Source organism: Notothenia rossii (assembly GCF_949606895.1).
Source record: "Notothenia rossii genome assembly, contig: scaffold_134, whole genome shotgun sequence".
Taxonomy (NCBI): Eukaryota; Metazoa; Chordata; class Actinopteri; order Perciformes; family Nototheniidae; genus Notothenia; species Notothenia rossii.
In genome coordinates this window covers 1-72,089 of record NW_027639621.1, presented here as the reverse complement: position 1 = coordinate 72,089, position 72,089 = coordinate 1, and the positions used below count along the sequence as shown (strand labels likewise).

The following is a 72,089-nucleotide window of genomic DNA, read 5'->3' as shown; positions in this document are numbered from 1 at the left end:
AATTTCAATATACACTTCACAAGATGGCTGACTCTAATCATCTTTACTAATTCTCTCTGGAAATGAGAACCATTCTATTTTCAATTAGATTTAAAGTTTAACACTATTGGGCTGTGAGTGTGTGGGTGTGTTTGTGTATATTTGAGCTTTTTCAATTAGATTTAAAGTTTAATTCAGGCCTCTCAGGTGGATATAAGGAGGGTGGATTTATCTTTGATTAGACAGCACCCCATGGCTGTTCATAATTGATTTAATCCGGTTTCCTCCATTTTTGACAGGTCCTGTTTTGGCTATTTGTGTCTGTGTGTCCCTCTGTGTTAGCTATTTCAATTAGATTCAAAGTTAAGTTCAGGCCTCTCAGGTGGATAAAGGGAGGTGGATTTGCCTTTGATTAGACAGCACCCCATGGCTGTTCATAATTGATTTAATCCGGTTTCCCCCATTGTTGACAGGTCCTGTTTTAACTATTGGTGTCTGTGTGTCTCTCTCTCTCTCTCTCTCTCCCTCTATGTGTACCCACCTCAAAGCTCACTGACCTGACCTACCTACCTGTCCTTTTCCCCAAGTTGGGACCGTTTAGAAAATAACACAACACCGGGGACTTGATCATCCCCGGCTGGGGCCACCCTGGTTTGAGAGTGTCTGGTGATAATGGCCGAAACACTCAATGATCTCTGGGTCCATCACTGAGGATGTGTTCAAAACAAGTATAGAGGACTAGTTTGTTCCCCAAAAAACCTCTTTTTTTGAGAACAAACAACTACTGACTATCTGTCACCATAACCTCTTTTCCCAAATGAAAAGGAGGTGCACTTGCACTACCAGCTGCCGCCACTAGATGGAGACAGGAGACCACAAATGGAGGACTGGCTGACAGGAGAGGTATATGCACCACTCTGGCCTTTTGCCTAATCCTAAATTACTTCTCCATAAAAGGTTATTTTACTCTCAACTCCAACAATTTAAATTAACTTAAGGTACACTCTTACCCTTAGTCCCAGCTCTAAACTTAACCAGTCGGGCCTATATGCCTAATCCTAAAATCAATATTATTCATAGACTATCTTCCCCTCAGTTTGACCACTAATCCCAACCACTTTGGCTCTTTGCCTAAACCTAAACCACATCCCCCCTCCCCACTTTTTCCTCCTGACCTATTGTTCGACCCTGCTCTGGGCGAGGTTCAACGTAAGGAAATGGGCCATAAGCAGACACCGCCAAAGCGGCAAGGGGAAGGCATTCGTTGGGTAACCACCCTCTACCCTTCCTTGTGTCTGTTCTTCAAGCTTAATCACTCTGTCTACTACACTTTACACACCTATGACCCAGTCATGATGCTAAGCTAGGGCATGAGCCGACACGTCCTCGTAGTGCGCGTGCCTTTCCTTGGATCTCTGTATAACCATGAAGTCGTCGGGCGACATGGGGAGATCCGGTGGCCCTTACAAAAACCTAACCCTAGCCGGAGCCTGGAGGAACGGGGGACTTGCTCCGAAACTAAGTATGATTGGCTGAGTCGCTCGTTTTCTTTCCCACCACATATCAATCAATTATTTAGTGATTAGTGGTCTACTGTCATGAAGCCCCCTCTTTTAAAATACTCCTGAACAACTGAGATTGTCATTCATAGCTAGTGTAGTAAGAACAATGGTAGAAAATCCACCTAGCTGACACATCTCAGATTGGGAAGGACTGCTGATAGGATAATAACAAAATAATCCAACATTTTTACTTTCAAAATCTAATTAATTAATGACTCCACTTATGAGTCTCAGGCCGGGGTCAGTTATGCTGCCGCGAAGAGTTCGTCTCTGTTGTCTGAGGGCATCTTTCAGAACATTCCCATACAATGAAATATATCATTGAAGAGCTAGGGTGAACCACCAGGGTAACCTAGCTCACTTACCGAAGGATGGGAATGATTTCTGACCAAATAGGACAAAATAATAAGGCACAGTATTATCTTTAGATTATACCTTAATTACTTATGAGTGTACCTTTTTAACTTTGCCCTTAGTCGGACCGCGAAACTTTGTGGTTAGACTGAGAGTAGAAGAGGTCAACTGACCAATTCTACTGAGTGAAGGCGTTTAAACATCCGCTTATATTCACTCTTAAAATAGGAAAGGGGTTGAGAACACAATAGAAATGATATCTGGATTTAATTTAATATATACCACTCTAACTTTACTCTTAAATAGATAAATACATTTTGGGTACAATGAGCTTAAAAATAAAATAATATAGATATATAAAAAATAATTTTAATATAAGTCTGAACGGATTTATAAGGATTTTTTTTATTATAATACACTGTATATTATAATTGACTTGCAGTTCATGGAGTAACCACTATGAGTGCTAAGGGTCATGTTACCTTCAATTCCGCCGGATCTAACGTCACTTCCGGTTGGCGGCAATATTATTATTGCCTTGCAGTTCATGGAGTAACCACTATGAGTGCTAAGGGTCATGTTACCTTTAATTCCGCCGGATCTAACGTCACTTCCGGTGGGCGGCAATACCACTTCCGGGCTAGTAATTACATGTGGCGGCGGCTGAGAGAGCATGTGTATTAAGATTCTACTAAAATCCTCTGACATCCACATGAAATACTGGTCTTTCAACATCGAGAGTGAGTACGTGTGATTATTAACATGTTAGAGACCAGATATCAGGGTCCATTTGTGTAAAAATAAATTTTAAATACTTACATAAATAAATAATTTCAATATACACTTCACAAGATGGCTGACTCTAATCATCTTTACTAATTCTCTCTGGAAATGAGAACCATTCTATTTTCAATTAGATTTAAAGTTTAACACTATTGGGCTGTGAGTGTGTGGGTGTGTTTGTGTATATTTGAGCTTTTTCAATTAGATTTAAAGTTTAATTCAGGCCTCTCAGGTGGATATAAGGAGGGTGGATTTATCTTTGATTAGACAGCACCCCATGGCTGTTCATAATTGATTTAATCCGGTTTCCTCCATTTTTGACAGGTCCTGTTTTGGCTATTTGTGTCTGTGTGTCCCTCTGTGTTAGCTATTTCAATTAGATTCAAAGTTAAGTTCAGGCCTCTCAGGTGGATAAAGGGAGGTGGATTTGCCTTTGATTAGACAGCACCCCATGGCTGTTCATAATTGATTTAATCCGGTTTCCCCCATTGTTGACAGGTCCTGTTTTAACTATTGGTGTCTGTGTGTCTCTCTCTCTCTCTCTCTCTCTCTCCCTCTATGTGTACCCACCTCAAAGCTCACTGACCTGACCTACCTACCTGTCCTTTTCCCCAAGTTGGGACCGTTTAGAAAATAACACAACACCGGGGACTTGATCATCCCCGGCTGGGGCCACCCTGGTTTGAGAGTGTCTGGTGATAATGGCCGAAACACTCAATGATCTCTGGGTCCATCACTGAGGATGTGTTCAAAACAAGTATAGAGGACTAGTTTGTTCCCCAAAAAACCTCTTTTTTTGAGAACAAACAACTACTGACTATCTGTCACCATAACCTCTTTTCCCAAATGAAAAGGAGGTGCACTTGCACTACCAGCTGCCGCCACTAGATGGAGACAGGAGACCACAAATGGAGGACTGGCTGACAGGAGAGGTATATGCACCACTCTGGCCTTTTGCCTAATCCTAAATTACTTCTCCATAAAAGGTTATTTTACTCTCAACTCCAACAATTTAAATTAACTTAAGGTACACTCTTACCCTTAGTCCCAGCTCTAAACTTAACCAGTCGGGCCTATATGCCTAATCCTAAAATCAATATTATTCATAGACTATCTTCCCCTCAGTTTGACCACTAATCCCAACCACTTTGGCTCTTTGCCTAAACCTAAACCACATCCCCCCTCCCCACTTTTTCCTCCTGACCTATTGTTCGACCCTGCTCTGGGCGAGGTTCAACGTAAGGAAATGGGCCATAAGCAGACACCGCCAAAGCGGCAAGGGGAAGGCATTCGTTGGGTAACCACCCTCTACCCTTCCTTGTGTCTGTTCTTCAAGCTTAATCACTCTGTCTACTACACTTTACACACCTATGACCCAGTCATGATGCTAAGCTAGGGCATGAGCCGACACGTCCTCGTAGTGCGCGTGCCTTTCCTTGGATCTCTGTATAACCATGAAGTCGTCGGGCGACATGGGGAGATCCGGTGGCCCTTACAAAAACCTAACCCTAGCCGGAGCCTGGAGGAACGGGGGACTTGCTCCGAAACTAAGTATGATTGGCTGAGTCGCTCGTTTTCTTTCCCACCACATATCAATCAATTATTTAGTGATTAGTGGTCTACTGTCATGAAGCCCCCTCTTTTAAAATACTCCTGAACAACTGAGATTGTCATTCATAGCTAGTGTAGTAAGAACAATGGTAGAAAATCCACCTAGCTGACACATCTCAGATTGGGAAGGACTGCTGATAGGATAATAACAAAATAATCCAACATTTTTACTTTCAAAATCTAATTAATTAATGACTCCACTTATGAGTCTCAGGCCGGGGTCAGTTATGCTGCCGCGAAGAGTTCGTCTCTGTTGTCTGAGGGCATCTTTCAGAACATTCCCATACAATGAAATATATCATTGAAGAGCTAGGGTGAACCACCAGGGTAACCTAGCTCACTTACCGAAGGATGGGAATGATTTCTGACCAAATAGGACAAAATAATAAGGCACAGTATTATCTTTAGATTATACCTTAATTACTTATGAGTGTACCTTTTTAACTTTGCCCTTAGTCGGACCGCGAAACTTTGTGGTTAGACTGAGAGTAGAAGAGGTCAACTGACCAATTCTACTGAGTGAAGGCGTTTAAACATCCGCTTATATTCACTCTTAAAATAGGAAAGGGGTTGAGAACACAATAGAAATGATATCTGGATTTAATTTAATATATACCACTCTAACTTTACTCTTAAATAGATAAATACATTTTGGGTACAATGAGCTTAAAAATAAAATAATATAGATATATAAAAAATAATTTTAATATAAGTCTGAACGGATTTATAAGGATTTTTTTTATTATAATACACTGTATATTATAATTGACTTGCAGTTCATGGAGTAACCACTATGAGTGCTAAGGGTCATGTTACCTTCAATTCCGCCGGATCTAACGTCACTTCCGGTTGGCGGCAATATTATTATTGCCTTGCAGTTCATGGAGTAACCACTATGAGTGCTAAGGGTCATGTTACCTTTAATTCCGCCGGATCTAACGTCACTTCCGGTGGGCGGCAATACCACTTCCGGGCTAGTAATTACATGTGGCGGCGGCTGAGAGAGCATGTGTATTAAGATTCTACTAAAATCCTCTGACATCCACATGAAATACTGGTCTTTCAACATCGAGAGTGAGTACGTGTGATTATTAACATGTTAGAGACCAGATATCAGGGTCCATTTGTGTAAAAATAAATTTTAAATACTTACATAAATAAATAATTTCAATATACACTTCACAAGATGGCTGACTCTAATCATCTTTACTAATTCTCTCTGGAAATGAGAACCATTCTATTTTCAATTAGATTTAAAGTTTAACACTATTGGGCTGTGAGTGTGTGGGTGTGTTTGTGTATATTTGAGCTTTTTCAATTAGATTTAAAGTTTAATTCAGGCCTCTCAGGTGGATATAAGGAGGGTGGATTTATCTTTGATTAGACAGCACCCCATGGCTGTTCATAATTGATTTAATCCGGTTTCCTCCATTTTTGACAGGTCCTGTTTTGGCTATTTGTGTCTGTGTGTCCCTCTGTGTTAGCTATTTCAATTAGATTCAAAGTTAAGTTCAGGCCTCTCAGGTGGATAAAGGGAGGTGGATTTGCCTTTGATTAGACAGCACCCCATGGCTGTTCATAATTGATTTAATCCGGTTTCCCCCATTGTTGACAGGTCCTGTTTTAACTATTGGTGTCTGTGTGTCTCTCTCTCTCTCTCTCTCTCTCTCCCTCTATGTGTACCCACCTCAAAGCTCACTGACCTGACCTACCTACCTGTCCTTTTCCCCAAGTTGGGACCGTTTAGAAAATAACACAACACCGGGGACTTGATCATCCCCGGCTGGGGCCACCCTGGTTTGAGAGTGTCTGGTGATAATGGCCGAAACACTCAATGATCTCTGGGTCCATCACTGAGGATGTGTTCAAAACAAGTATAGAGGACTAGTTTGTTCCCCAAAAAACCTCTTTTTTTGAGAACAAACAACTACTGACTATCTGTCACCATAACCTCTTTTCCCAAATGAAAAGGAGGTGCACTTGCACTACCAGCTGCCGCCACTAGATGGAGACAGGAGACCACAAATGGAGGACTGGCTGACAGGAGAGGTATATGCACCACTCTGGCCTTTTGCCTAATCCTAAATTACTTCTCCATAAAAGGTTATTTTACTCTCAACTCCAACAATTTAAATTAACTTAAGGTACACTCTTACCCTTAGTCCCAGCTCTAAACTTAACCAGTCGGGCCTATATGCCTAATCCTAAAATCAATATTATTCATAGACTATCTTCCCCTCAGTTTGACCACTAATCCCAACCACTTTGGCTCTTTGCCTAAACCTAAACCACATCCCCCCTCCCCACTTTTTCCTCCTGACCTATTGTTCGACCCTGCTCTGGGCGAGGTTCAACGTAAGGAAATGGGCCATAAGCAGACACCGCCAAAGCGGCAAGGGGAAGGCATTCGTTGGGTAACCACCCTCTACCCTTCCTTGTGTCTGTTCTTCAAGCTTAATCACTCTGTCTACTACACTTTACACACCTATGACCCAGTCATGATGCTAAGCTAGGGCATGAGCCGACACGTCCTCGTAGTGCGCGTGCCTTTCCTTGGATCTCTGTATAACCATGAAGTCGTCGGGCGACATGGGGAGATCCGGTGGCCCTTACAAAAACCTAACCCTAGCCGGAGCCTGGAGGAACGGGGGACTTGCTCCGAAACTAAGTATGATTGGCTGAGTCGCTCGTTTTCTTTCCCACCACATATCAATCAATTATTTAGTGATTAGTGGTCTACTGTCATGAAGCCCCCTCTTTTAAAATACTCCTGAACAACTGAGATTGTCATTCATAGCTAGTGTAGTAAGAACAATGGTAGAAAATCCACCTAGCTGACACATCTCAGATTGGGAAGGACTGCTGATAGGATAATAACAAAATAATCCAACATTTTTACTTTCAAAATCTAATTAATTAATGACTCCACTTATGAGTCTCAGGCCGGGGTCAGTTATGCTGCCGCGAAGAGTTCGTCTCTGTTGTCTGAGGGCATCTTTCAGAACATTCCCATACAATGAAATATATCATTGAAGAGCTAGGGTGAACCACCAGGGTAACCTAGCTCACTTACCGAAGGATGGGAATGATTTCTGACCAAATAGGACAAAATAATAAGGCACAGTATTATCTTTAGATTATACCTTAATTACTTATGAGTGTACCTTTTTAACTTTGCCCTTAGTCGGACCGCGAAACTTTGTGGTTAGACTGAGAGTAGAAGAGGTCAACTGACCAATTCTACTGAGTGAAGGCGTTTAAACATCCGCTTATATTCACTCTTAAAATAGGAAAGGGGTTGAGAACACAATAGAAATGATATCTGGATTTAATTTAATATATACCACTCTAACTTTACTCTTAAATAGATAAATACATTTTGGGTACAATGAGCTTAAAAATAAAATAATATAGATATATAAAAAATAATTTTAATATAAGTCTGAACGGATTTATAAGGATTTTTTTTATTATAATACACTGTATATTATAATTGACTTGCAGTTCATGGAGTAACCACTATGAGTGCTAAGGGTCATGTTACCTTCAATTCCGCCGGATCTAACGTCACTTCCGGTTGGCGGCAATATTATTATTGCCTTGCAGTTCATGGAGTAACCACTATGAGTGCTAAGGGTCATGTTACCTTTAATTCCGCCGGATCTAACGTCACTTCCGGTGGGCGGCAATACCACTTCCGGGCTAGTAATTACATGTGGCGGCGGCTGAGAGAGCATGTGTATTAAGATTCTACTAAAATCCTCTGACATCCACATGAAATACTGGTCTTTCAACATCGAGAGTGAGTACGTGTGATTATTAACATGTTAGAGACCAGATATCAGGGTCCATTTGTGTAAAAATAAATTTTAAATACTTACATAAATAAATAATTTCAATATACACTTCACAAGATGGCTGACTCTAATCATCTTTACTAATTCTCTCTGGAAATGAGAACCATTCTATTTTCAATTAGATTTAAAGTTTAACACTATTGGGCTGTGAGTGTGTGGGTGTGTTTGTGTATATTTGAGCTTTTTCAATTAGATTTAAAGTTTAATTCAGGCCTCTCAGGTGGATATAAGGAGGGTGGATTTATCTTTGATTAGACAGCACCCCATGGCTGTTCATAATTGATTTAATCCGGTTTCCTCCATTTTTGACAGGTCCTGTTTTGGCTATTTGTGTCTGTGTGTCCCTCTGTGTTAGCTATTTCAATTAGATTCAAAGTTAAGTTCAGGCCTCTCAGGTGGATAAAGGGAGGTGGATTTGCCTTTGATTAGACAGCACCCCATGGCTGTTCATAATTGATTTAATCCGGTTTCCCCCATTGTTGACAGGTCCTGTTTTAACTATTGGTGTCTGTGTGTCTCTCTCTCTCTCTCTCTCTCTCTCCCTCTATGTGTACCCACCTCAAAGCTCACTGACCTGACCTACCTACCTGTCCTTTTCCCCAAGTTGGGACCGTTTAGAAAATAACACAACACCGGGGACTTGATCATCCCCGGCTGGGGCCACCCTGGTTTGAGAGTGTCTGGTGATAATGGCCGAAACACTCAATGATCTCTGGGTCCATCACTGAGGATGTGTTCAAAACAAGTATAGAGGACTAGTTTGTTCCCCAAAAAACCTCTTTTTTTGAGAACAAACAACTACTGACTATCTGTCACCATAACCTCTTTTCCCAAATGAAAAGGAGGTGCACTTGCACTACCAGCTGCCGCCACTAGATGGAGACAGGAGACCACAAATGGAGGACTGGCTGACAGGAGAGGTATATGCACCACTCTGGCCTTTTGCCTAATCCTAAATTACTTCTCCATAAAAGGTTATTTTACTCTCAACTCCAACAATTTAAATTAACTTAAGGTACACTCTTACCCTTAGTCCCAGCTCTAAACTTAACCAGTCGGGCCTATATGCCTAATCCTAAAATCAATATTATTCATAGACTATCTTCCCCTCAGTTTGACCACTAATCCCAACCACTTTGGCTCTTTGCCTAAACCTAAACCACATCCCCCCTCCCCACTTTTTCCTCCTGACCTATTGTTCGACCCTGCTCTGGGCGAGGTTCAACGTAAGGAAATGGGCCATAAGCAGACACCGCCAAAGCGGCAAGGGGAAGGCATTCGTTGGGTAACCACCCTCTACCCTTCCTTGTGTCTGTTCTTCAAGCTTAATCACTCTGTCTACTACACTTTACACACCTATGACCCAGTCATGATGCTAAGCTAGGGCATGAGCCGACACGTCCTCGTAGTGCGCGTGCCTTTCCTTGGATCTCTGTATAACCATGAAGTCGTCGGGCGACATGGGGAGATCCGGTGGCCCTTACAAAAACCTAACCCTAGCCGGAGCCTGGAGGAACGGGGGACTTGCTCCGAAACTAAGTATGATTGGCTGAGTCGCTCGTTTTCTTTCCCACCACATATCAATCAATTATTTAGTGATTAGTGGTCTACTGTCATGAAGCCCCCTCTTTTAAAATACTCCTGAACAACTGAGATTGTCATTCATAGCTAGTGTAGTAAGAACAATGGTAGAAAATCCACCTAGCTGACACATCTCAGATTGGGAAGGACTGCTGATAGGATAATAACAAAATAATCCAACATTTTTACTTTCAAAATCTAATTAATTAATGACTCCACTTATGAGTCTCAGGCCGGGGTCAGTTATGCTGCCGCGAAGAGTTCGTCTCTGTTGTCTGAGGGCATCTTTCAGAACATTCCCATACAATGAAATATATCATTGAAGAGCTAGGGTGAACCACCAGGGTAACCTAGCTCACTTACCGAAGGATGGGAATGATTTCTGACCAAATAGGACAAAATAATAAGGCACAGTATTATCTTTAGATTATACCTTAATTACTTATGAGTGTACCTTTTTAACTTTGCCCTTAGTCGGACCGCGAAACTTTGTGGTTAGACTGAGAGTAGAAGAGGTCAACTGACCAATTCTACTGAGTGAAGGCGTTTAAACATCCGCTTATATTCACTCTTAAAATAGGAAAGGGGTTGAGAACACAATAGAAATGATATCTGGATTTAATTTAATATATACCACTCTAACTTTACTCTTAAATAGATAAATACATTTTGGGTACAATGAGCTTAAAAATAAAATAATATAGATATATAAAAAATAATTTTAATATAAGTCTGAACGGATTTATAAGGATTTTTTTTATTATAATACACTGTATATTATAATTGACTTGCAGTTCATGGAGTAACCACTATGAGTGCTAAGGGTCATGTTACCTTCAATTCCGCCGGATCTAACGTCACTTCCGGTTGGCGGCAATATTATTATTGCCTTGCAGTTCATGGAGTAACCACTATGAGTGCTAAGGGTCATGTTACCTTTAATTCCGCCGGATCTAACGTCACTTCCGGTGGGCGGCAATACCACTTCCGGGCTAGTAATTACATGTGGCGGCGGCTGAGAGAGCATGTGTATTAAGATTCTACTAAAATCCTCTGACATCCACATGAAATACTGGTCTTTCAACATCGAGAGTGAGTACGTGTGATTATTAACATGTTAGAGACCAGATATCAGGGTCCATTTGTGTAAAAATAAATTTTAAATACTTACATAAATAAATAATTTCAATATACACTTCACAAGATGGCTGACTCTAATCATCTTTACTAATTCTCTCTGGAAATGAGAACCATTCTATTTTCAATTAGATTTAAAGTTTAACACTATTGGGCTGTGAGTGTGTGGGTGTGTTTGTGTATATTTGAGCTTTTTCAATTAGATTTAAAGTTTAATTCAGGCCTCTCAGGTGGATATAAGGAGGGTGGATTTATCTTTGATTAGACAGCACCCCATGGCTGTTCATAATTGATTTAATCCGGTTTCCTCCATTTTTGACAGGTCCTGTTTTGGCTATTTGTGTCTGTGTGTCCCTCTGTGTTAGCTATTTCAATTAGATTCAAAGTTAAGTTCAGGCCTCTCAGGTGGATAAAGGGAGGTGGATTTGCCTTTGATTAGACAGCACCCCATGGCTGTTCATAATTGATTTAATCCGGTTTCCCCCATTGTTGACAGGTCCTGTTTTAACTATTGGTGTCTGTGTGTCTCTCTCTCTCTCTCTCTCTCTCTCCCTCTATGTGTACCCACCTCAAAGCTCACTGACCTGACCTACCTACCTGTCCTTTTCCCCAAGTTGGGACCGTTTAGAAAATAACACAACACCGGGGACTTGATCATCCCCGGCTGGGGCCACCCTGGTTTGAGAGTGTCTGGTGATAATGGCCGAAACACTCAATGATCTCTGGGTCCATCACTGAGGATGTGTTCAAAACAAGTATAGAGGACTAGTTTGTTCCCCAAAAAACCTCTTTTTTTGAGAACAAACAACTACTGACTATCTGTCACCATAACCTCTTTTCCCAAATGAAAAGGAGGTGCACTTGCACTACCAGCTGCCGCCACTAGATGGAGACAGGAGACCACAAATGGAGGACTGGCTGACAGGAGAGGTATATGCACCACTCTGGCCTTTTGCCTAATCCTAAATTACTTCTCCATAAAAGGTTATTTTACTCTCAACTCCAACAATTTAAATTAACTTAAGGTACACTCTTACCCTTAGTCCCAGCTCTAAACTTAACCAGTCGGGCCTATATGCCTAATCCTAAAATCAATATTATTCATAGACTATCTTCCCCTCAGTTTGACCACTAATCCCAACCACTTTGGCTCTTTGCCTAAACCTAAACCACATCCCCCCTCCCCACTTTTTCCTCCTGACCTATTGTTCGACCCTGCTCTGGGCGAGGTTCAACGTAAGGAAATGGGCCATAAACAGATACCGCCAAAGCGGCAAGGGGAGGGCATTCGTTGGTAACCACCCTCTACCCCTCCCTGTGTCTGTCCTTCAAGCTTAATTACTCTGTCTACTACACTTTACACACCTATGACCCAGTCATGATGCTAAGCTAGGGCATGAGCCGACACGTCTCTAGTGCGCGTGCCTCTCCTTGGATCCCTGTATAACCATGAAGTCGTCGGGCGACATGGGGGGATCCGGTGGTCCTTACAAAAACCTAACCCTAGCCAGAACCTGGAGATACGGGGGACGTGCTCCGAAACTAAGTATGATTGGCTGAGTCGCTCGTTTTCTTTCCCACCACATATCAATCAATTATTTAGTGATTAGTGGTCTACTGTCATGAAGCCCCCTCTTTTAAAATACTCCTGAACAACTGAGATTGTCATTCATAGCTAGTGTAGTAAGAACAATGGTAGAAAATCCACCTAGCTGACACATCTCAGATTGGGAAGGACTGCTAATAGGATAATAACAAAATAATCCAACATTTTTACTTTCAAAATCTAATTAATTAATGACTCCACTTATGAGTCTCAGGCCGGGGTCAGTTATGCTGCCGCGAAGAGTTCGTCTCTGTTGTCTGAGGGCATCTTTCAGAACATTCCCATACAATGAAATATATCATTGAAGAGCTAGGGTGAACCGCCAGGGTAACCTAGCTCACTTACCGAAGGATGGGAATGATTTCTGACCAAATAGGACAAAATAATAAGGCACAGTATTATCTTTAGATTATACCTTAATTACTTATGAGTGTACCTTTTTAACTTTACCCTTAGTCGGACCGCGAAACTTTGTGGTTAGACTGAGAGTAGAAGAGGTCAACTGACCAATTCTACTGAGTGAAGGCGTTTAAACATCCGCTTATATTCACTCTTAAAATAGGAAAGGGGTTGAGAACACAATAGAAATGATATCTGGATTTAATTTAATATATACCACTCTAACTTTACTCTTAAATAGATAAATACATTTTGGGTACAATGAGTTTAAAAATAAAATAATATAGATATATAAAAAATATTTTTAATATAAGTCTGAACGGATTTATAAGGATTTTTTATTATAATACACTGTATATTATAATTGACTTGCAGTTCATGGAGTAACCACTATGAGTGCTAAGGGTCATGTTACCTTCAATTCCGCCGGATCTAACGTCACTTCCGGTTGGCGGCAATATTATTATTGCCTTGCAGTTCATGGAGTAACCACTATGAGTGCTAAGGGTCATGTTACCTTTAATTCCGCCGGATCTAACGTCACTTCCGGTGGGCGGCAATACCACTTCCGGGCTAGTAATTACATGTGGCGGCGGCTGAGAGAGCATGTGTATTAAGATTCTACTAAAATCCTCTGACATCCACATGAAATACTGGTCTTTCAACATCGAGAGTGAGTACGTGTGATTATTAACATGTTAGAGACCAGATATCAGGGTCCATTTGTGTAAAAATAAATTTTAAATACTTACATAAATAAATAATTTCAATATACACTTCACAAGATGGCTGACTCTAATCATCTTTACTAATTCTCTCTGGAAATGAGAACCATTCTATTTTCAATTAGATTTAAAGTTTAACACTATTGGGCTGTGAGTGTGTGGGTGTGTTTGTGTATATTTGAGCTTTTTCAATTAGATTTAAAGTTTAATTCAGGCCTCTCAGGTGGATATAAGGAGGGTGGATTTATCTTTGATTAGACAGCACCCCATGGCTGTTCATAATTGATTTAATCCGGTTTCCTCCATTTTTGACAGGTCCTGTTTTGGCTATTTGTGTCTGTGTGTCCCTCTGTGTTAGCTATTTCAATTAGATTTAAAGTTAAGTTCAGGCCTCTCAGGTGGATAAAGGGAGGTGGATTTGCCTTTGATTAGACAGCACCCCATGGCTGTTCATAATTGATTTAATCCGGTTTCCCCCATTGTTGACAGGTCCTGTTTTAACTATTGGTGTCTGTGTGTCTCTCTCTCTCTCTCTCTCTCTCTCTCGCTCTATGTGTACCCACCTCAAAGCTCACTGACCTGACCTACCTACCTGTCCTTTTCCCCAAGTTGGGACCGTTTAGAAAATAACACAACACCGGGGACTTGATCATCCCCGGCTGGGGCCACCCTAGTTTGAGAGTGTCTGGTGATAATGGCCGAAACACTCGATGATCTCTGGGTCCATCACTGAGGATGTGTTCAAAACAAGTATAAAGGACTAGTTTGTTCCCCAAAAAACCTCTTTTTTTGAGAACAAACAACTACTGACTATCTGTCACCATAACCTCTTTTCCCAAGTGAAAAGGAGGTGCACTTGCACTACCAGCTGCCGCCACTAGATGGAGACAGGAGACCACAAATGGAGGACTGGCTGACAGGAGAGGTATATGCACCACTCTGGCCTTTTGCCTAATCCTAAATTACTTCTCCATAAAAGGTTATTTTACTCTCAACTCCAACAATTTAAATTAACTTAAGGTACACTCTTACCCTTAGTCCCAGCTCTAAACTTAACCAGTCGGGCCTATATGCCTAATCCTAAAATCAATATTATTCATAGACTATCTTCCCCTCAGTTTGACCACTAATCCCAACCACTTTGGCTCTTTGCCTAAACCTAAACCACATCCCCCCTCCCCACTTTTTCCTCCTGACCTATTGTTCGACCCTGCTCTGGGCGAGGTTCAACGTAAGGAAATGGGCCATAAACAGATACCGCCAAAGCGGCAAGGGGAGGGCATTCGTTGGTAACCACCCTCTACCCCTCCCTGTGTCTGTCCTTCAAGCTTAATTACTCTGTCTACTACACTTTACACACCTATGACCCAGTCATGATGCTAAGCTAGGGCATGAGCCGACACGTCTCTAGTGCGCGTGCCTCTCCTTGGATCCCTGTATAACCATGAAGTCGTCGGGCGACATGGGGGGATCCGGTGGTCCTTACAAAAACCTAACCCTAGCCAGAACCTGGAGATACGGGGGACGTGCTCCGAAACTAAGTATGATTGGCTGAGTCGCTCGTTTTCTTTCCCACCACATATCAATCAATTATTTAGTGATTAGTGGTCTACTGTCATGAAGCCCCCTCTTTTAAAATACTCCTGAACAACTGAGATTGTCATTCATAGCTAGTGTAGTAAGAACAATGGTAGAAAATCCACCTAGCTGACACATCTCAGATTGGGAAGGACTGCTAATAGGATAATAACAAAATAATCCAACATTTTTACTTTCAAAATCTAATTAATTAATGACTCCACTTATGAGTCTCAGGCCGGGGTCAGTTATGCTGCCGCGAAGAGTTCGTCTCTGTTGTCTGAGGGCATCTTTCAGAACATTCCCATACAATGAAATATATCATTGAAGAGCTAGGGTGAACCGCCAGGGTAACCTAGCTCACTTACCGAAGGATGGGAATGATTTCTGACCAAATAGGACAAAATAATAAGGCACAGTATTATCTTTAGATTATACCTTAATTACTTATGAGTGTACCTTTTTAACTTTACCCTTAGTCGGACCGCGAAACTTTGTGGTTAGACTGAGAGTAGAAGAGGTCAACTGACCAATTCTACTGAGTGAAGGCGTTTAAACATCCGCTTATATTCACTCTTAAAATAGGAAAGGGGTTGAGAACACAATAGAAATGATATCTGGATTTAATTTAATATATACCACTCTAACTTTACTCTTAAATAGATAAATACATTTTGGGTACAATGAGTTTAAAAATAAAATAATATAGATATATAAAAAATATTTTTAATATAAGTCTGAACGGATTTATAAGGATTTTTTATTATAATACACTGTATATTATAATTGACTTGCAGTTCATGGAGTAACCACTATGAGTGCTAAGGGTCATGTTACCTTCAATTCCGCCGGATCTAACGTCACTTCCGGTTGGCGGCAATATTATTATTGCCTTGCAGTTCATGGAGTAACCACTATGAGTGCTAAGGGTCATGTTACCTTTAATTCCGCCGGATCTAACGTCACTTCCGGTGGGCGGCAATACCACTTCCGGGCTAGTAATTACATGTGGCGGCGGCTGAGAGAGCATGTGTATTAAGATTCTACTAAAATCCTCTGACATCCACATGAAATACTGGTCTTTCAACATCGAGAGTGAGTACGTGTGATTATTAACATGTTAGAGACCAGATATCAGGGTCCATTTGTGTAAAAATAAATTTTAAATACTTACATAAATAAATAATTTCAATATACACTTCACAAGATGGCTGACTCTAATCATCTTTACTAATTCTCTCTGGAAATGAGAACCATTCTATTTTCAATTAGATTTAAAGTTTAACACTATTGGGCTGTGAGTGTGTGGGTGTGTTTGTGTATATTTGAGCTTTTTCAATTAGATTTAAAGTTTAATTCAGGCCTCTCAGGTGGATATAAGGAGGGTGGATTTATCTTTGATTAGACAGCACCCCATGGCTGTTCATAATTGATTTAATCCGGTTTCCTCCATTTTTGACAGGTCCTGTTTTGGCTATTTGTGTCTGTGTGTCCCTCTGTGTTAGCTATTTCAATTAGATTTAAAGTTAAGTTCAGGCCTCTCAGGTGGATAAAGGGAGGTGGATTTGCCTTTGATTAGACAGCACCCCATGGCTGTTCATAATTGATTTAATCCGGTTTCCCCCATTGTTGACAGGTCCTGTTTTAACTATTGGTGTCTGTGTGTCTCTCTCTCTCTCTCTCTCTCTCTCTCGCTCTATGTGTACCCACCTCAAAGCTCACTGACCTGACCTACCTACCTGTCCTTTTCCCCAAGTTGGGACCGTTTAGAAAATAACACAACACCGGGGACTTGATCATCCCCGGCTGGGGCCACCCTAGTTTGAGAGTGTCTGGTGATAATGGCCGAAACACTCGATGATCTCTGGGTCCATCACTGAGGATGTGTTCAAAACAAGTATAAAGGACTAGTTTGTTCCCCAAAAAACCTCTTTTTTTGAGAACAAACAACTACTGACTATCTGTCACCATAACCTCTTTTCCCAAGTGAAAAGGAGGTGCACTTGCACTACCAGCTGCCGCCACTAGATGGAGACAGGAGACCACAAATGGAGGACTGGCTGACAGGAGAGGTATATGCACCACTCTGGCCTTTTGCCTAATCCTAAATTACTTCTCCATAAAAGGTTATTTTACTCTCAACTCCAACAATTTAAATTAACTTAAGGTACACTCTTACCCTTAGTCCCAGCTCTAAACTTAACCAGTCGGGCCTATATGCCTAATCCTAAAATCAATATTATTCATAGACTATCTTCCCCTCAGTTTGACCACTAATCCCAACCACTTTGGCTCTTTGCCTAAACCTAAACCACATCCCCCCTCCCCACTTTTTCCTCCTGACCTATTGTTCGACCCTGCTCTGGGCGAGGTTCAACGTAAGGAAATGGGCCATAAACAGATACCGCCAAAGCGGCAAGGGGAGGGCATTCGTTGGTAACCACCCTCTACCCCTCCCTGTGTCTGTCCTTCAAGCTTAATTACTCTGTCTACTACACTTTACACACCTATGACCCAGTCATGATGCTAAGCTAGGGCATGAGCCGACACGTCTCTAGTGCGCGTGCCTCTCCTTGGATCCCTGTATAACCATGAAGTCGTCGGGCGACATGGGGGGATCCGGTGGTCCTTACAAAAACCTAACCCCAACCCTAACCCCAACCCCAACCCTAACCCTAACCCCAACCCCAACCCTAACCCTAACCCTAACCCGGACCCCAACTGTCAACTCATCCCATTTGTCTCCACCTTTTCCCACACCATCACAGGATTCCACCGGACAGTTAAACATAACTTCTCTCTCCTCCAGTCACAACCATTCTTCTCCAACCACAGGGTCATTTCAGCCTACCGGAAAAATCCAAGCCTACACGACATACTCATACATTCCAAATTTAGCAGCAACAGAGCCTTACCACCTTCACAACATAGTCACCATTACATCAACAGAAAATACATACATAACCAATACAGTGGAGCAGCCTTCCCTGCCCTTGGTTCATTTTCCCTTAATCACAGCAACATAGTCTACATTATCACATGCAACACCTGTAAAAAACACTACATAGGCGAAACAAAACACACCATACTCACCCGTCTCAAACAGCATCTGTACAACATTGGGGAAGGTCGACTCCCAACCCCCCTGGTCACCCATTTCCAACAACACCCGCCAGACCAACTCATCATCTCGGGCCTGGAAACCAACGACCGGTGGACCATCGGGCAGAGGAAGAGGGCGGAAATATCTTGGATCCAGAAACTCGGGACAACCATACCCAGGGGACTCAACGACAGCTAGCTCTATCTCCTCTGGATCCTCCCTCTCCTCTGCCCTACAGTCCCAGGGATGATCTGTACTGCTCCTCCTCCTCCTTGGTCCATACACTAACAGGATAACACACCCACAACACCCATCCACAGACCCCTAGGCCAGTGCTAACAATTCCCATACCGGAATCCATAACACTACCCCTAACCCAAACCTAACCCTGCCCGTGCCATTGGTCTGGACTGACTACACCACACTCCACCACCATTCCTATCCTGTATCCCCACCTTTCATTATAGACCGCCCACATATGTCTCCCCACACCATGGTAACTTCCTCACAAAACAACACCCAACACACATTTTTCTTACACTACACCCCATAGTTATGTTGCACCCTACACAGGTTTTGTTTCTTTATTGTTTTGTAAATTTTTCCGGCGGCCAGCTGTCGGCTGGTCTCGTACCCCGACCTCCCAGGTGAAGCAGCCGCACCCTACCCACTGAGCTACCCACTGTTCATGAAATACATACCAACACAACCAATACATCATTCATTTCCTCTCATATACACCCATTGCCTTACCCCCTTCACTAGCCTATCGGAGCATTTCTAAGCATCCACCTATTGGAACTTGGAGGCGGGACTCTCCGCCCTCCTCCAACATTTCAAATAGCCTCATTGTGTCTCACTCCTCTTGATCCTCTGAAGAAGCAGCAACTCCTGCGAAACGTCAGGAGGATTTTTCGCCCCGCTGCACAGTACCTACCACTTGATAATATTGTAACGTTTTTAAATTATTTATGCTTTTAAATTATTAAAGGACTATCTTACTCGCTTGTGGGGGTTCTGCCCTTTTGTGATTTTGACTGGCCTTTTTTGGCTAACTGAGCTGGCCCACCTGGCCTACAAACATTTTCACGCCTTTTCGAGTCTCTCCCTGGAAAAGGACAACTATCCTCCTGGGACCGGCCTTGAACCCGGACCTCCCAGGGCAGGGAGCCTCGGCGTGCCCGGTTGGCCACGGGATCTTCTATTCGAGGGAGCTGCTGGATAGCCAGCCTGCTACCTTTGGCTCCATCTCCGACGCCAGGAGGACCCAGAACATCGGGGCCAGACGGAGTCACACCATCCTGCGGACCAGGTAAGGGCCTTCATAGGCGACTGAGATGTCCTCTAATGGGAATCAGACTGTGCGGTGGAGCGCTAGAGGAGCGCAGACACACCTTCACTTTAATAATACTACCAACACCAGACAGACCCTACAACCACTTTTAGAAGTACATACACACCCCATCACCACACCACGAACAACACCCAACATCTCATTGACGGAGCCACAACGCATTCTGTTTCATCCACCAGACCCAGCAACCAGACATAGTAGTAAAGAATATTTTAAACTCATCCAAGCCACACACCACAAAAACATCATAGATAGGGCCATACTGACACGCATATATCCACCAGGCATGACCAGACAGGTCTCCAGACTCACAGATTTCATTAAGCCCTCCACTCCAACAGAACACACACACACACTAATACATAACAACACCATCAGCTGGATGCACACCAACATGACCATTCTCCAGCAACACTACAACACTACAATTACATCACTCCAGAACACTCCCTGGAATCACATTGCATTTGAAATAGCTACAGGTTGGGCACGGAAGCGATATGGCCCCAGGTTACACACAGATACATTACACACAGCCAAACAAACACTCCACAACACCACACCCGCTGACACCCCCACCTCCCCCCCACAACCGTGGAGGTCCCATCCCAGGCACCCTCATCCACTTCCCCTTCTAAGTGAGGAGGAGTTCCCTCACTTACCGAGAACCCAAACCCGCAACAGATCATCCCTCTCCCTCGGTTCCAGGCCCTCACTCTCAGAAGCTGTCTCCCAGTATCATCGCCGCCACCCACCCTCCCAGTCAACCAACCTTGTCCGCCCACCATCAACCGTCAACTCCAGTGACCATCCCGCATTCCATCCCAATTCATACAAGCCCCAGCTAGGTCCCTCTCTGAACCCCCTGAGAGGTCCTGGCCCTCCTCGGCCTCGGCCCCCTCCTCTACTACCCAACCCCCCTTTCCACCCCTCCCCCTCCATTCAGCAGTATCCGCTGCCTCAAAGAACTTCCCGTACCCGCTTTCCAACCCGGGACCCTACCCCATCCAAACCCACTTCCCCGACCACCAGTGAAACCACTACTCCAGCCGCCCCAGATCAGAACTCCAAACTTCCCAGTACCACCCTTCCTTCTACATCACCCCTACCCCAGCCCTCCCCACCGCCTCGGGTTGGCACCATCGACCTGAGTACCCCCTCACCTCCACCCTACTCCCACTCTTCCTCTCCCAACAACACTCTCAGCAACCGCCAAACCACCTTCAAGGTCCACCATTCCAACGTCTCAGTCAGCTTCCCAGATAACATTCTCTCCCTCTCCCCATCCCCTTCAGGTGTCGCCGGTTCCCAATTGGACCTCGCTGGCACCCGGGACCCAACAGACTCTCTATTCCATCCCACACAGGGGCCGATGATGAAAGGTCATCTTCTCAAGGTCATACAGACCGTACAAGTCCACTCTGAGCCCCCCTCTGGCCAGTCTGTTGGGTCACTACAGCCCAGCGGGTCTACTGCGGGGACTGGCACACCACCCGACCCAGATCCCAACCCCCTAGGAACCCCTCCATTCCTTAACCTCCAAGGACCTTCACCCCCTCCTCCAACTCCACCTCCTTCCCGTCCTACTCCTTCCTCTTCTCCCTCTCCTCCGCCATCTCTCCCCTCTCCAGTATTCCTCCCTACCCTATCCCTTACCCCTGTCTCCGCCCCCCTTTTCTTCAACCCAACCAGCTCCGCTTCCCCAACCCATTATGCACCCATCTCCCACATAGCCAGACCACAGAAGAAAGCACTGGACTGGTCCCTGGGAGGCACAAAAGCCATCCGGATACTGGGAGACTCAAACATTAACCGTATTCCACCCCATACCAACTCCACACTACAGCTGGACTCCTATCCTGGAGCCAAAGTTTATCACTTCTTGGAACTCTTCAAACGCACCCCTCCCATCCCAACAGCCAAGATCGTCATCATTTCCATAGGCATTAACAACAAGGACGATGACGCTAAACGCACCACTGTCAAACAACTCAGTAGTATGATCAAATTCGCTTCTCAGACCTTCCCCAGGGCTTCCATCTACATCCCCCTCATCAACCATTCACCCCACCTGACCCCAGCACAAACACGCAATATCACATTCACTAACAACTACCTTGCCATGCATCACAAGACCCTACAACCCATCCCTCAGGAAGCCTTCCGGACTGGCCAGGACCACATCCACTGGACCTCCCCCACAGCTCAACTCATCCTGGACTCCTGGTGCGGAGAACTAAATTTCTGATTACCTCTGAACCTAACCCGGCCCAACGCATCCTCCTACCTAACCCCCCAAATAACCTCACCAGCACTCCCCCTGTACCTGACCAGAACCCTGACCTGAGGTGGAATTCACCCTCCACCGTGCTTAATTTATCCACCCTCTTTGTCCCCTCTGTAGCCCAGCAACAACTCTTACAGAGGGGTCTCACCTTTGTTCCACGCCCCCCCCGTCATGACCGAGAGGAACTTCAAAGGGATTTACACCAATACCACAGACGTCTCAAAATAATTGACTATTTTCACACCAAACCCCGCACCCAACAGTCACTATTTACCTTCCCTTCCAACTGGGAACCATTACTCACCCAAGTTCACCCCCAAACCAAACAAACTATCACCGCCAACAAACGGGCCCTGCAATCCTTCCAACCACCGACAGACATTCCAGATAATCTGTCGGTGGATGAGCGCAGGGCCCTAACCCAACTCAATAAAAACCCACACATAGTAATCAAACCGGCCGACAAAGGATCAAAAATAGTTATCATGGACAGACACCACTATATCACAGAAGCTCACACACAACTTAGTAACCCACTCCATTACAAACCCATCCCGGACACCATTCAACCCCAGACACAACTGCAAGTTAGACCCATAATACAAACACTTTACCAACTGAAATTCATTTCCGCCAAGCAGAGGGATTTCCTCTTTGGTCCAGATACACCCCGCCTCCGTCAATTCTATCTACTTCCAAAAATCCATAAAGACCCCTCCACCTGGACCATTCCCTTTGAGGTTCCTCCCGGCAGACCCATTGTCTCTGACTGCAGCAGCACTACGTACAATATCTCCCATTATATAGAGCACCATTTAGGCCCCCTTTCCACCAAACACCCCAGCTACCTTAAAGACACCTACCACTTCCTCCGGATCACTAGACCCATGGTCGTTCCCACCCAATCCCATCTGTTCACCATTGACATCAACAGCCTGTATACCAACATCAACACAGATTTAGGCCTTCTTTCCGTTACCTCCATCTTCTCCAAACATCCAGACCATAAACGACCGGACAAATATCTACTTTCCCTACTCGCCCTCTGCCTCAATAACAACGACTTCATCTTCAACGACCAACACTACCTCCAAATCCATGGAACGGCCATGGGTCAGCGTTTCGCCCCCTCATACGCCAACATTTACATGAGCGAGTGGGAGCGAGAAGCACTGGCCAAGTGTACCCATCTACCATCCCTGTACCGTCGATTCCTGGACGACATTATTGGCATCTGGCCCCATGACATCTCCTTATTCCCACAGTTCATCAACACCCTCAACAGCCATCACCCCACCATCAAAGTAAAATACATCATACATGAACACACAGTCAACTTTTTAGATACCACAGTTTTTTTCCAACCTCTCAACAACACACACAAAAAAATACTCACTAAGGTTTACTTTAAGTCCACGGACACACATTCACTACTACATAAATCCAGTTATCACCCAAAACACACTTTCCCAGGAATCATCAAATCTCAAATTATCCGTTTTCACCGGATTTCCTCCAAACCATCTGACTTCCACCATTCCGTTAGGATTCTGTTCCATAGCCTGCAAGCAAGAGGCTATTCCAAACGCTTCCTCCGTCATATAAAGGACACCACCTTGGCCAGCCTCGCTCCCACTCGCTCTCCTCCTCCGCCTCCCCTTAGAGGAAATCCACCTCAGGTCATGGACTCGGACCAGTCTCCACTCCCAACACCCCTCTCCACTCCCGAATCTTCCTCCCCCCACCCTAACCAGGGTTTGCATCCCACCCCCCTCTTCCCTAACCCCAACCCCTTGGGACGTGGAGACTGCCCGGACCACTCCCCCACCGACAACCCTCCCCCACCCAGTCCTAACCCCAACCACCCTCCACCTGACCCTAACCCCAACCCTAACCCTAACCCTAACCCCAACCCTAACCCCAACCCCAACCCTAACCCTAACCCTAACCCCAACCCTAACCCTAACCCTAACCCCAACCCTAACCCCAACCCCAACCCTAACCCTAACCCCAACCCCAACCCTAACCCTAACCCTAACCCGGACCCCAACTGTCAACTCATCCCATTTGTCTCCACCTTTTCCCACACCATCACAGGATTCCACCGGACAGTTAAACATAACTTCTCTCTCCTCCAGTCACAACCATTCTTCTCCAACCACAGGGTCATTTCAGCCTACCGGAAAAATCCAAGCCTACACGACATACTCATACATTCCAAATTTAGCAGCAACAGAGCCTTACCACCTTCACAACATAGTCACCATTACATCAACAGAAAATACATACATAACCAATACAGTGGAGCAGCCTTCCCTGCCCTTGGTTCATTTTCCCTTAATCACAGCAACATAGTCTACATTATCACATGCAACACCTGTAAAAAACACTACATAGGCGAAACAAAACACACCATACTCACCCGTCTCAAACAGCATCTGTACAACATTGGGGAAGGTCGACTCCCAACCCCCCTGGTCACCCATTTCCAACAACACCCGCCAGACCAACTCATCATCTCGGGCCTGGAAACCAACGACCGGTGGACCATCGGGCAGAGGAAGAGGGCGGAAATATCTTGGATCCAGAAACTCGGGACAACCATACCCAGGGGACTCAACGACAGCTAGCTCTATCTCCTCTGGATCCTCCCTCTCCTCTGCCCTACAGTCCCAGGGATGATCTGTACTGCTCCTCCTCCTCCTTGGTCCATACACTAACAGGATAACACACCCACAACACCCATCCACAGACCCCTAGGCCAGTGCTAACAATTCCCATACCGGAATCCATAACACTACCCCTAACCCAAACCTAACCCTAACCCTAACCCTATATATCTAACCCTAACCCTAATTTATATTCTTACCCTATAATCTGAACCCTAATCTTAACCATTTGGGGTCATATGTCTAACCCTAACCCTAATTTATAATCTTACTTTCCCTTAAATAGATAAATACATTTAGGGTTAAATGAGTTAAAAATTAAATATTATAAATATAAAAAATATTTTTAATATAAGTCTATGTGGGAATTTATAATGATTTTTTACTATAATACACTGCCTTTACGGGCATTTAGTATATTATAATTGACTTGCAGTTCATGGAGTAACCACTATGAGTGCTAAGGGTCATGTTACCTTCAATTCCGCCGGATCTAACGTCACTTCCGGTTGGCGGCAATATTATAATTGACTTGCAGTTCATGGAGTAACCACTATGAGTGCTAAGGGTCATGTTACCTTCCATTCCGCCGGATCTAACGTCACTTCCGGTTGGCGGCAATATTATTATTGCCTTGCAGTTCATGGAGTAACCACTATGAGTGCTAAGGGTCATGTTACCTTTAATTCCGCCGGATCTAACGTCACTTCCGGTGGGCGGCAATACCACTTCCGGGCTAGTAATTACATGTGGCGGCGGCTGAGAGAGCATGTGTATTAAGATTCTACTAAAATCCTCTGACATCCACATGAAATACTGGTCTTTCAACATCGAGAGTGAGTACGTGTGATTATTAACATGTTAGAGACCAGATATCAGGGTCCATTTGTGTAAAAATAAATTTTAAATACTTACATAAATAAATAATTTCAATATACACTTCACAAGATGGCTGACTCTAATCATCTTTACTAATTCTCTCTGGAAATGAGAACCATTCTATTTTCAATTAGATTTAAAGTTTAACACTATTGGGCTGTGAGTGTGTGGGTGTGTTTGTGTATATTTGAGCTTTTTCAATTAGATTTAAAGTTTAATTCAGGCCTCTCAGGTGGATAAAAGGAGGGTGGATTTATCTTTGATTAGACAGCACCCCATGGCTGTTCATAATTGATTTAATCCGGTTTCCTCCATTTTTGACAGGTCCTGTTTTGGCTATTTGTGTCTGTGTGTCCCTCTGTGTTAGCTATTTCAATTAGATTTAAAGTTAAGTTCAGGCCTCTCAGGTGGATAAAGGGAGGTGGATTTGCCTTTGATTAGACAGCACCCCATGGCTGTTCATAATTGATTTAATCCGGTTTCCCCCATTGTTGACAGGTCCTGTTTTAACTATTGGTGTCTGTGTGTCTCTCTCTCTCTCTCTCTCTCTCTCTATGTGTACCCACCTCAAAGCTCACTGACCTGACCTACCTACCTGTCCTTTTCCCCAAGTTGGGACCGTTTAGAAAATAACACAACACCGGGGACTTGATCATCCCCGGCTGGGGCCACCCTGGTTTGAGAGTGTCTGGTGATAATGGCCGAAACACTCGATGATCTCTGGGTCCATCACTGAGGATGTGTTCAAAACAAGTATAAAGGACTAATTTGTTCCCCAAAAAACCTCTTTTTTTGAGAACAAACAACTACTGACTATCTGTCACCATAACCTCTTCTCCCAAGTGAAAAAGAGGTGCACTTGCACTACCAGCTGCCGCCACTAGATGGAGACAGGAGACCACAAATGGAGGACTGGCTGACAGGAGAGGTATATGCACCACTCTGGCCTTTTGCCTAATCCTAAATTACTTCTCCATAAAAGGTTATTTTACTCTCAACTCCAACAATTTAAATTAACTTAAGGTACACTCTTACCCTTAGTCCCAGCTCTAAACTTAACCACTCTGGCCTTTTGCCTAATCCTAAAATCAATATTATTCATAGACTATCTTCCCCTCAGTTTGACCACTAATCCCAACCACTTTGGCTCTTTGCCTAAACCTAAACCACATCCCCCCTCCCCACTTTTTCCTCCTGACCTATTGTTCGACCCTGCTCTGGGCGAGGTTCAACGTAAGGAAATGGGCCATAAACAGATACCGCCAAAGCGGCAAGGGGAGGGCATTCGTTGGTAACCACCCTCTACCCCTCCCTGTGTCTGTCCTTCAAGCTTAATTACTCTGTCTACTACACTTTACACACTTATGACCCAGTCATGATGCTAAGCTAGGGCATGAGCCGACACGTCCTCGTAGTGCGCGTGCCTTTCCTTGGATCTCTGTATAACCATGAAGTCGTCGGGCGACATGGGGAGATCCGGTGGCCCTTACAAAAACCTAACCCTAGCCGGAGCCTGGAGGAACGGGGGACTTGCTCCGAAACTAAGTATGATTGGCTGAGTCGCTCGTTTTCTTTCCCACCACATATCAATCAATTATTTAGTGATTAGTGGTCTACTGTCATGAAGCCCCCTCTTTTAAAATACTCCTGAACAACTGAGATTGTCATTCATAGCTAGTGTAGTAAGAACAATGGTAGAAAATCCACCTAGCTGACACATCTCAGATTGGGAAGGACTGCTAATAGGATAATAACAAAATAATCCAACATTTTTACTTTCAAAATCTAATTAATTAATGACTCCACTTATGAGTCTCAGGCCGGGGTCAGTTATGCTGCCGCGAAGAGTTCGTCTCTGTTGTCTGAGGGCATCTTTCAGAACATTCCCATACAATGAAATATATCATTGAAGAGCTAGGGTGAACCACCAGGGTAACCTAGCTCACTTACCGAAGGATGGGAATGATTTCTGACCAAATAGGACAAAATAATAAGGCACAGTATTATCTTTAGATTATACCTTAATTACTTATGAGTGTACCTTTTTAACTTTGCCCTTAGTCGGACCGCGAAACTTTGTGGTTAGACTGAGAGTAGAAGAGGTCAACTGACCAATTCTACTGAGTGAAGGCGTTTAAACATCCGCTTATATTCACTCTTAAAATAGGAAAGTGGTTGAGAACACAATAGAAATGATATCTGGATTTAATTTAATATATACCACTCTAACTTTACTCTTAAATAGATAAATACATTTTGGGTACAATGAGTTTAAAAATAAAATAATATAGATATATAAAAAATATTTTTAATATAAGTCTGAACGGATTTATAAGGATTTTTTATTATAATACACTGTATATTATAATTGACTTGCAGTTCATGGAGTAACCACTATGAGTGCTAAGGGTCATGTTACCTTCAATTCCGCCGGATCTAACGTCACTTCCGGTTGGCGGCAATATTATTATTGCCTTGCAGTTCATGGAGTAACCACTATGAGTGCTAAGGGTCATGTTACCTTCAATTCCGCCGGATCTAACGTCACTTCCGGTGGGCGGCAATACCACTTCCGGGCTAGTAATTACATGTGGCGGCGGCTGAGAGAGCATGTGTATTAAGATTCTACTAAAATCCTCTGACATCCACATGAAATACTGGTCTTTCAACATCGAGAGTGAGTACGTGTGATTATTAACATGTTAGAGACCAGATATCAGGGTCCATTTGTGTAAAAATAAATTTTAAATACTTACATAAATAAATAATTTCAATATACACTTCACAAGATGGCTGACTCTAATCATCTTTACTAATTCTCTCTGGAAATGAGAACCATTCTATTTTCAATTAGATTTAAAGTTTAACACTATTGGGCTGTGAGTGTGTGGGTGTGTTTGTGTATATTTGAGCTTTTTCAATTAGATTTAAAGTTTAATTCAGGCCTCTCAGGTGGATAAGAGGAGGGTGGATTTATCTTTGATTAGACAGCACCCCATGGCTGTTCATAATTGATTTAATCCGGTTTCCTCCATTTTTGACAGGTCCTGTTTTGGCTATTTGTGTCTGTGTGTCCCTCTGTGTTAGCTATTTCAATTAGATTTAAAGTTAAGTTCAGGCCTCTCAGGTGGATAAAGGGAGGTGGATTTGCCTTTGATTAGACAGCACCCCATGGCTGTTCATAATTGATTTAATCCGGTTTCCCCCATTGTTGACAGGTCCTGTTTTAACTATTGGTGTCTGTGTGTCTCTCTCTCTCTCTCTCTCTCTCTCTCTATGTGTACCCACCTCAAAGCTCACTGACCTGACCTACCTACCTGTCCTTTTCCCCAAGTTGGGACCGTTTAGAAAATAACACAACACCGGGGACTTGATCATCCCCGGCTGGGGCCACCCTGGTTTGAGAGTGTCTGGTGATAATGGCCGAAACACTCGATGATCTCTGGGTCCATCACTGAGGATGTGTTCAAAACAAGTATAAAGGACTAATTTGTTCCCCAAAAAACCTCTTTTTTTGAGAACAAACAACTACTGACTATCTGTCACCATAACCTCTTCTCCCAAGTGAAAAAGAGGTGCACTTGCACTACCAGCTGCCGCCACTAGATGGAGACAGGAGACCACAAATGGAGGACTGGCTGACAGGAGAGGTATATGCACCACTCTGGCCTTTTGCCTAATCCTAAATTACTTCTCCATAAAAGGTTATTTTACTCTCAACTCCAACAATTTAAATTAACTTAAGGTACACTCTTACCCTTAGTCCCAGCTCTAAACTTAACCACTCTGGCCTTTTGCCTAATCCTAAAATCAATATTATTCATAGACTATCTTCCCCTCAGTTTGACCACTAATCCCAACCACTTTGGCTCTTTGCCTAAACCTAAACCACATCCCCCCTCCCCACTTTTTCCTCCTGACCTATTGTTCGACCCTGCTCTGGGCGAGGTTCAACGTAAGGAAATGGGCCATAAACAGATACCGCCAAAGCGGCAAGGGGAGGGCATTCGTTGGTAACCACCCTCTACCCCTCCCTGTGTCTGTCCTTCAAGCTTAATTACTCTGTCTACTACACTTTACACACTTATGACCCAGTCATGATGCTAAGCTAGGGCATGAGCCGACACGTCCTCGTAGTGCGCGTGCCTTTCCTTGGATCTCTGTATAACCATGAAGTCGTCGGGCGACATGGGGAGATCCGGTGGCCCTTACAAAAACCTAACCCTAACCCCTAACCCTAACCCTAACCCCTAACCCTAACCCCTAACCCAAAAACCTAACCCAAAAACCTAACCCCTAACCCTAACTGACCGGAGTGATCCCATGTAAATTTTGTCCAAAAACCGGAGCATTCCCTAGCCCTAACCATACCAAGTTTGTTATCCCTGTGATGTTTGAAATATTTGACATTGTCCAATGTCTCAATCTTCACACCAACACATCATGGCGTATATAGCAACGTTTATCAGTCAATGTATTGTGAAGATATGCGCTTGTCCAGTTGTAATGGAGATGATCTCTCGGCTGTAGATCACGGTCTCCATTACGTATTATATAGCTTCACTATTAGTGAAGCATATTCATTTGTTCCACAATAAAACATTGCACAGGAAGCATTTCATTTACAAAAAATGACAAGAGCTTGTGTGGCGTTCAAACCCGTTTATTGAATGGTTGACATCAGTATGAGAAACATATATTAATCCTTAATGTCGGAGGGCTGGATTGGCACGCCAACCTAAGGGGGGTGAAAAAAACGTGATTAGCGATTCTAGTAATTTATAAGCTGTTTAGACTAAGCAATATACATTTGTTATATATTTGTCATATCATCCCTGCAGTAGTTATCATAACTCACTCAACTGTTCTCCTGTCATAGGTCCCAGGTTCCGTCACCGTAAAGACTCCCCAGGGAAACAGCGAGACCTGTTTTATCATTCCGGGTGGGGTTATTGAGCAGGATAGAGGAAGGGGTGGTTTTTTATTGTGTACATTGATGTTTGTTTGTAATATTTTTTCTTTCATAAATTAATTAGGTATTATTGAATTCTCAGCAGGAAACCGATGGACTGTCCACTAAAAGTAAGGAATGAGTCCTTACCCCAAGTGAAGGAGTTCAAGTATCTCTGGGTCTTGATGGGCTTCGAGCAGGACCACGGCAACAGGCCTAGTCACGGTTCATGATACAGAACAATCCTGTAATACTGCAAACCTGCAAGAGGAGGGACACAAAAACTCCGGGGAGCGATGCCCCGGGGGTTGAGTTAGTGATATGTATTAATGAATGTATAGAGGAAGTCTAAGTGTAGACCACCCTGGCTTATTTGGAGTGCCCTCAGGGGCAAAAGTAAAGGTAACTTTCTGTCTGTCCATTTGGTCACCCGTGTCTCCAATGTAAAGTCCTAAGATTGTACATTTGGACAATTAAAGTCCCTAACGGGGAGTAAGTGATATGCATTCATGAATGTATACATAGAGAGGAAGTCCAAGCCTATAAGAGCATAAACAAGGGACTGGTCCAAGGTCAGCCTGAGCTAAAGCTGCAAAGAGGACAGAGACCAGCGTTAATACAAGTTGAACACTGTGCACTAACAGAGGATTCCACATCAAACCAGCGCCAAAACTGCCTTCACCACCTCAGACCACCAAAATCACCACGTTGACCACCTCAGCGGTCGTTTGAGGTGGTGAACGCGGTGGTTTTGGCGGTCTGAGGTGTGGTGAACGTGGTTGTTTTGGCGGTCTGAGGTGGTGAAGGCAGTTTTGGCGCCGATTTGATGTAGAAACCTCTGTTAATACAAGTTGAACACCGTGCACCGTGCTGGTCCGTCCCCTTGCAGCTTTAGCTCTGGCTGACGTTGGACCAGCCTCTAGTTTATGCTCCTATAGGCTTAGGCTTCCTCTCTATGTATACATTCATTAATGTGTATCACTAACTCAGCATTAGGGACTTGAGTTTTCCAAATGTACAATCCTAGGACTTTACATCGGAGACGCGGGTTCCCAAATGGACAGACAGAAAAGTACCCTCACTTTTGCCCCTGAGTGCACTAAAAATAAGAAAGGATGCTACACCGCCAACACTACCGCGTTCACAAACAACCCCATAACAACCACGTTCAATGCTTCAAACAATGCGTTCAAATCAATCAAACATCAACTTTTTGCAGAGAAAAAACACACTGCAATTCCTGCAAAGACAATACAAATGACAAAGTTGACTTACATGAAAATGAAGGATCCATGATGATGTCAGACAGTTTCCCTGTCACTCCAAAGACGTTACGATGGGCTTCGAGATGGACCAGGGCAACAGGCTCTGTCACGGTTCATGATCCAAACCCATCCTGTAATACTGCAAACCTACAAGAGAAGGGACACAAAAACTCCGGGGAGCGATGCCCCGGGGGTTGAGTTAGTAATATGTATTAATGAATGTATAGAGGAAGTCTAAGTGTAGACCACCCTGGCTTATTTGGAGTGCCGTCAGGGGCAAAAGTAAAGGTAACTTTCTGTCTGTCCATTTGGTCACCCGTGTCTCCAATGTAAAGTCCTAAGATTATACATTTGGAAAATTAAAGTCCCTAACGGGGAGTAAGTGATATGCATTAATGAATGTATACATAGAGAGGAAGTCCAAGCCTATAAGAGCATAAACAAGAGACTGGTCCAAGGTCAGCCCGAGCTAATGCTGCAAAGAGGACAGAGACCAGCGTTAATACAAGTTGAACACTGTGCACTAACAGAGGATTCCACATCAAACCAGCTCCAAAACTGCCTTCACCACCTCAGACCGCCAAAACAACCACGTTCACCACCTCAGACCGCCAAAACCACCGCGTTCACCACCTCAAACGACCGCTGAGGTGGTCAACGTGGTGATTTTGGTGGTCTGAGGTGGTGAAGGCAGTTTTGGCGCCGATTGGATGTAGAAACCTCTGTTAATACAAGTTGAACACCGTGCACCGTGCTGGTCCGTCCCCTTGCAGCTTTAGCTCGGGCTGACGTTGGACCAGCCTCTAGTTTATGCTCCTATAGGCTTAGGCTTCCTCTCTATGTATACATTCATTAATGTGTATCACTAACTCAGCATTAGGGACTTGAATTTTCCAAATGTACAATCCTAGGACTTTACATCGGAGACGTGGGTTCCCAAATGGACAGACAGAAAAGTACCCTCACTTTTGCCCCTGACTGCACTAAAAATAAGCCAGGATGCTACACCGCCAACACTACCGCGTTCAGCACCTCAAACAACCGCCAAAGAAAACGCGTTCAGCACCTCAAACGACCGCCAACACCACCACGTTCACCACCTCAAACGACCGCCAAAGAAAACGCGTTCAGCACCTCAAACGACCGCCAACACCACCACGTTCACCACCTCAAACGACCGCCAAAGAAAACGCGTTCAGCACCTCAAACGACCGCCAACACCACCACGTTCAGCACCTCAAACAACCGCCAAAGAAAACGCGTTCAGCACCTCAAACGACCGCCAACACCACCACGTTCACCACCTCAAACGACCGCCAAAGAAAACGCGTTCAGCACCTCAAACGACCGCCAACACCACCACGTTCACCACCTCAAACGACCGCCAAAACAACGGTGTTCTCCACCTCAAACGACCGCCAAAACTACCACGTTCACAAACAACCCCATAACAACCACGTTCAATGCTTCAAACAATGCGTTCAAATCAATCAAACATCAAGTTTTTGCAGAGAAAAAACACACTGCAATTCCTGCAAAGACAATACAAATGACAAAGTTGACTTACATGAAAATGAAGGATCCATGATGATGTCAGACAGTTTCCCTGTCACTCCAAAGACGTTACGATGGGCTTCGAGATGGACCAGGGCAACAGGCTCTGTCACGGTTCATGATCCAAACCCATCCTGTAATACTGCAAACCTACAAGAGAAGGGACACAAAAACTCCGGGGAGCGATGCCCCGGGGGTTGAGTTAGTAATATGTATTAATGAATGTATAGAGGAAGTCTAAGTGTAGACCACCCTGGCTTATTTGGAGTGCCCTCAGGAGCAAAAGTAAAGGTAACTTTCTGTCTGTCCATTTGGTCACCCGTGTCTCCAATGTAAAGTCCTAAGATTGTACATTTGGAAAATTAAAGTCCCTAACGGGGAGTTAGTGATATGCATTCATGAATGTATACATAGAGAGGAAGTCCAAGCCTATAAGAGCATAAACAAGGGACTGGTCCAAGGTCAGCCCGAGCTAATGCTGCAAAGAGGACAGAGACCAGCGTTAATACAAGTTGAACACTGTGCACTAACAGAGGATTCCACATCAAACCAGCGCCAAAACTGCCTTCACCACCTCAGACCACCAAAATCACCACGTTGACAACCTCAGCGGTCGTTTGAGGTGGTGAACGCGGTGGTTTTGGCGGTCTGAGGTGGTGAACGTGGTTGTTTTGGCGGTCTGAGGTGGTGAAGGCAGTTTTGGCGCCGATTTGATGTAGAAACCTCTGTTAATACAAGTTGAACACCGTGCACCGTGCTGGTCCGTCCCCTTGCAGCTTTAGCTCGGGCTGACGTTGGACCAGCCTCTAGTTTATGCTCCTATAGGCTTAGGCTTCCTCTCTATGTATACATTCATTAATGTGTATCACTAACTCAGCATTAGGGACTTGAGTTTTCCAAATGTACAATCCTAGGACTTTACATCGGAGACGCGGGTTCCCAAATGGACAGACAGAAAAGTACCCTCACTTTTGCCCCTGAGTGCACTAAAAATAAGCCAGGATGCTACACCGCCAACACTACCGCGTTCACAAACAACCCCATAACAACCACGTTCAATGCTTCAAACAATGCGTTCAAATCAATCAAACATCAACTTTTTGCAGAGAAAAAACACACTGCAATTCCTGCAAAGACAATACAAATGACAAAGATGACTTACATGAAAATGAAGGATCCATGATGATGTCAGACAGTTTCCCTGTCACTCCAAATACGTTACGATGGGCTTCGAGATGGACCAGGGCAACAGGCTCTGTCACGGTTCATGATCCAAACCCATCCTGTAATACTGCAAACCTACAAGAGAAGGGACACAAAAACTCCGGGGAGCGATGCCCCGGGGGTTGAGTTAGTGATATGTATTAATGAATGTATAGAGGAAGTCTAAGTGTAGACCACCCTGGCTTATTTGGAGTGCCGTCAGGGGCAAAAGTAAAGGTAACTTTCTGTCTGTCCATTTGGTCACCCGTGTCTCCAATGTAAAGTCCTAAGATTATACATTTGGAAAATTAAAGTCCCTAACGGGGAGTTAGTGATATGCATTCATGAATGTATACATAGAGAGGAAGTCCAAGCCTATAAGAGCATAAACAAGAGACTGGTCCAAGGTCAGCCCGAGCTAATGCTGCAAAGAGGACAGAGACCAGCGTTAATACAAGTTGAACACTGTGCACTAACAGAGGATTCCACATCAAACCAGCTCCAAAACTGCCTTCACCACCTCAGACCGCCAAAACAACCACGTTCACCACCTCAGACCGCCAAAACCACCGCGTTCACCACCTCAAACGACCGCTGAGGTGGTCAACGTGGTGATTTTGGTGGTCTGAGGTGGTGAAGGCAGTTTTGGCGCCGATTGGATGTAGAAACCTCTGTTAATACAAGTTGAACACCGTGCACCGTGCTGGTCCGTCCCCTTGCAGCTTTAGCTCGGGCTGACGTTGGACCAGCCTCTAGTTTATGCTCCTATAGGCTTAGGCTTCCTCTCTATGTATACATTCATTAATGTGTATCACTAACTCAGCATTAGGGACTTGAATTTTCCAAATGTACAATCCTAGGACTTTACATCGGAGACGTGGGTTCCCAAATGGACAGACAGAAAAGTACCCTCACTTTTGCCCCTGACTGCACTAAAAATAAGCCAGGATGCTACACCGCCAACACTACCGCGTTCAGCACCTCAAACAACCGCCAAAGAAAACGCGTTCAGCACCTCAAACGACCGCCAACACCACCACGTTCACCACCTCAAACGACCGCCAAAGAAAACGCGTTCAGCACCTCAAACGACCGCCAACACCACCACGTTCACCACCTCAAACGACCGCCAAAGAAAACGCGTTCAGCACCTCAAACGACCGCCAACACCACCACGTTCAGCACCTCAAACAACCGCCAAAGAAAACGCGTTCAGCACCTCAAACGACCGCCAACACCACCACGTTCACCACCTCAAACGACCGCCAAAGAAAACGCGTTCAGCACCTCAAACGACCGCCAACACCACCACGTTCACCACCTCAAACGACCGCCAAAGAAAACGCGTTCGCCACCTCAAACGACCGCCAAAACAACGGTGTTCTCCACCTCAAACGACCGCCAAAACTACCACGTTCACAAACAACCCCATAACAACCACGTTCAATGCTTCAAACAATGCGTTCAAATCAATCAAACATCAAGTTTTTGCAGAGAAAAAACACACTGCAATTCCTGCAAAGACAATACAAATGACAAAGTTGACTTACATGAAAATGAAGGATCCATGATGATGTCAGACAGTTTCCCTGTCACTCCAAAGACGTTACGATGGGCTTCGAGATGGACCAGGGCAACAGGCTCTGTCACGGTTCATGATCCAAACCCATCCTGTAATACTGCAAACCTGCAAGAGAAGGGACACAAAAACTCCGGGGAGCGATGCCCCGGGGGTTGAGTTAGTGATATGTATTAATGAATCCATTTTAAGGTCGGTTTCGTACTGTCACGGGTAATGAAACAAGCAGGACCCAAATGCAGATATAAACTGAAAATGTCTTTATTTCAAGGTTATGAGATATACATATACATATATATACATATATACACATATATACATATATATACATATATACATATATATATACATACATATATACATACATATATACATATATACATATACATATATACATACATACATACATATATATATATATATATATATATATATACATACATACAATGACAAAACAGGACACTCACCGCAGAACTAGTCAGGGAACAAGACGAACCGACCAAGACAGACAGAAAACCCAGAACTTAAATACACACAAGACTAATCACACAACAAGACACAGGTGAGGAGGGAGGAGAAAACACAGGGGCCCAGGTGAACATAATCAGACAATTAGACACACCAGGGAAACTAATGACAAGAGGAACACACAGGGGAAAGGACCAGACAATAACCCAGAGGGAAACATGACATGGAAAACAGCAAAAACACCCAAACCTACAAAACTATAAACGTGACATAACATGAGAATCGTGACATGATATGCATTAATGAATGTATACATAGAGAGGAAGTCTAAGCCTAGAGGAGCATAAACTAGGAGCTGGTCCAAGGTCAGCCCGAGCTAAATCTGTAGAGACCAGCGTTAATACAAGTTGAACAATGGCACTGTTTTATGCTCACCTGCTCACCGGTTCACCTGCTCACTGCTCGGTCTAAAAGAAGTGGCACCTCAGTGTTCGCATTTAAATAGGGAGCATGTAATCAACGCTCACAAGTAACAGCTGACAAACAGATCACGTGACAAATGGGCAACAGCTGACAACATGCCTTTATTTATAATGTGATATCTAAAAATGAGTCAGCAGATTTAAAACATAGATATTTAAACTACATTTAGGCTGGACAGTGTTCCGGTTATACGGGGATAAAAATGAATGTTGTCCAAATTAAATTAAATGCATTGATTGATTGATTGATTGATTCACCAACAGACTGAAGGGCTGCAGTAAACCAGCAGTAAAACATGATCAAATACGAGTCATTAAAACATTTATATCAAAAGTGAGCCTATTAAGGTTTGAAGGAATTAAACCGCTTTAATTTTGTTTTTGTTTTTATTATTATCTTTATTAATATCGAGCATTAGGGACCATGATAAACTCAGAGTCTTATATCAGCTTTAATGGTTTAATTGAAAATATATTTTAATGTACATTTAAAAAAACAGCAAAGTGGTACACACACACACACACTCCAATATATATAGTATTTATACGTTTGTATAACTCCTCTGTCTCTTTCAGTGGTGATGAAACTGTTAGAGACCATCAGACTGTGTGTGTGTGTGTGTGTGTGTGTGTGTGTGTGTGTGTGTGTGTGTGTGTGTGTGTGTGTGTGTGTGTGTGTGTGTGTGTGTGTGTGTGTGTGTGTAGCAACAATACTCTGATACACATATAAGTCCTGCATTTAAAATGATGAAGTCTCTCATAAGCATTGCCCCTAACCCATCACCCAAACCACCAACCTTAACCCCGGGGATGTTCAGAATGTGCTATTTTACGCATCCATAGCGGAATCTGAACGACTTTGGCGCCCTCTTGTGGGAAACAGAGAGTATTTATTCCACTCGTGCAAACAATTACAGGTCCATTTAACTGAAAAGTGAAAAATGCACCAATTTGCCTCAAACTCGGTGGGCACCTGCAGGGGGGCGGGTGCAACGCACACACAAAGTGGGCTACGGATGCCCACCCGCTGGAACGACTTATGGCCGTTTGAAGTCTTAAAACTACAATTAGAGTAACGAGGAAGAACGCCGCCGGGCCCAAATGTCACACACATTATAGCCATGGGCCTAAGCTTTCACCCAGAGCAGGTCCTGTACGGATGCCCACCTCGTAGCCCCAGATATGCACATTGTAAACGACACAAGAGGTGGTAAATAGCCCCTTAACCTAACCCTAACCCCGGAGAAGCCGGCTGCGAGACCCCCCCCCCACAGAGCGCACCCAGAGGACAGGCTGCATCACCTCACTTTGTAACCCAGGAAAGGAGCAGGAATCCTGGGTACATGAGTGTTAAAAGTGCATTAAACTGTTTTAATCCGACAGCCGCTGATGTGCACGGAAGTCTGTCAGTTTCGTTAACATTTGACTCACGAAATGGACAAGCATGTAAAAACAGCAGAGACGCTGCTGTTAGGGTCTCAGACTCACAGGCACACACACATGCAGAGATCCAGGGCGATGCACATGGATTTTTTACCCAGCAATAAATCCCTCACCCCAAAACGTATTTCACAAAGTGGACCTTATGAACTTTTATTTATTGATCTTGACATAAATATTTACTGTATGTACATCACAAAATGGTAGACGTTTAAAAAGGAAGTGACATCATATTTGTTGATCTACAGAACCGTTGGAATATACCAACAACATAGATTGCATAATACATTTGTTAATAGATTCCCTGTGATCGTAGACCAATAAAAAGCTTCTGTTGGATTTCTTTCTTACTATTCTATAATTTGCAATATACATATGACTTATAGCTCTACATTTGGATTTACATGAACTCTTCGATTTTATGAACTCTTCGATTTTATGGTCTGTCTATTTTCTATAATATTTCTATCGTACAATACTAACTGTAAAATATTACATTTTAATGCTGGATTTGCACTGGTTGTTTGCCAATGCTCAGATAATAAATGTCACACTCTTTTGGACTAAACACAACACTCATCATCGCTAAACTCATCACAACATATGCCAAATGAAAGCTTGGCCATGTTTTACAGAAACACACACACAGTGATAACAGTGACGACGTGTTGAAGAGAAACAACACGCTAAAGACTTTCATGTTACAGAACAGTTAAATAGATCACACAGCAACAGAACCAGTACAACACACTCGTTGTCAAGAAGGGGCAGGTTTGTCTATTTAGTTCAAACTACTTTCCTTCTGTTGGCATGAACATTTACGAATTGCATCATTCCCAATAAATTAAAACACCTTATTTCATTCAAAATCAAAAAACATCTCAGTCTCAGAGAAAGGTTGATCATACTATGATATCATGCTTATTAATTTCACTTTGCTGGGAATAATGCTACTTTTAATAATAAGGATTTAAGTTTAAGTAGAGCTTCATGAACCAGAGAAAGCCTTGTGTGGTCCAGCAGACGTCTGCAGCAGGTTATCGGGGTTTCGGGGTTGGCTACATGCTGACTGGACGGCTTGGCCACCGGTGTTTCAAACCTCGTATTTTACCCAGCTGAAATACTTTACTCCAAGCGCTGAATAAAGTTTTCTGGGAAAAGTCCTTTGTGAGCACTGGCACCAAGTGTTAACCAGTCACTTTCTCTGATCCCAGTGAGCCAGCCAGCATCCTGTAACAACAACAAAAGGACAGTCAGTACCGGATCACTACCAAATCAGTACCGCTCTGAATAACTGTTGGGATGCTCCCTGTCCGGATGCTGGTGACCACTTATTCACAGAGTTTCTCACCTGATCCTCTACTGAAGCGGTGGGAACCACCAGCACCACATCACCTCTCTTCAGCTCCAGCTCGTCTGAATTTGCAGCTTCAAAGTCGTGCATGGTCTCCACCTGCAGGCAGAAAACACCGTCACCACCTCTGCGGACTACAGACTGAGTTTGTAGACCTCTTATGCTAAATAATCACACAGTATATCAGGTGTGGATTTTTGAATGAGCGTCTGTTGTCAGCTGATAATATCTGGAGGAAGACCCACCTTATAGAGGAAGTCGTCCGGGAGCCCCGACACGCCGCCGGACGGACTCATGTGTTTAATGGTCTGGGTCTCTGCCGTCATGTCGCTGTCCCCGATGGCGGTGGGAGAAATTATGTCTGCATCACGGTCATCATCCCCTTCGTTACTCGAGGCGGGCTCAATGACCACAGAGGGGATCGGCATTTTTTCCTGAAGAACACAAACATCATGACTTTAATTCAGTTATAATAATAAAATGATAAGATAAGATAAGATGGTACTTTATTGATCCCAATTTGGGAAATGTTTGTTTTAAAAAGACAAGGCACTGTACAATACAATAAAGATGCAAAGACTAGAAATAAACAAGAAAGTACAAAATATACATGTTGAATTTAACAAGGTATTATATATACAAATATATATACATACATAAATATATGACAGAAGGAATATTCATATTAAATATTGAACAGATTATATAAATGTAAAATGTACAATGTGGTTTTATTCCAAGATAAACCACTGAGCAGTAGGACTACTATAACCTCTAGTTTACATTTATTGTGAAAAGAAAATGTGTGTTTTGTGTTTTGGGTTAAAGGCTGGACCACCAAAGGCCCTTTGACAGAAAGAGAAGATTGAATGATGAATCCAGAGGAGGATTCTTTCAAAATGAGCAGCATTTGATTGCGGTCTTACTGTAGACTGAGACATTGATCATACCGTAAACACTTCTTCAAAGGAAGTAAAGTGTGAGTTACCGAGGTGGGGGTTTTGACTTCCTCAGCAGGAGCGATCTGTGTGGAGACAAATCATCTGATCACACACCGAGTGTAACGAGCCTGGTACACATGTTTAAAGCACATGACATTCATACATCTTACATTTGAAACATCAGTGTGCCTGTATTTAAGGAACATTTTGTGAATATCGTTCAGGAATAAACACAAGACATGAATCTAAAAAACAAATATTGATGTAGAACAAATTCTGATTTCATTGGAATCACAAAGTTTGAAGGTTAACAACCGTCATAGTTTTTTTTTAAATGCGTCCCTACTGACCACCAGAGGCGGTGCTTTAACACTGGATATGTCCATCGCACGCATGCGCAGTTCGAGTACCTAATAACAACAAAGTCACCTGTGACCCACGTGACGAAGGCGGTTGTTGGTGATGGTTGTGTCCCCGCACCCTCTCCCAGCTAAGTTGTCCTGATTGCTGTCTTGTTTATTGTTTGGCTTAGACTTTCTGGTGACGACAGTGTTCCCGCTTCCTCTCCCATAAATGTGCCCTTATTATGCTCTTTTGAAAGTTATGCTTGTGGCGTTGTGCCCGAGCTATCATTAGCATTTGGCTGCGTCTCTCGTTCAATTTAGTATGGAAAGCCCATGGTGCCGTATTTTGCCCGTTATTTGTTTAGGTGCAGAGAGTAAGGTAAGGTAAGGTACTGGCCATGGTTACTACTGTAACCATCGCCAGTACCTTGCCAGTGGTTCTATGCAGGCTGTTCTATTCCTTAGAAACTAATGATCTGGTCTTAACATTTTTGTTTTGACTTGGTCTCGCTTGATTGTTAGCAGCAGCCGCTTGGCTAACACCGTGCATGTACTGTTAAGCTTCATTATTTAACTCAGCCGGTGAGGGCAGTGCTCTCGCTCCCGCTCCCGCTGTAACTACGGTTCTATGCCGTGTGAGCACTGGCCATGGTTACTACTGTAACCACGGCTCTGTGCTGTTCTCTTCTTTAGAAGCTAGTTATCTGGTCTTAAACATTTGTGTTATTTGACTTGATCTCGCTTGATTGTTAGCAGCAGCCGCTTGGCTAACATCTTGCTTGTTTTGTTAAAGCTTCTTTATTTAAACTCAGCTGGTGAAGGCAGTGTTCTCGCCCCCGCTCCTGGTAGACGTGTGCTTGATTCTAGCAGCAGCCACCCGGCTAAGCTGTCCTGTTAAACTTCTTTATTTAACCCAGCTAGGTGAAGGCAGTGCTCTCGCTCCCTCTGCCGGTAACGTGGGTGTAGTTACATCCCTCTTTGTGTTCGGCGAGTAGGAGCGTTGCTCTACTCGTTCCGTTCAGCAGGTAGCTGGGGAAGGCTGTGTTCCCGCTCCCGGCTACGCTGCATCTGGCTACCTACATAATGGCTGATTCATGTAGCGCCTGTATGGCTTCTCTTGAGCCCGAGGACGGCCATGGCCGCTGCCCCCCTCTGCTTTGGCCTAGAGCATTTGAGGGAGGGTCTCACGCAGATGAATACTTCATAAAATACTGCAGATCCTTTATCTTACATCTTTCTAATCTACACACATACAAGTATTTAACTGAAGTTACACAACAGTGTTGTTGATACAGAGTTAGAGTTTATTCACACATCACATACTACAGTGGGTAATGTTTTCAAGAAACATTGAACAGTGCTGCCACACATGACACAGGGAAAAAAGAAAATACTCTGAACCCTTTCTTTGCCATTATATAAAAATAGTGTTGCTACAAAAGTATAAATTAGGCTAACTAATAAGACAACTCAGATCTGAAGCTACACAGGAATCTGCTGCAAAGTGCAATAAAAAAGACAACATTAATAAAATCAAATCCTTTTTTTGTTGCATTTTATTAGAGTATAAAAATAAATGCCTTTAAAATAGGATGCAAGCAACTCTAGTTTCTTAACCTGAATTGATAATAGACTATAATCAATTTAAACAGAACAGATCTTAATGTTTACATTCTTATACCATTTTCTACAATAATTATAATGAATAAGTTCAAACTAAAACTTAGAGCTGATTAATAACGGTATCTAACTTGAGTTTTTATCATATCAAAAACCTGTTGAAATGCTTCTGTTATTTTGACTGTCCCCCAAAAGCGCGCCTGCAGCCTCCAGGAATGCTTCTTTCACAACTTCACCGTCTTTGAAAGACTTCATGTGTTTCTCAAGAACGTGACTGACACGATGAGATGCTATGGTAGCAGCCTTGCTCTTGCTGTTGGGCCTGTTGAAAATGGACTGCTGTGCATTTAGCAGTCCTCTCAGGCCCCTCCCCTTTTGGGAGCGTAGGGCAGAATCAGGAGTTCCGTCTCGTAGCGTTTGTGTACTGTTTTGAAATGCCGCTCCTAAATTACCCTTCTTCGATAAAGCCACACTCGCATTGCAGATGAGACAGATGGACTTTGAATTGGAATAGATACAAAAATAATCATCCTCCCACTCGGTGTGAAAATGATATATTTTGGGCTTTTTTGCTTCTGCCATAATTGCGGTCTTGTGTGTGTGCAGACTGTCACTCTTGTTGACACGGACAACGTCAGCCAACTAGAGCACTGCCCACCAGCCATGCCCCGACACATGGGGTGACGCCGGCCAATCACAAAGCTCTGATGCGTTCAAGTGCATTATTCTGGCACAGGAAGATTATGTTATAGGACATTAACGATAAAACAGAATATTGTTGTTCTATTTTAAGACACATCTCGCGATCGACCGGTCAATCGCGATCGACTGGTTGGGCACCCCTGAGGTACTTGAACTGCGCATGCATGCGATGGATATATCCAGTGCTAAAGCACCGCCTCTGGTGGTCATCTGGGAATCATAGAACCCTAGTTACAGCCGTAACTATCGATTCATGTTCAGTTACACATCTTTAATATTGAAAAAGAAACTAACTCTGAGTTGATGAAAACAAAGTAATATCTACACTTCAAATCTCTATGACTTTTCCTCGTGATAAATCCCAATTGATCTACTACCTAATTCTGATATTTTTCCGAACATGTTCCTGCTGTTGTTGGTGTAGCATGCATTACTTTAGCATGCTTTATAAAGAGTTTAGCCCTAACTTTATGTTAAAAAATAACTCCATTCCATCCAATAATAATTGATACCCTTTTAATAACCAGATGTATATAGTGTGAAGTTGTTGTGGCTGAAAAAAAGTTGAAGCTCTTATCCTAACAGAATACATCACAAAGGTTAAATATCAGCAGAATTTACATTTTTCAATTTTTTAAATCAACCACCAGAAATATTATTTAAACATGTCAAGTGTTGATAAGTTACAAATAATAAAAAACATGAACAAATAAAGAGCTGTACCTACCTCTTCAAGGGCTGTCTTCTCAGAGCTTGGAGATCCGGCAGTGGACTTTAAAAGATCAATTAAATTAATTAATATTACATTTAAAAAAAAACAACTATAGAGATATTTAGCTAAATATGCATTTCAATGGGACCCAGATAACCCTTGACCTTTGTCATCTAAGGTTGCACTAGAAACCTGGCTGATACAGGAAGAATATGTCAGCTTACATGAAGCCAGTCATGTCCACCCACTGGAACCTTAATACCGGCTGTTACACCAGACATATACCTAGACTGCTTCTCTCCAATAGACCTTAACCAACTACCTTCAATTATGTATTCTTCCAAACTGTCAACCTGGATCTTAGAACCTATTGCATATAAGCTGTTTGAAGAACTGTTACCCCTAATTAACACATTCGTAATAAATATGTCATTATTGTCAGGCTATGTAACACAGTCATGTAAGGAAGATGTCATTAAACCTCTCCTTAAGAAATCAAACCTGGATCCTAAGGTAATGGGCCACTATAGACCAATATCTAACCTTGCCTTCCTCACCAATATTTTTGAGAAAACAGTCGCTCAGCAGCTGTGTGAATACTTAAATAACAATCCATTACTTGAGAAATGTCATCAGGATTTAGAGTTCATCACATTTCAGAAACAGCACTAGTGAAAGTCACAAACGACCTTCTCATGGCTTCTGAAAATTGACTTCTTTCTATCTTGGTACAGTTATACCTGAGTGCTGCTTTCGATACGTCGAAACTACAGAGATTAGAATGATCACTTCAGTTTTGTCAGTATTTAATAAAAAGTAGTTGCAGGTCATCCATGCTTTTATATCTGACAGGCATTCTTGTAATTTTGTTAATTGATATTGTTCATCGATCTTGAAAGACAGGTACAACTGTGTATCGTAAGCACTCCATGACTGAGTGTGGTTTTCATTGAGGATCAATCATGTGCAGATACAAACTGAAGCCGTTCTGACAGATATGACCTAAACCAGTTTAGTGCAGTTCCCTTTATGCCAATTGATCGTTCTAATCTCTGCAGTAAGATGTTGTGGTCCAACGTAATGAAAGCAGTGCTCAGGTCTATCGGTACAAAGAAAGCATAAAGTCCATTTTCAGGTGATGATGATGATGATGATGATGATGATGATGATGATGATGATGATGATGATGATGATGATGATGATGATGATGATGATGATGATGATGATATGGCAACAGTGTTATGAATTAGTACTGGTGGTCCACACATCCACTCACATCAGGTTTCTCCTCCTTTGGGCTGCCAAAACGATCAGCTTTATCATCCCCATCAGCAGGGGGAGCTGCAGGCTCTTCTACCTCTTCTCCGGCAGGGGGAGCTGCAGGTTCCTCCACTTTCTCTCCAGCTCGGGGAGCTGCAGGTTCCTCCACCTCTTCTCCAGCTGAAGGTTCCTCCACCTTCTCTCCAGCAGGGGGAGCTGCAGGTTCCTCCACCTTCTCTCCAGCAGGGGGAGCTGCAGGTTCCTCCACCTTTTCTCCAGCAGGGGGAGCTGCAGGTTCCGCCACCCTCTCTCCAGCAGGGGGAGCTGCAGGTTCCTCCACCTTCTCTCCAGCAGGGGGAGCTGCAGGTTCCGCCACCCTCTCTCCAGCAGGGGGAGCTGCAGGTTCCTCCACCTTCTCTCCAGCAGGGGGAACTGCAGGTTCCACCACCCTCTCTCCAGCAGGGGGAGATCCATGTTCCTCCACCTTCTCTCCAGCAGGGGGAGCTGCAGGTTCCTCCACCCTCTCTCCAGCAGGGAGAGCTGCAGGTTCCGCCACCCTCTCTCCAGCAGGGGGAGCTGCATGTTCCTCCACCCTCTCTCCAGCATGGGGAGCTGCAGGTTCCTCCACCTTCTCTCCAGCAGGGGGAGCTGCAGTTGCAGGGGGAGCTGCAGTTGCAGGGGGAGCTGCAGTTGCAGGGGGAGCTGCAGTTGCAGGGGGAGCTGCAGTTGCAGGGGGAGCTGCAGTTGCAGGGGGAGCTGCAGTTGCAGGGGGAGCTGCAGTTGCAGGTGGAGCTGGATACTTTTCTTGTTGCTGAGCAGGTTCTTTCCCTGTTGCTTCCGGACCCTCAGCTGATTCTGCTTTAATTTCATTCTTTTGCAAGGAAAGATGGTAATTCACTCCAAAACGGTTCAAATGTGGCTGCTAATATTTTGCATGCAACTCAATCAGATGTTTAGAATAACATGTGTCTTAATGATCAGTGGCGAACCATCAGGGCCTGGAACACTCAGATAAAACAAACAAAAAATCGATTTAATTATATAAATAAAATGTAATAAAATGTATATAAAATGAATAACTGAGAATGGTATCTGTGTTGTTGATCTGTAATATTACAGTGTTACGTTGATTTGTTTGTCCTTCTCGGACCATGCACTACGCATTTCAGTAGTTTTCTGTTAGAAAAGAAAGCAACCAATCAGATCTGTTTCTGGGTCTCTGGGTAGAATATCCTTCAACAAGGTATTCTACATCCTTGATAGAATGCCCTGGCCGTTGCACTGAATGAGAGCGTACGTTTGGACTGACAGTTTGATCAACCAATCAGATATTGATTTGTAGCCAATGGGCGTGTTCTTTCAGAGTTCTCCTCGGTTCCAGGTGCTCTAGAAGGCCCGCTAGTTAACTGGAGAGAGACAGAGGATCTAGATAAATGCGACGAAGCAATTCATGGCGTTTTATTGTTTTTAACGTTGAAATGACAAGTGCAACAGGTGAAGATGAAGTTGTTGCGGAATTGTGGTGAGTACCCTTTTCAAGACGACAATTCAGTGAAAAGACGGACATTATAATGTTGGGGGGGCGGGGGGTGTGTGTGTCTACAGAAGGTCCAGGTGTGATAGACACGGTTCGCCACTGATCTTAATGGACCAATCATTCAAACAGCTCCAACCCAGTTGTGGACGTCAGAAAAACAGTAGAAGAAATGAGTTTGGTTGATACGAATGTATAAATAAATGCAAATATTAATCTAATGTAAACTCCTAATATAGTTGTTTCTGTTTGATATCATTAGAGATGCTTTTTAGTGGTGTGTCCTTTGAGAGGAAACTGCTCAACAGAACATTAAATAAAATAAATGAATACACCAATAATAGTCATGAACATATCGGAAGCTGCCTTCAAAATCATTTTCAACACAATGTACTTGTGTTTGAACTCACCATCTTATCAAATTCAGCGAAGAATGACGGGGCGGTGGCATTCTTCAGAGTGCACACATTGAAAACAGAGAAGAGTCAACAATCAGGACTTGTCAATATATGATTATATAACATTCACACAAGAGAGGGAATCCTCAAAGAACATGCAGACAGGGAATAAGAGTTGGGACTTTGAGTGTCAGTTACAGCAAGGACGTTCAGGAACAGGAAGTAGAGACGTGTCAACATTAAGGACATTAAGAAGTGGGACATTAAGAATAGAAAGTAGAGAGTCAGGATGCAGAGTCAGGAAGTAGAGAGTCAGAGACTCAGGATGCAGAGAGTCAGAGAGTCAGGATGCAGAGAGTCAGGATGCAGAGAGTCAGGAAGTAGAGAGTCAGAGAGTCAGGATGCAGAGAGTCAGAGAGTCAGGATGCAGAGAGTCAGAGAGTAAGGATGTAGATAGTCAGAGAGTCAGGATGCAGAGAGTCAGGATGTAGAGAGTCAGGAAGTAGAGAGTCAGGATGCAGAGAGTCAGAGAGTCAGGATGTAGAGAGTCGGGATGCAGAGTCAGGAAGTAGAGAGTCAGGAAGTAGAGAGTCAGAGAGTCAGAGAGTCAGGAGTCAGAGAGTCAGGATGCAGAGAGTCACAGAGTCAGGATGTAGAGAGTCAGGAAGTAGAGAGTCAGGATGCAGAGAGTCAGGATGCAGAGAGTCAGAGAGTCAGGATGTAGAGAGTCAGAGAGTGAAGATGCAGAGAGTCAGAGAGTCAGAGTCAGGATGCAGAGAGTCAGGATGCAGAGAGTCAGGATGCAGAGAGTCAGAGAGTCAGGATGCAGAGAGTCAGAGAGTCAGGATGTAGAAAGTCAGGATGCAGAGAGTCAGCATGCAGAGAGTCAGAGAGTCATGATGCAGAGAGTCAGAGAGTCAGGATGTAGAGAGTCAGGATGCAGGAAGTCAGGATGCAGAGAGTCGGGATGCAGAGAGTCAGAGAGTCAGGATGTAGAGTGTCAGAGAGTCAGGATGCAGACAGTCAGAGAGTCAGAGAGTCAGGACGCAGAGAGTCAGGATGCAGAGAGTCAGATAGTCAGGATGCAGAGAGTCAGAGAGTCAGGATGCAGAGAGTCAGGACACAGAGAGTCAGAGAGTCAGGATGCAGAGAGTCAGAGAGTTAGGATGCAGAGAGTCAGGACACAGAGAGTCAGGATGCAGAGGGTCAGGATGCAGAGAGTCAGAGAGTCAGGATGTAGAGAGTCAGGATGCAGAGAGTCAGGATGCAGAGAGTCAGAGAGTCAGGATGTAGAGAGACAGGATGCAGAGAGTCAGGATTCAGGATGCAGGAAGTCAGGATATAGAGAGTCAGAAAGTCAGGATGCAGAGAGTCAGAGAGTTAGGATGCAGAGAGTCAGAGAGTCAGGATGCAGAGTGTCAGAGAGTCAGGATGCAGAGAGTCAGAGAGTCAGGATGCAGAGATTCAGAGAGTCAGGATGCAGAGAGTCAGGATGCAGAGAGTCAGGATGTAGAGATTCAGGATGCAGAGTGTCAGAGAGTCAGGATGCAGAGTGTCAGAGAGTCAGGATGCAGAGAGTCAGGATGCAGAGAGTCAGAGAGTCAGGATGCAGAGTGTCAGAGCGTCAGAGAGTCAGGAGACGAAGAGTCGGGACACCGAGAGTCGAGACTTTGAGGGAGAACATTAATATGAACAAGCAGAAAAAGCAGGCAGCGGGAGAGGCAGGAGGAGATAGGGATCCGGGTTCAGGTTTACTTGTTCTCAATCTGTGGGAGGGTAGGAGGCAGAACGGGTTCTCATCTATTCTGTTCTACGCTAATCTACCACACTGAGGTCAGGAGGAAGTTAAATACCTCTTCCTTTTCTGTATCTAGCGCTTGGTATAACTTTCCAATTCTCCGGTTCGCAGCCTCGTCTTCGGACATGTCTGAATGTTCTGGTTGTTTGTCAATTCTGGTGACGTGTAAGTCTTGTGTCCCTCCTGCTGTTCCAGAAACAGCCGCAGAGGAATGTGGATTGATGGCGGCCGGACCCTCAGTCCCTGCAGAGTCTGCTGGGAAACTCTGGGCAAAAGGGTCTGCATCCCAACCGCCTCCTCCATCCCCAGAGGACACAAGTCCACCTGAGGTCTCAGCAGCAAACGGATCAAATTCAAAACCACCCCCCTTGTCTCCAAACTGTGTTTCAGCAAAGGGTTCTGAATCAAACGCGCCCCCTCCCTGTGCTTCAGCAAAGGGATCTGAATAAAACGCACCCCCTCCCTGTGCTTCAGCAAAGGGTTCTGAATCAAACGCACCCGCTCCCTGTGCTTCAGCAAAGGGTTCTGAATCAAACGCACCCCATCCCTGTGCTTCAGCTGAGGTAACCGAATCAAACGCACCCCCTCCCTGTACTTCAGCAAAGGGATCTGAATAAAACGCACCCCCTCCCTGTGTTTCAGCAAAGGGATCCGAATCAAACGCACCCCCTCCCTGTGCTTCAGTTGAGCTAACAGAATCAAACGCACCCCCTCCCTGTGATTCAGCAAAGGGATCTGAATCAAACACACCCCCTCCCTGTGCTTCAGCAAAGGGATCCAAATCAAACGCACCCCCTCCCTGTGTTTCACTAAAAGCATCCGAATCAAATGCACCCCCTCCCTGTGTTTCACTAAAAGGATCCGAATCAAACGTACCTCCTCCCTGTGCTTCAGCTGAGGTAACCGAATAAAACGCACCCCCTCCCTGTGCTTCAGCTGAGGTAACTGAATCAAACGCACCCCCTCCCTGTGCTTCAACTGAGGTAACCGAATCGAACGCACCCCCTCCCTGTGCTTCAGCAAAGGGATCCGAATCAAACGCACCCCCTCGCTGTGTTTCAGCTGAGGTATCCGAATCAAACGCACCCCCTCCCTGTGTTTCACTAAAAGGATCTGAATCAAACGCACCCCCTCCCTGTGCTTCAGCTGAGGTAACCGAATCAAACGCACCCCCTCCCCGTGTTTCACTAAAAGGATCCGAATCAAACGCACCCCCTCCCTGTGATTCAGCAAAGGGATCTGAATCAAACGCACCCCCTCCCTGTGCTTCAGCTGAGGTAATAGAATCAAACGCACCCCCTCCCTGTGATTCAGCAAAGGGATCTGAATCAAACGCACACCCTCCCTGTGTTTCAGTAAAGGGATCTGAATCAAACGCACCCTGTGCTTCAGCTGAGGTAACTGAATCAAACGCACCCTGTGCTTCAGCTGAGGTAACCGAATCAAACGCACCCCCTCCCTGTGCTTCAGCTGAGGTAACTGAATCAAACGCACCCTGTGCTTCAGAGTGGTGTAAGTAGATCGATGTGAGGTCTGTTGGTTTTCCTGGCCGCTCTTCTCCTGCTGAAACTTGTTCTACTGTTTGAGACCGATCCTCACACCCCTCTGGGAAACGGTCTTCAGAGGACAGATCATCGTCTGCACCTCCATCCCCCCACTCCTCAGCTGTCTCATATTCAGACCCAGACCCATCTGGCGACCTTGACCACCTGTCTCCTCCATCCTCTGTGCTGTCCTCAATCTGCTCTCCAAACTCATTGGTGAATATCAGTCCTGGGGTGGACTTCCTGCGGTTTTCCTGCCCTGCTGTATTTACTTCTGAAACTGCCTGTCTCGTCTCCTCTTCATCAGTTCTGACTGCAGAGGAAGGAAGATCTGGGATAGTTTGAAAGCTCCAGCTGCTAACCTCATCTCCAGCTGTGGCTGCCCCCCCGTCCTGAGGAGGTGTAGCTGTGTCTGCCCCCCCCTCCGGACCTACATCAGGCGCCTTGGGCCCTTTAGCAGCATCTCCATTTGCCGAACCAAAGTCAGCGGACCAGTCGGCGACGAAGCCAGTGTCTGCCCCCTGATGGAGAAAGCAGGGATTTCAGGGTTGTAGAGACCCCCCCCCCCGATCTTACCCTTTATTTATCAAGCTTTATTGTTAAGAAAGATATTTTGTAGTTGTGTGTGTCATTGTGTGTAATGATGTGGAATTGTTTGTACTTACAGGCTCAGCTTTTTGGGTTTCTCCCTATAAAAATTAAGAGGGAATAGAAGATGGTTCATATCTGCAGAAACACTGATCTGTGTACCACAATTGTACATTTATATGTTTTTATTTAAAGGTCTCCTATTACACTTTTTGTAGGCATATTATAGGTCTCAGATATAAAGACATGTCTCTGAAGTGTCCTGCTCCAAACCCCAAACAGATCCTTGTAGCCCCCCCCCCCCTCTCTTCCAGCTGTTACTAAGGACATGTCTCTGAAGTGTCCTGCTCCTAACCCCAAACAGATCCTTGTAGCCCCCCCCCCCCTCTCTTCCAGCTGTTACTAAGGACATGTCTCTGAAGTGTCCTGCTCCAAACCCCAAACAGATCCTTGTAGCCCCCCCCCCCCCCCCCCCCTCTCTTCCATCTGTGACTAAAGAGCTGACTCTGGGTCAGTAGCTTTAGAGAGAGAGTAGATCTCATCAGGAGAACTCTCCCAGCAGAAACTCAGCTAAATGCTGCCGTGATGAAACTCCACATCATGTTCCAAACCACATCAAGGATTCTCTCTAAAACAGGATGGAGCTCAAACTCTTTCTCTCTCAGGTTTACCACAAGGTGACTTCCTTTTGATTTCCTGCTTCTTCACACACACCTTCTCCAGTACAGGTTAGCTCTGAGTGTTAGCATGCTAATGTAAACACAGACCATATTACTTCCAGAACACGTCTCGTTGTTTCTGACAGCAATGTTTCTGATTGGCCCGTGGGTGCAAAGCCCTCCCACATTTTAGAAATGTGGTCATGACGCAGCAAATCTGGATCAGCTCCGTTGTTCCCCCGTTTTGAGAGACTTGGGTACGGAGGAAAACAGAGAGGGGTTTATTTCCTGACACTTTGAGAGTCTCCTGACACACCGGGGACACACCGGGGACACATGGTGATGTAGAGAAGACATCACTTTCAGAGTCTCCTGACACACCGGGTACACATGGTGATGTAGAAAAGACATCACTTTGTGAGTCTCCTGATACACCGGGGCCACACGGGGACACACCGGGGACACATGGTGATGTAGAGAAGACATCACTTTGTGAGTCTCCTGACACACCGGGGACACACCGTGATTGGCATAATAGGTGACCTTTAAATAGCAAAACAATTACACATTTGTTTTATTAACCCTCTTAACAACAATCATACATTCAAACCATGGAACAAACAAATACAATTGAAATGACTTTTACTCCCCAGGACAGCTTTAACTGAGACAGGAAACAGAACTCACCGACCACATGTCCCAGGGCACTGCGGTCTGAAAGGGCAGAAAACACGTCATTACCTTGTCATGAAAATATATTCATACACAATACATACCCAGAGTGTGAAGTGCAAATATGATTCCGTACTACACCATTTGTAGCAGGCAGTATACAGTAGGAAGTACATACTGAAGTAGTACGCAGTAGATTTAGTATGCAGTTTGGATCTCTGCCTCCTGCAGTTAATGAGTGATGCTAAGGAGGTGAATCAGCTCTTTAGTGAAGTACTTCAGACTCTGGGTCACCAGTCAGTAGATGTTGTTTCTGGTCATTATGTGTAGTTTCAGGTCATTAGTTTCAGGTCATTATGCGTAGTTTTAGGTCATTAGTTTCAGGTCATTATGTGTAGTTTCAGGTCATTAGTTTCAGGTGATTAGTTTCAGGTCATTATGTGTAGTTTCAGGTCATTAGTTTCAGGTCATTAGTTTCAGGTCATTAGTTTCAAGTCATTAGTTGTAGGTCATTATGTGTAGTTTCAGGTCTTTAGTTTCAGATCATTATGTGTAGTTTCAGTTCGTTAGTTTCAGGTCATTATGTGTAGTTTCAGGTCTTTAGTTTCAGGACGTTATGTGTAGTTTCAGGTCTTTAGTTTCAGGTCATTAGTTTCAAGTCATTAGTTGTAGGTCATTATGTGTAGTTTCAGGTCATTAGTTTCAGGTCATTATGTGTAGTTTCAGGTCTTTAGTTTCAGGTCATTATGTGTAGTTTCAGGTCTTTAGTTTCAGGACGTTATGTGTAGTTTCAGGTCTTTAGTTTCAGGTCATTATGTGTAGTTTCAGGTCTTTAGTTTCTGGTCATTATGTGTAGTTTCAGGTCTTTAGTTTCAGGTCATTATGTGTAGTTTCAGGTCATTAGTTTCAGGTCATTATGTGTAGTTTCAGGTCATTAGTTTCAGGTCTTTAGTTTCAGGTCATTATGTGTAGTTTCAGGTCTTTAGTTTCAGGTCATTATGTGTAGTTTCAGGTCTTTAGTTTCAGGTCATTATGTGTAGTTTCAGGTCATTATGTGTAGTTTCAGGTCATTAGTTTCAGGTCTTTAGTTTCAGGTCATTATGTGTAGTTTCAGTTCATTAGTTTCAGGTCATTATGTGTAGTTTCAGGTCATTATGTGTAGTTTCAGGTCTTTAGTTTCAGGTCATTATGTGTAGTTTCAGGTCATTATGTGTAGTTTCAGGTCATTAGTTTCAGGTCATTAGTTTCAGGTCATTATGTGTAGTTTCAGGTCTTTAGTTTCAGGTCATTATGTGTAGTTTCAGGTCATTATGTGTAGTTTCAGGTCATTAGTTTCAGGTCTTTAGATTCAGGTCATTATGTGTAGTTTCAGGTCATTAGTTTCAGGTCATTATGTGTAGTTTCAGGTCTTTAGTTTCAGGTCATTATGTGTAGTTTCAGGTCATTAGTTTCAGGTCATTATTTGTAGTTTCAGGTCATTATTTTCAGGTCATTATGTGTAGTTTCAGGTCATTAGTTTCAGGTCATTATGTGTAGTTTCAGGGCATTATGTGTAGTTTCAGGGCATTATGTGTAGTTTCAGGTCATTAGTTTCAGGTCTTTAGTTTCAGGTCATTAGTTTCAGGTCATTAGTTTCAGGTCATTATGTGTAGTTTCAGGTCTTTAGTTTCAGATCATTAGTTTCAGGTCATTATGTGTAGTTTCAGGTCATTATGTGTAGTTTCAGGTCATTAGTTTCAGGTCTTTAGTTTCAGGTCATTATGTGTAGTTTCAGGTCATTAGTTTCAGGTCTTTAGTTTCAGGTCATTATGTGTAGTTTCAGGTCATTAGTTTCAGGTCTTTAGTTTCAGGTCTTTAGTTTCAGGTCATTATGTGTAGTTTCAGGTCTTTAGTTTCAGGTCTTTAGTTTCAGGTCATTATGTGTAGTTTCAGGTCATTAGTTTCAGGTCATTAGTTTCAGGTCATTATGTGTAGTTTCAGGTCATTAGTTTCAGGTCATTATGTGTAGTTTCAGGTCTTTAGTTTCAGGTCATTATGTGTAGTTTCAGGTCATTAGTTGTAGGTCATTATGTGTAGTTTCAGGTCATTAGTTTCAGGTCATTATGTATAGTTTCAGGTCATTAGTTTCAGGTCATTATGTGTAGTTTCAGGTCTTTAGTTTCAGGTCATTATGTGTAGTTTCAGGTCTTTAGTTTCAGGTCATTATGTGTAGTTTCAGGTCTTTAGATTCAGGTCATTATGTGTAGTTTCAGGTCATTAGTTTCAGGTCATTATGTGTAGTTTCAGGTCTTTAGTTTCAGGTCATTATGTGTAGTTTCAGGTCATTAGTTTCAGGTCATTATTTGTAGTTTCAGGTCATTATTTTCAGGTCATTATGTGTAGTTTCAGGTCATTAGTTTCAGGTCATTATGTGTAGTTTCAGGGCATTATGTGTAGTTTCAGGGCATTATGTGTAGTTTCAGGTCATTAGTTTCAGGTCTTTAGTTTCAGGTCATTAGTTTCAGGTCATTAGTTTCAGGTCATTATGTGTAGTTTCAGGTCTTTAGTTTCAGATCATTAGTTTCAGGTCATTATGTGTAGTTTCAGGTCATTATGTGTAGTTTCAGGTCATTAGTTTCAGGTCTTTAGTTTCAGGTCATTATGTGTAGTTTCAGTTCATTAGTTTCAGGTCTTTAGTTTCAGGTCATTATGTGTAGTTTCAGGTCATTAGTTTCAGGTCTTTAGTTTCAGGTCTTTAGTTTCAGGTCATTATGTGTAGTTTCAGGTCTTTAGTTTCAGGTCTTTAGTTTCAGGTCATTATGTGTAGTTTCAGGTCATTAGTTTCAGGTCATTAGTTTCAGGTCATTATGTGTAGTTTCAGGTCATTAGTTTCAGGTCATTATGTGTAGTTTCAGGTCTTTAGTTTCAGGTCATTATGTGTAGTTTCAGGTCATTAGTTGTAGGTCATTATGTGTAGTTTCAGGTCATTAGTTTCAGGTCATTATGTATAGTTTCAGGTCATTAGTTTCAGGTCATTATGTGTAGTTTCAGGTCTTTAGTTTCAGGTCATTATGTGTAGTTTCAGGTCTTTAGTTTCAGGTCATTATGTGTAGTTTCAGGTCATTAGTTTCAGGTCATTATGTGTAGTTTCAGGTCATTAGTTTCAGGTCATTATGTGTAGTTTCAGGTCATTAGTTTCAGGTCATTAGTTTCAGGTCATTATGCATAGTTTTAGGTCATTATGTGTAGTTTCAGGTCATTATGTGTAGTTTCAGGTCATTAGTTTCAGGTCATTAGTTTCAGGTCATTATGTGTAGTTTCAGGTCATTAGTTTCAGGTCATTAGTTTCAGGTCATTATGCGTAGTTTTAGGTCATTATGTGTAGTTTTAGGTCATTATGTGTAGTTTCAGGTCATTAGTTTCAGGTCATTAGTTTCAGGTCATTATTCGTAGTTTTAGGTCATTATATGTAGTTTCAGGTCATTAGTTTCAGGTCATTAGTTTCAGGTCATTATGTGTAGTTTCAGGTCATTAGTTTCAGGTCATTATGTGTAGTTTCAGGTCATTAGTTTCAGGTCATTAGTTTCAGGTCATTATGCGTACTTTTAGGTCATTATATGTAGTTTCAGGTCTTTAGTTTCAGGTCATTAGTTTCAGGTCTTTAGTTTCAGATCATTATGTGTAGTTTCAGGTCATTAGTTTCAGGTCATTATGTGTAGTTTCAGGTCATTAGTTTCAGGTCATTATGTGTAGTTTCAGGTCTTTAGTTTCAGATCATTATGTGTAGTTTCAGGTCTTTAGTTTCAGATCATTATGTGTAGTTTCAGGTCATTAGTTTCAGGTCATTATGTGTAGTTTCAGGTCATTAGTTTCAGGTCATTATGTGTAGTTTCAGGTCATTAGTTTCAGGTCATTATGTGTAGTTTCAGGTCATTAGTTTCAGATCATTATGTGTAGTTTCAGGTCATTAGTTTCAGGTCATTATGTGTAGTTTCAGGTCATTAGTTTCAGGTCTTTAGTTTCAGGTCATTATGTGTAGTTTCAGGTCATTAGTTTCAGGTCATTATGTGTAGTTTCAGGTCATTAGTTTCAGATCATTATGTGTAGTTTCAGGTCATTAGTTTCAGGTCATTATGTGTAGTTTCAGGTCATTAGTTTCAGGTCATTATGTGTAGTTTCAGGTCATTAGTTTCAGGTCATTATGTGTAGTTTCAGATCATTAGTTTCAGGTCATTATGTGTAGTTTCAGGTCATTAGTTTCAGGTCTTTAGTTTCAGGTCATTATGTGTAGTTTCAGGTCATTAGTTTCAGGTCATTATGTGTAGTTTCAGGTCATTATGTGTAGTTTCAGGTCATTATGTGTAGTTTCAGGTCATTAGTTTCAGGTCATTATGTGTAGTTTCAGATCATTAGTTTCAGGTCATTATGTGTAGTTTCATGTCATTAGTTTCAGGTCTTTAGTTTCAGGTCATTATGTGTAGTTTCAGGTCATTAGTTTCAGGTCATTATGTGTAGTTTCAGGTCATTAGTTTCAGATCATTAGTTTCAGGTCATTAGTTTCAGGTCATTATGTGTAGTTTCAGGTCATTAGTTTCAGGTCATTATGTGTAGTTTCAGGTCATTAGTTTCAGGTCATTATGTGTAGTTTCAGGTCTTTAGTTTCAGGTCATTATGTGTAGTTTCAGGTCATTAGTTTCAGGTCATTATGTGTAGTTTCAGGTCATTAGTTTCAGGTCATTAGTTTCAGGTCATTAGTTTCAGATCATTATGTGTAGTTTCAGGTCATTAGTTTCAGATCATTATGTGTAGTTTCAGGTCATTAGTTTCAGGTCATTATGTGTAGTTTCAGGTCTTTAGTTTCAGGTCATTAGTTTCAGGTCTTTAGTTTCAGGTCATTAGTTTCAGATCATTATGTGTAGTTTCAGGTCATTAGTTTCAGGTCATTATGTGTAGTTTCAGGTCTTTAGTTTCAGGTCATTAGTTTCAGGTCATTAGTTTCAGGTCATTAGTTTCAGATCATTATGTGTAGTTTCAGGTCATTAGTTTCAGGTCTTTATGTGTAGTTTCAGGTCATTAGTTTCAGGTCTTTAGTTTCAGGTCATTATGTGTAGTTTCAGGTCATTAGTTTCAGATCATTATGTGTAGTTTCAGGTCATTAGTTTCAGGTCATTAGTTTCAGGTCATTAGTTTCAGATCATTATGTGTAGTTTCAGGTCTTTAGTTTCAGGTCATTAGTTTCAGGTCATTAGTTTCAGATCATTATGTGTTGTTTCAGGTCATTAGTTTCAGGTCATTATGTGTAGTTTCAGGTCTTTAGTTTCAGGTCATTAGTTTCAGGTCTTTAGTTTCAGATCATTATGTGTAGTTTCAGGTCATTAGTTTCTGGTCATTATGTGTAGTTTCAGGTCTTTAGTTTCAGGTCATTAGTTTCAGGTCATTAGTTTCAGGTCATTAGTTTCAGATCATTATGTGTAGTTTCAGGTCATTAGTTTCAGGTCATTATGTGTAGTTTCAGGTCTTTAGTTTCAGGTCATTAGTTTCAGGTCATTAGTTTCAGGTCATTAGTTTCAGATCATTATGTGTAGTTTCAGGTCATTAGTTTCAGATCATTATGTGTAGTTTCAGGTCATTAGTTTCAGGTCTTTATGTGTAGTTTCAGGTCATTAGTTTCAGATCATTAGTTTCAGGTCATTACGTGTAGTTTCAGGTCATTAGTTTCAGATCATTATGTGTAGTTTCAGGTCTTTAGTTTCAGGTCTTTAGTTTCAGGTCATTAGTTTCAGGTCATTATGTGTAGTTTCAGGTCTTTAGTTTCAGGTCATTATGTGTAGTTTCAGGTCTTTAGTTTCAGGTCATTATGTGTAGTTTCAGGTCTTTAGTTTCAGGTCATTATGTGTAGTTTCAGGTCATTATGTGTAGTTTCAGGTCATTATGTGTAGTTTCAGGTCTTTAGTTTCAGGTCATTATGTGTAGTTTCAGGTCTTTAGTTTCAGGTCATTATGTGTAGTTTCAGGTCATTATGTGTAGTTTCAGGTCATTATGTGTAGTTTCAGGTCTTTAGTTTCAAGTCATTAGTTTCAGGTCATTAGTTTCAGGTCATTAGTTTCAGGTCATTATGTGTAGTTTCAGGTCATTAGTTTCAGGTCATTATGTGTAGTTTCAGGTCTTTAGTTTCAAGTCATTAGTTTCAGGTCATTAGTTTCAGGTCATTATGTGTAGTTTCAGGTCATTATGTGTAGTTTCAGGTCTTTAGTTTCAAGTCATTAGTTTCAGGTCATTAGTTTCAGGTCATTAGTTTCAGGTCATTATGTGTAGTTTCAGGTCATTAGTTTCAGGTCATTATGTGTAGTTTCAGGTCATTAGTTTCAGGTCATTATGTGTAGTTTCAGGTCTTTAGTTTCAAGTCATTAGTTTCAGGTCATTATGTGTAGTTTCAGGTCATTAGTTTCAGGTCATTATGTGTAGTTTCAGGTCATTAGTTTCAGGTCATTATGTGTAGTTTCAGGTCATTAGTTTCAGGTCATTAGTTTCAGGTCATTATGTGTAGTTTCAGGTCTTTAGTTTCAAGTCATTAGTTTCAGGTCATTAGTTTCAGGTCATTATGTGTAGTTTCAAAACTGATGAAACGTGTGTGTTTGTGTGTGTGTGTGTGTGTGTGTGTGTGTGTGTGTGTGTGTGTGTGTGTGTGTGTGTGTGTGTGTGTGTGTGTGTGTGTGTGTGTGTGTGTGTGTGCTGCGGTAACCTGCGGGATTGGAGAAACACTCTCATCTGGCTCAAAAGCATCAAAGTCCAGGTCGAGGAGAGATTCTCCTGGTCGTTCGTTGGGCTGCGGACAACACAAACAGCAGTTCAACAGGGGGGGGGGGGGTTTAAGTACACTTAGTATAACCGCTTTGCTGACGGACTGACCTGCGACGGCGTCGGTGCCGGTAAGAACTCCCCTCCAAAAAGGTCGATGATCTGCTCCTCTGCCACTTCCTTGGTCGGTGTGGCCTTCGGTTGTGGGGGCACCGGCGGACCCTTTCTCAGCTGCAGAAACACAACACAAGGCGTCAGCTGATCGCCTGGTTCAGGAGCAGCAGGGAAGAGAACCGAAGAAAACACACGGGATGACACGGACCAAGATATAGAGATCTTCAGGGAGTCTGGGATTATCATTCACTCATTCATATCATACCTCTGTTGTTTCCCCGACTCAGACTGAACTGCTTTTCCTTCCGGGAAAAGATTGTCCCACTCTTGACCTAACAATCAACATCGGCACCTCTGTTGTTTCCCCGACTCAGACTGCAAGGAATCTGGGTGTGACCCTAGATAACAAACTGTCCTTCACTGCAAACATCTCTGCTACAACCCGCTGCTGCAGATACACTCTTTACAACATCAGGAGGATACGTCCCCAGCTGACCCAGAAAGAGACGCAGGTTCTGGTCCAGGCTCTCGTCATCTCACGCCTAGACTACTGCAACTCCCTCCTGGCTGGTCTACCTGCATGTGCCCTCCGACCTCTGCAGCTCATCCAGAATGCAGCGGCTCGTCTGGTCTTCAACCTTCCTAAATGTTCCCACACCACGCCGCTCCTCCGCTCCCTTCACTGGCTTCCAGTAACTGCTAGAATCCACTTCAAGACTCTGGTACTTGCGTACCATGCTGCGAATGGATCTGGCCCTTCCTACATCCAGGACATGGTTAAACCGTACACCCCAGCACGTGCACTCCGCTCTGCATCAGCCAAACAGCTCGCTGCACCCGCACTGCGAGGGGGACCCAAGTTCCCATCAGCAGAAACACGTGGGTTTGATATCCTGGCTCCAAAATGGTGGAATGAGCTCCCCATTGAAATCAGGACAGCAGAAAGATTACACATCTTCTTCAGACTGAAAACTCATCTCTTTGGACTCCACTTCCAGAGATAGAATTACTAACAAAGCACTTATATACTAATAAAGGGCTGGCTTATCTAAAGCCAGTTGAGTAGCACTTGAAATTTTTAGCTCTATGAAACCTGATGATTCTGTTTTCTTCAAGGTTGTATCTTCCTGGTTGAATGTACTTATTGTAAGTCGCTTTGGATAAAAGCCTCAGCTAAATGTAATGTAATGTAATATCATTCACTCATTCATATCATTCAAGTTGTGTTGATTCTTGTCAGGGGACAGCAGTGTTTTCTGCCCCGCTCTGCTGCCACCCCACACTTACCTGTCCAGGTAACCCCCCCCTCATCCCCAGACTGCAGCTTCATTTACTCCTGATGACTTCTCTAAATAATGACACATGTGTTGCACTAGACACCCCTAACGTTCACTGTGGCCGAGCAGCATCATATGCACTTCATGTGGACGGCATCACTCGTATATATCATTATTTATATATACAGTCACATATGTACACACACATGTATACACCTACGTCACATACACACACACATATTTGTCCAAATGCATCTGACAAACATGTAAAGGCAACAGGTAACTACTGGACACTTTACTCCTCTGTGTTTGTAACTTATAAATAACGTATATCATGTACCTAATGTACGTATTATATATAACGTATATAACATATATCATGTGGATATTGTGTGTAGCACAGTATATTACCTCTGTTGTGTTATATACCCTCTCACAGACAGAAACAGCAGGTTCACTCACCAGATTACAGACAAAAGTGTGCAGCAAAGAAAAACAGAGAGTTACTGTGATGTCAGAAATACAGAAACACAAACATCATCTTCATCACACACACATCATCTTCAATCACACACACATCATCTTCATCACACACACACATCATCTTCAATCACACACACACATCCTCTTCATCACACACACATCATCTTCAATCACACACACATCATCTTCATCACACACACACATCATCTTCAATCACACACACACATCCTCTTCATCACACACACACACATCATCTTCATAACACACACATCATTTTCATGAGCTTAAAACTACATATCCCATGATTCCAGAGCAACAGTTCTACCTGTGGTGTCAGTGATTCAGGATCAGGTCTACCTGTGGTGTCAGTGATTCAGGATCAGGTCTACCTGTGGTGTCAGTGATTCAGGATCAGGTCTACCTGTGGTGTCAGTGATTCAGGATCAGGTCTACCTGTGGTGTCAGTGATTCAGGATCAGGTCTACCTGTGGTGTCAGTGATTCAGGATCAGGTCTACCTGTGGTGTCAGTGATTCAGGATCAGGTCTACCTGTGGTGTCAGTGATCCAGGATCAGGTCTACCTGTGGTGTCAGTGATTCAGGATCAGGTCTACCTGTAGTGTTAGTGATTCAGGATCAGGTCTACCTGTGGTGTCATTGATTCAGGATCAGGTCTACCTGTATGGGGGATTTGGGACGTGGGGGTCCAGGGGACACAGGGCGCAGCATGTGGTTGGAGCTGGCGTCGGGGCTCTCCGGCGGGCTCTCGTCCTCTGGAGGTGAAGGGGTTCTGGCGAGTCTCAGCGGTCCCGAGTCGCTGCAGGTCCAGACAGAATCATGTCAGGTGAATCTTAACTTTAGTCTTCATGTATGAGCAGTCCATTATTAGATAGACACACAAAATTGTGTCTGATCCCACCCCCAAATTCTCCACCCAGACCTCCAACTCCTCTTCTGGTAGAAGATTCAGGGTTCCCAAGAGCAGGCTGAACCGCTATAAGCACTCATTCCTGCCTACACTATTTCCATTGAGCTTCTTAACACTCACATGAAATGTAATATACCCTTAATTGTTGGCCATGAGGGTTGTGCAATGCAATAGGTCGCCATTGTCAGTATGTGTATTGTGTTTGTTCAAACGGTGCATGAGTGATGATATGTGCATGTATTTTAATAAGTATGATGTTTGTATATGTACTATGCGGAATTGCAGGACGGAGTCCAGAACAAATCTCCTTACGGGGTCAATAAAGTATATTGTATCGTATGTGGAAAAACAACTCCACTGAGGGACTGAAGTCAATGAAACCAGTTCTCAACAAGCTCCCATTCTTGAGTAAAATACAATCATAATGAGATCCAACACTTTGAAAAACTGCTAAAGACAAGAAGGGGGTCTGACCTGGGGGCTCCTTGGATGGTGAACATCTTGTCAGAGTGCTGCTCGGCCAGCTGCGTCATCACTTCGTACAGCTGCCGGCACACCTGCAGAGAAACACAGGTGAGTCCTCTTCGCAGGTAACGTGATGTCACACAGAGATACAGGTGAGTCCTCTACGCAGATAACGTGATGTCACACAGAGATACAGGTGAGCCACTCTGCAGGTAACGTGATGTCACACAGATATACAGGTGAGCCACTCTGCAGGTAACGTGATATCACACAGAGATACAGGTGAGTCCTCTACGCAGGTAACGTGATGTCACACAGAGATACAGGTGAGCCACTCTGCAGGTAACGTGATGTCACACAGATATACAGGTGAGCCACTCTGCAGGTAACGTGATATCACACAGAGATACAGGTGAGTCCTCTACGCAGGTAACGTGATGTCACACAGAGATACAGGTGAGCCACTCTGCAGGTAACGTGATGTCACACAGATATACAGGTGAGCCACTCTGCAGGTAACGTGATATCACACAGAGATACAGGTGAGTCCTCTATGCAGGTAACGTGATGTCACACAGAGATACAGGTGAGCCACTCTGCAGGTAACGTGATGTCACACAGAGATACTGGTGAGGAACACAGATGACATTTCTATTGGCTGACGGTAACAGCCAGGTACCCCCCTCCTCACCAGAGAGATCTCGCGGTGGAACTTGGCTTCCAGGTTAGTGACGCTCTTGAAGGTGCTGATGTAGAATCCCACCCGGCTGCAGGGTGAAAGGAAACACAGGTTATCAGTTATTGCATCACTTCCTGTCCGACACCTGTTGTGGGACAGTGTGCATGAGACTCACCAGGTATGCCTGAGACTCACCAGGAGTGCATGAGACTCACCAGGTGTGCCTGAGACTCCCCAGGTGTGCCTGAGACTCACCAGGAGTGCATGAGACTCACCAGGTGTGCCTGAGACTCACCAGGTGTGCCTGAGACTCTCACCAGGTGTGCCTGAGACTCACCAGGTGTGCCTGAGACTAACCAGGTGTGCCTGAGACTCACCAGGTGTGCCTGAGACTCACCAGGAGTGCATGAGACTCTCACCAGGTGTGCCTGAGACTCACCAGGTGTGCATGAGACTCACCAGGTGTGCGTGAGACTCACCAGGTGTGCCTGAGACTCACTAGGTGTGCCTGAGACTCACCAGGTGTGCATGAGACTCACCAGGTGTGCCTGAGGCTCACCAGGAGTAAATGAGACTCACCAGGTGTGCATGAGACTCACCAGGTGTGCCTGAGGCTCACCAGGAGTAAATGAGACTCACCAGGTGTGCATGAGACTCACCTGTCCCACAGAGAGGGCAGCTCGTCCTGCAGACCAACGTCCAGCTCATCAAACACCTTCTGAGCCTTCTTCAGCTCGTCGTCCGCCTGAATCAGAGACACGAGTTACAGAAGAACATCTCACACCTCCATCATCTCCCTCACACCTTCATCATCTTCCTCACTCCTGAGCACACCTTCATCATCTTCCTCAGCCTGAGCTCACCTTCATCATCTCCCTCACACCTGAGCTCACCTTTATAATAATAATAATAATGATAATAATAGCTTAGATTTATATAGCGCCTTTCATGGAACCCAAGGTCGCTTTACAAGGAAGAACAGGGCAAAACAAACATAACAAAACAAAAGGCAATCAGACAACCAGTCAGACAAAAAAAAACAAATAGATTAGGGGCCAAAGGCCTTGGTGAACAGGTGGGTCTTGAGGGCCCTTTTGAAGGCATCAAGCGTGGGGATGTTGCGGATCTCTGCAGGGAGAGCGTTCCAGAGGGTGGGGGCTGCCACGCTGAAGGTTCTGTTCCCGAAGGTTCGCAGTTTGGTGCGGGGGGTGGTAAGCAGGCCAGAGTCTGAAGACCGCAGGTTCCGGGGTGGGGCTTGTGGGTGAAGGATGTCCGATAGGTACTGGGGGCATGGGCATGGAGGGACTTGTAGGTAAGGAGGAGGACTTTGTAAGTTATGCAGGACTTGACCGGCAACCAGTGGAGGTGGATGAGGGTGGAAGTGATGTGCTGCCACGGCTTTGTATGTGTGAGTACGCTAGCAGCACAGTTTTGGACATACTGGAGCCTGTCCGGCATTTTGCTGGGAACCCCAAACAGGAGAACATTGCAGTAGTCCAAGCGGGAGGTGACAAACGCATGGACTAGGGTTTCGGCAACCGACTCCGAGAGTGACGGTCGGAGTCTTGCAATGTTCCTTCGATGAAAAAAGGCAGATTTGGTCACAGACTTGACGTGGGAGTGGAAGGAGAGAGTGGAGTCGAGGACGACACCCAGGTTGTGGGCTTCGGGAGATTGGGAGATGGAGCAGCCGTCAACCTCGAGGATGAAGTCACCAACCTTCTGGAGCAGCGACTTGGGTGCCACAACCATGAGCTCTGTTTTCCTGCTGTTTCGTTTGAAATAGTTGCATGACATCCATGCTTTGATGTCATGCAGGCAGTTGATGAGAGACTGAGGGGGGAGCTGGGAGGGGGGAGTGGTGCTGAGATACAGTTGAGTATCATCAGCGTAACAGTGGAAATTGAGTCCATGATGTCGGATGATCTGGCCGAGGGGGAGCATGTAAATGGTGAACAGGAGGGGGCCAAGCACAGAGCCCTGGGGTACAACGTGGTGGACTGGGGCCGGGGGTGAATTTGAGCCGTTGATGGAGACAAACTGTTTCCTGTTATGAAGGTAGGATGTGAACCAAGACAGCGTTGTGCCACTGATACCTAGGAGGTCTGAGAGGCGGGTGAGGAGGATGTTGGGAGAGATGGTGTCAAACGCTGCAGAGAGGTCCAGGAGGATGAGGATGCTGAGGCGGCCAGAGTCAGCAGCAATGAGGAGATCGTTGGTGATCTTGATGAGAGCGGTCTCAGTGCTGTGTTGCTGTCTGAAGCCGGATTGGAAGGGCTCATAGAGCTCATGGTTGGACATTTATAGATGGAATTGGCCGGCGACCACTCTTTCCAGAGTTTTGCTTAGGAAAGGAAGGTTGGAGATCGGCCGGTGGTTCTGGAGGTCGTCGGGGTCCAGGACAGGTTTTTTTAGTATGGGGGTGACTGAAACCATTTTGAAGCTGGTGGGGACTATACCAGGAGCCAAAGAAGAGTTGATGATGACCACCATATAGGGACAGAGGGTGGGTAGGCAGTCCTTGACCAGGGCTGTGGGCATGGGGTCCAGGGAGCAGGTGGAGGTCTTGGCCGAGCTGACCAGTTTGGCCACTTGGAGAGCATCCACAAGGGAGAAGGAGGAGAGGTTGGAGTGGGAGAGGCGCAGTGCTTTGGGTGAGTTACCAGGTGGCTGAGGTGCAGGTAGGGGGGAGGGCCAGTCACCAGGAGCTGCTGATGGATGGCCTCGACTTTCGCTTGGAAGAAGTCGAGGAATTTGGAGCACAGATCGGGAGCCCCTGAGGGTTGGGGGGCGGCAGGGGGGCGGAGTAGGCAGTTGATGGTGGAGAACAGTGTTCTGGGGTTGCTTTGCTGGGCACCGATGAGACGGGAGAAATAGTGAGTCTTGGCGTGAGAGAGAGCTTCCTTGTAAGTTTTGACATGGTCACGAAAGGCCAGGAGGTAGACCGTGAGGCCAGTTTTCTTTGAGAGCCTCTCCAGCTGGCGACCAGAGGCTTTCAAGCGGCGGAGTTTGGTGGTGAACCAGGGGGCAGGGCGGAAGAAGGAAACAGTCCGGGTTTTGATGGGGGCGAGAGAGTTGAGACTGAGGGATAGGGCAGTGTTGTAGTGGGCTACCAGGCCGTCCACGGTGGAGTCGGAGGGAGCCGAGGCCATGTGGGTAGCTATCAGGTCGCATAGGGCCGGTGAACTCACAGTCTTGATGTTCCTAAACATAATGATGCGTTTGGGATGCTGCCTGGGCAGGGAGAGCAGAACAGTGAAGAGGATGGCGTGGTGGTCAGATACAGCCTAGTAGGTCGGGGGACGGAGAGCCGGTAGAGCATACCAGGTACAGCATGTGGCCTTTGGTGTGGGTGGGGCCCTGGACATGTTGCTTGATGCTGAAGCAGTCCAGAAGTGAGAGGAATTCAGCAGCGAATATGCAATTATTGGAGTCCATGTGAATGTTAAAATCAACGAGCAGGAGAGTTGATGGAGACATGGATCAGAGAGAGGTGAGTAACAGCTCAGACAGGAAGGTAGTGGAAGCTTTAGGTGGGCGGTAGATGAGGGCAACCTGGAGCGGAGCAGACCCAGCCAGTTTGAAGACAACACACTCAAATGAGGTGGTAGTGGGTACTGGGAGTTCTTTAACCAGGATGCCAGCTCGGTGGATAACAGCCAATCCACCTCCACGACCCAGGGAGCAAGGCTTCTGGATGTACAGATAGCCTGGGGGTGTGGCTTGATTGAGTTTCACAAAGTCCTGCTGATTTTGCCATGTCTCTGTTAAGCATAGGATGTCAATGCTTCTGTCAGTTATAATGTCGTGGATGAGTATTGCTTTGTTGTTGAGGGAGCGGATATTCTGCAGCATAAATGTTGCATAGTTGTTCATAGCTGCTGGGGGGAACAGGGAGGGAGAAACCAGCACACTTTCAGCACAGGCCAGGGACCTCAGGTAGATAGAGCGAACGGGAGGTTTGGTCGGATGACGTCGTTTGTTGTGATGACGACATCACCGTGCGACAGACCGTCTGTCAGAAACAACTGCGGGGATAGGAGTTTCGGAGCAGAAAAACTTGCATCTGGATGCCCGGTGTATGTAGCGGGGACGACGCAGAAGCCCAAGGGATTTGATAACTCCGAGGCAGTCGGGGATAATGTGGCAGAAAAGGTTACGAAGTTCCAGAGGGGAGTATTGGAGGAGCATCATAAGAAGAGCGGCGAGCCAGCTAGCAGCCAGCACCATTAGCCGTGCAGAAACCGGACCTCGAACCTCAGCAGCGGTGATGGAAAACAGCCCAGTTGGGATGGCAGGACTGAGGGAGGGTTCGTGGATAGTCCTGGGAGTGTGGCAGAGAGGAGCCCAGTCGGAGAATCCCGGAACGAGGACTACGCGGATAGCAGAGCACGAAAGTGAGCTCGTTATGCTAATGGTAGGACGGCAGAGGCTAGGAGCTAAACAGCAGCCAAACATAATCGTCTGAGCAACGGAGATGGGAGAAACACAAAACCAGAGCAGAACAATCATTTTGCTGTGTCTGGGAATTAAATAGATTGACGGCAGGGAGTGGTAGATACAAGAAGTAAGCGTCGGCATGAAGAGCGGCGAAAAACACGCCAGCGTCCCCTCACGTACGTGCATACTGATGCTAACTAATCAAATTGCTGGAGATCATCTTCCTCACACCTGAACTCACCTTCATCATCTCCCTCACACCTGAGCTAACCTTAATTATCTTCCTCATACCTGAGCTCACCTTCATCATCTTCCTCACACCTGATCTCACCTTTATCATCTTCCGGTCACTCTTCATCCCGGACAGCGCCAGGGTCTCCACATGGTGTCGGGCGCTGTCATAGTCGATCAGTTTCCGGCTTCTCTTGGCCACGCGAGTCTGAAAGGTCCAGGGGTTCAGGTTTAGACAGGTTCAGGTTTAGAGAAGTTCAGGTTTCGAGAGGTTCAGATTTAGACAGGTTCAGGGTTAGAGAAGCTCAGGTTTAGAGAGGTTCAGAAGAGCTCAGGTTTAGAGAGGGTCAGGTTTAGAGAAGTTCAGGATTAGAGAGGTTCAGGGTTAGAGAGGTTCAGGGTTAGACAGGTTCAGGGTTAGAGAGGGTCAGGTTTAGAGAGGTTCAAGGTTAGAGAGGTTCAGGGTTTGTGAAGTTCAGGTTTAGAGAGGATCAGGTTTAGAGAGGTTCAGGTTAAGAGAGGGTCAGGTTTAGAGCGGTTCAGGTTTAGAGAGGGTCAGGTTTAGAGAGGTTCAGGTTAAGAGAGGGTCAGGTTTAGAGCGGTTCAGGTTTATAGCGGTTCAGGTTTAGAGAGGGTCAGGTTTAGAGAAGTTCAGGTTTAGAGAGGATCAGGTTTAGGTTCAACTTTAGAGTTGTTCATGTTTAGAGAGGTTCAGGTATACAGAGGGTCTGGTTTAGAGAGGGTCAGGTTTAGAGAGGGTCAGGTTTAGAGAAGTTCAGGTTTAGAGAGGATCAGGTTTAGAGAGGTTCAGGTTAAGAGAGGGTCAGGTTTAGAGCGGTTCAGGTTTAGAGAGGGTCAGGTTTAGAGAAGTTCAGGTTTAGAGAGGATCAGGTTTAGGTTCAACTTTAGAGTTGTTCATGTTTAGAGAGTTTCAGGTATACAGAGGCTCAGGTTTAGAGAGGGTCAGGTTTAGAGCGGTTCAGGTTTAGAGAGGTTCGGGTTTAGAGAGGTTCAGGTTTAGAGAGGGTCAGGTTTAGAGAATTTCAGGTTTAGAGAGGATCAGGTTTAGAGAGGGTCAGGTTTAGAGAGGGTCAGGTTTAGAGAGGGTCAGGTTTAGAGAATTTCAGGTTTAGAGAGGATCAGGTTTAGAGAGGATCAGGTTTAGAGAGGGTCAGGTTTAGAGAGGGTCAGGTTTAGGTTCAGCTTTAGAGATGTTCATATTTAGAGAGGTTCAGGTTTACAGAGGGTCAGGTTTAGAGAGGTTCAGGTTTAGAGAGGGTCAGGTTTACAGAGGGTCAGGTTTAGAGAGGTTCAGGTTTAGAGAGGGTCAGGTTAAGATAAGTTCACGTTTAGGTTCAGGACTTACTCTGAGGTCTGGGAACTGCACAAGATACTCATCCAGGTTCAAAAGTGTTGAGTCCACCAGCTTGTTATGGAAATCCTCCCACATGGCATCGCAGTCCTTCAGAAACACAACAGATCTGTTGTCATAGCGACACATACAAATGTACAATCTATAAAGCCTGGTGCGTTCAGTAGCTTCTGATTCTGAAGACCTGGTGCATTCATCAACTGCTGCTTCTGAAGACCTGGTGCATTCAGGAGCTTCTGAAGACCTGGTGCATTCAGGAGCTTCTGCTTCTGAAGACCTGGTGTGTTCAGGAGCTTCTGAAGACCTGGTGTTTTCCGGAGCTTCTGAAGACCTGGTGTTTTCAGGAGCTTCTGAAGACCTGGTGCATTCAGGAGTTTCTTCTTCTGAAGATCTGGTGTGTTCAGGAGCTTCTGAAGAGCTGGTGCCTTCAGGACCTTCTGCTTCTGAAGACCTGGTGTATTCATGAGCTGCTGCTTCTGAAGACCTGGTGTGTTCAGGAGCTGCTGCTTCTGAAGACCTGTTGTGTTCACAAGCTGTTGTCAGTAGGAGATCTCAGGACTCTTACCTTCCCGATGACCATGACGTCATCTTTGCCGTGCCAGTCCGGCTCGTAGACTTCGTGCAGAGACTGCGTCAGGTTGATGGAGGCCTGCTGCATCCCTGACAAACACTCAGGGTGTTAGTTTATTATTGTTATTAACATTAATACATATGATGATGAGGGGACAGTCCGACAGTGGCTCAGTCAGTAGGGACTGGGAGCCGTAGGATCGCCGCTTCAAGTCCCCGAACAGAACTAAATATGGAGTGTGGACTGCTATTGGAGAGGTCCCAGTTCACCTCCTGGGCCCTGCCGTGGTGCCCTTGAACAAGGCGCCGGACATGATTATTATCGTTATTAACATTAATACATATGATGATGAGGGGACAGACACACACTCAGGGTGTTAGTTTATTATAACACATTATGATGTGTGATACAAAAGGAGCCTCACCTTTAATGGCCGCCATGTAGGCCTTCATCTCCCTCTGCAGCCGAGAGCCTTCAGACTGACAGACAGAGAAAACATTAAATCACATGTCACTGTTTCATCAGCATTCATGTGTGGCCCCTTGCGGAGGGGGTGACGCATGTGGCTGCATATTCATCTATAATAATAATGATGAATCGATATATAATATCTATATAACCCTCTGTATGTTTGTCTCTGCTCACCTCCTGCCTCCTGAAGTTGACGACCACCTGCTCAAACTGCTCATCTTTGGTCTCGTCTGCCTTCCCCAGTTTCTGCAGCACCTGGAAACAGAACCATAACTGCTGATTAAAGACGTTACTTCTATGTTGTAAATAAATCTGACAACAGCTTCCTGTGCAGACAGTAAGTGAACAGACACTAAGATACCACTGTGTCCTCGGTTTATTATTAAAGTAAATCCTTTGAGCGAAGCAGAAAATACGTCTCTGAAACACAAAGCTATGAGCCAGCTTTAATATTTAACGGCATTTAGAATTTCACCCGCTGGTGTCAGGTTCTGGTTCTGGACAGAAGAGAGGTCGAGCACACGTTCCAGCAACACGTTCCAGCAACACGTTCCAGCAACACGTTCCAGCAACACGTTCCAGCAACACGTTCCAGCAACACTTTCCAGCAACACGTTCCAGCAACACAGCAACATGTTCCAGCAACACAGCAACACTTTCCAGCAACACGTTCCAGCAACACAGCAACATGTTCCAGCAACACAGCAACACTTTCCAGCAACACGTTCCAGCAACACGTTCCAGCAACACAGCAACACGTTCAAGCAACACGTTCCAGCAACACGTTCCAGCAACACAGCAACACTTTCCAGCAACACGTTCCAGCGACACTTTCCAGCAACACGTTCCAGCGACACTTTCCAGCAACACGTACCAGCGACACTTTCCAGCAACACGTTCCAGCAACACATTCCAGATACACGTTCCAGTAATTTAGGATTTCTGCCCATATAAGGATATCATACCAATCAACGGACAGGTCTCCCTGTCCAATCAGAACCAGGTAGTGTTCTCCCTGTCCAATCAGAACTAGGTAATGTTCTCCCTGTCCAATCAGAACCAGGTAGTGTTCTCCCTGTCCAATCAGAACTAGGTAATGTTCTCCCTGTCCAATCAAAACCAGGTAATGTTCTCCCTGTTCAATCAGAACCAGGTAGTATTCTCCCTGTCCAATCAGAACCAGGTAATGTTCTCCCTGTTCAATCAGAACCAGATAGTGTTTTCCCTGTCCAATCAGAACCAGGTAGGGTTCTCCCTATCCAATCAGAACTAGGTAATGTTCTCCCTGTCAAATCAGAACCAGGTAGTGTTTCCCTGTCCAATCAGAACTAGGTAATGTTCTCCCTGTCCAATCAGAACCCGGTAGTGTTTTCCCTGGATAAAACGGACAAGTCAAATCAAGCAATCTGATTGGTTCTTAGCCGTGATATACTGAGCGTATACCACGGGTAGAATTGTAGTTACTTTTCACAACAAGTCAGTATCCCTCCGCGTCTGAGAAAAAACAGTATACAGTTGGGCTGAAAAGCAAACTGCCTGCAAACTGCCCACAACTGTCTAATATGTTCGCTAGCTGTTAGTGTTGTTGCATAGCAAACACCTCGCACTATGTTTCGTGCAGAAGGCAACGGAGGGACTATTTTATTTTGAACATCATTATTTACTAATAAAAACTATTTAAATTAGAGTGTGTATTTTTCTTTCATATTGCCACACTTGGTAACCGTTTTATAAAAGCAACAGCTCACTT

The 72,089-nt window shown here is 44.3% G+C and overlaps 1 protein-coding gene and 1 long non-coding RNA gene across 2 annotated transcripts; both read right to left on the bottom strand.

The window, feature by feature from the left end:
* Window positions 1–29,869: 29,869 nt before the first annotated feature.
* LOC307027599 lies at window positions 29,870–30,837 on the bottom strand. The gene is made up of 3 exons (XR_013804690.1): window positions 30,566–30,837; window positions 30,323–30,390; window positions 29,870–30,202 (listed from the first exon to the last, which is right to left on the bottom strand). It is a non-coding gene; the product is annotated as an uncharacterized lncRNA (long non-coding RNA).
* A 7,708-nt stretch (window positions 30,838–38,545) lies between these two features.
* On the bottom strand, window positions 38,546–70,974 carry amph (amphiphysin; the record flags this gene model as incomplete). The annotated part of the gene is made up of 22 exons (XM_079695879.1): window positions 38,546–39,636; window positions 39,758–39,859; window positions 40,006–40,194; window positions 40,749–40,784; window positions 44,095–44,139; window positions 45,356–46,210; window positions 47,284–47,325; window positions 50,976–51,134; window positions 51,279–51,302; window positions 52,548–52,574; window positions 59,254–59,337; window positions 59,421–59,540; window positions 61,861–61,999; window positions 62,585–62,667; window positions 63,267–63,342; window positions 63,914–63,999; window positions 68,026–68,133; window positions 69,292–69,387; window positions 69,863–69,957; window positions 70,293–70,347; window positions 70,514–70,665; window positions 70,815–70,974. 22 exons carry the CDS (start codon window positions 70,972–70,974, stop codon window positions 39,532–39,534), a joined length of 2,838 nt encoding a protein of 945 aa, XP_079552005.1. The 3' UTR covers window positions 38,546–39,531.
* Between the last annotated feature and the right edge of the window lie 1,115 nt (window positions 70,975–72,089).